The sequence below is a fragment of the Pongo abelii genome, chromosome 4, assembly GCF_028885655.2.
Source record: "Pongo abelii isolate AG06213 chromosome 4, NHGRI_mPonAbe1-v2.0_pri, whole genome shotgun sequence".
Lineage (NCBI taxonomy): Eukaryota > Metazoa > Chordata > Mammalia > Primates > Hominidae > Pongo > Pongo abelii.
Genome location: NC_071989.2, coordinates 36,273,543 through 36,334,651, shown reverse-complemented (window position 1 = coordinate 36,334,651; position 61,109 = coordinate 36,273,543). Strand labels below are relative to the sequence as shown.

Here is a 61,109-nt window from a genome sequence, read left to right as displayed (position 1 = left end):
TTCTTCTTCCTGTGTACCACAGCTAGCTTACATTCCCAGGATCCTTTGTATCTGGTGAAATCATGTGACTAGTTGTTACCAACCTTATGTAAAGAAAAAGTGATACGTGTCTCACATCCTACAATATATGAAGAACTCTTAAAAGTCAATATGATAGAAACAAACCAATAGAAAAACAGGCAAGACACTTGAATAGGCCCTACATGAAAGGGGATTCCTAAATATATATGTGCTTGCTTTTCTTAGAATTTTTTTTATTTCTATTTTTTAGAGACAGGGTCCCACTCTGTTGCCCAAGCTGGAGTGTAGTGATGCAATCATAGCTCACTGCAACCTCAAACTCCTGGGCCCAAGGGATCCTCCCACCTCAGCCTCCCAAGTAGCTAGGACTACAGGTGCACACCACCACATCCAGCTAATTTTTATTTTATTTATTATAGAAACACTCTCACTATGTTGCCCAGGACTGGTCTTGAACTCCTGGCCTCAAGTGATCTCATCTTGTCCCCCAGAGCTCTGGGATTACAGATGTGAGCCACCGCACCTTGGTTAGAATTATTGAGAAGCAAATTAAAGAACAAAATACCTCAGCCACACCCATCAGAATAGCTAATTTAAAAATAATAATAATGACCTAAAAGGAAGAGGCTGAGACACAAAATATAATTTAAAGAGTTTACTTGAGCCAAAATGAGGACAGCTGCCTGGAAGACTGAGACCCAAGTAAGCTTGAAAATGAACTCCTTTTGGGCTTTGTTACAAGCAGGTTCATAAAGGCAAAAAAAAGGGGACAGGGAGTGGGCTGATACAAAGTCATTCATCAGGAATTCTCACTGGCTTACAGAAATAATATTGATTAGTGATTGGCTATACATTGTAAAACTATAGGTGAGGTAGGAGACTGGCAGGACTTGTTTTCTTGTCACAACACTGCTGACCAAAACAGGATCTGGTTCAGACAGGATCAAGTGGAGAAACCAGCAAGAACCAGCAGATGGTGATGAAAGTGATCCCCAGCTGTCCTCTTTGCTCATTAGCAGAAAACACTCCCACCAGCACCATGAGTTTACAAATGCCATGACAATGACCCAGAAGTTACCACCCCTTTCCATGGCAATGACCTGGAAGTTACTGCCTCCTTCCAAGAAGGTTCTAAATATACCTGTCCCTTAATTTGCATTGGGCCACCCCTTAATTTGCATGTAACTAAAAGTGGGTATAAGCGAATACAAATACAGTTGCCAAGAGCCCATGCATTGCTGACTCTGGGTGTGCTGCCTATGAGTTTGTCCTTCTCTTGAAGGAGCAGTACCGTTCAATAAAAGATTGCTGTCTAACCCCACTGGCTTGCCCTTGAATTTGTTCCTAGGCAAAGCTAAGAACTCTCCTGGGCTAAGCCCTAAGTTTGGGGCTTACCTGTCCTGCATCATAGGGTTTGGGTTATAGTATCTGGTGGGGCATTATTAGGTTAACTTGTGGCCATTTGTGGCAATAGCAGGCAGTTTCTATGAGATGAGTACATAGCTCAAGGGGAGGATAGAATGTGATTACTGTCCCATTTTAATGTTTCTCTGAGGGCCTAATAATTTAAAAAGACTCATATTCCTCAGATAGGCACTCTTTTCTTTTCTTATAAGTATTGGCAAGAATGTGAAGCAACTGAACACTGGGAGTATAAATTGGTACAACCACATTAAAACGATTTTGGTAATATCTACTAAAGTTGAAGTACTCATACTCAGGAATTTTACTGTATATGTACATATATATATCCACATGTGTATATGTGCACCCAGAGATGTGTAAAATAATCTTCATAGTAGCATTATTCATAATAGCCCAATCACAAACAACTCATTCAACAGAATGAATTTTCCTAAAAGGATGGATAAATGCACTGAATAAATGGAAATGAATTTGTTACAGCTATACAACATGGATAAAACTCACCAACATAATGTGGATCAAAAGAGGCAAAACAGGAAAAAATAATTGAATATAATTTTATCTACATACAATTCAAAAGGAGGCAAAATAAAATTGTAGAGTTAAAAGAGGAATGCCTAGTGGTAAAAACATTTAAAACATCAAGGAAGAGATTACCATACATGTCAGGCTATTGCTTACCTTTGAGGGGGACCAAGGGATTAGTGATTGCAATGATGCACAAAAGAGGCTTCTGGATTGCCGGCTATGTTCTATTTTTTTACTTCGGTGGTGGTTTTACAGGTGTTCACTTTGTAGTGAATTATTAAGTAGTACATTCTTTTGTATGTGCTTTGCTGTATGTACATTTTATTTCATCATAAAAAGGCAAAACCTATATATAGAAAGAATTAAATTACACAACTCACCCTATAGATTGGGAGTGGAGCAAATGGTGTTGTAGTGTTTTTAGGTTGTGGTAATATTCAGAAAGAGGGTAAAGATATTGCTTAACTTAGACTTTGAGAAGTTAAGGACACTTGTTAGAACCTCCACAATCATTAAAAGAATAGAAATTGGATATAGCTTTAAATGGAAGAAAGATAGAACGGTTTCAAATATATATCCAATATAGCCAAAACAGAAAAACTACCAAAATCTAAACTTTATTGTCTAGAAATACATACATAGTTGGGCAAATTATAAAGAAAGTCAAGTGAGGGGATTGACTATAAAAGTCAGTGCTTCTGATTCAGAGGTATCACTCAAGGGGCAATGTTTTATTTCTTCACTTGAATATTTTTTACAAGTATGTTTCTATTCATACTTATTCACTATACTGTATATTTATATTTTAGGCACTTTTTTGAATATGTGTTATATTTCAAAATTTGAAAGGTTTGTTTGTTTGTTTTGAGACAGAACCTTGTTCTGTTGCCCAGGCTGGAGTGCAGTGGTGTAATCTCGGCTCACTGCAATCTCCGTCTCCTGGGTTCAAGCAATTCTCCCACCTCAGCCTCCTGAGTAGTTGGGACTACATGTGTGCACCACCACATCCAGCTAATTTTTGTAATTTTAGTAGAGATGAGTTTCGCCCTGCTGCCCAGGCTGGTCTCAAACTCCTGAGCTCAAGTGATCCCCCCACCTCAGCTTCCCAAAGTGCTGGGATTACAGGCATGATCCACCGTGACTGGCCGCAAAATTTAAAAGGTTTTTAAAAAGGAAAATAAATTATTATAAATCACATTAATGGTTGAAAAGAGTAAAGTCACATGACCATCACAAATGGACGCAGGAAACATTTAAAGAAAATTCAATATTTATTTATGTGTTTTAAAAGTCCTAGGAAACAAGGAATAAAAGTAAACATTCATTTTCTAATAAATGTTTATCTATTTATCTATCTACCTATAAGTAAATATGTATTTGTAAACAGAACACAAAACTACTGCAAGTATCCTTAATGCTACACTCTTTCCCTCTGAGATCCAGAACAAGCCAAGGATGCCTGTCTTCACTACTTCTGTTCAACATTGTATGTCCCAAAATAATAAGACAAGAAAAGAGAACTGAAAGACCTAAGGATGAGGAAAAAAAGAAACAAGACTTTATTTCTTATGACCTGGTTATGTATGTGAAAAATTTAAAAACTACTAATTATTAAAATTGATAAGAGAGCAGTGTCTCTTAATATAGTGTTTGGGAACTTTGGTTAAGTCAGTAAACCTGAACCTCAAACTCATTATTTGTTTAAAAAAAGAGAAAGGAGTGTCATAATACAATACTCCTCACGGTTGCTGTGAGGATTATAATCAGATAATGCCCTTGCAAATGCCAACCATAATGCTGCCCCATAGCAGGGACTCATTTGTTAAGAAACACCAAACATCTGCATGGTTAGCTCACCCTCTTCCTTCAGGTCTTTATTGGGAAGTCATTTCTCAGAGGGGACTTTCCTGCTTTATTTTTTTCTCCTTATCACTGCCTAAGATACTATACACTAATGCTCATCTCTCTACTCAAATACAAGCTCCACAGGGGATGGTTTTTGTTTGTCTTATTTGAAGAATCACCCCTGCCTGGCTCACAGTAGATGCTCAACAAATTTGTGTTGACTCAACAGATAAATGGGTGCATTTTTTTAACTGGCAGGATCAACCAGGTATAAATGAGTGAATTTAGTCAGTCACCATCCTGCCCTGATCTGGGCTACTGCATTATAATAGGTACAGGTGTATTCATTAGTATACTAGACAGGGAGAACCTCATGCTGCTTTTTAAACCTCACCATTTCTCTGTCTCTTCCCTGTGAGTTGGGGTGGGGTGGGAAGTACAGAATTAGTTAGAATTAGTAAGAAGGGTGATGGGGCACCCAAAAATCGAGAGAAGGTCCAGAAAGGGAGACATGTGAACATCGAAGGTGGACTCCGTGTACCTCAAGTTGGTGTACTGTGTCAGTGCTGGTCAGGGCATCACTTGCCTCCTTCAACAAAGGGCCTGTCACCTATGTGATTTCCATGGAGACCTGCCAGTCCTGGACTTCTAGGCAGGGGCAAGACGAGAGGTCAGCAGAGCAGAGCAGGAATCAAAAGGTAGAGAAAGGGCATAGAATGATTTATATTCCTCTGTGTATAGACCCAGTAATGGGATTGCTGGGTGAAATGGTAGTTCCGCTTTTAGCTCTTTGAGGGACCACCATATTGCTTTCCACAATGGTTGAACTAATTCACACTTCCACCAACAGTGTATAAGTGTTCCCTTTTCTCTGCAACCTCACCAGCATCAGTTATTTTTTTTTCTTTTTAATGGTAGCCATTCTGACTGGTGTGAAATGGTATCTCATTGTGGCTTTGATTTTCACTTCTCTATCAGTGATATTGAGCTTTCATTTCATATGCCTGTTGGCCGCATGTATGTCTTCTTTTGAAAAATATCTGTTTATGTCATTTGCCCACTTTTTAATGGGGTTGTTTTTCTCTTGTAAATTTGTTTACCTTCCTTATAGATGCTCGATATTAGACCTTTGTCAGATGCATAGTTTGCAAATATTTTCTCCCATTATACAGTTTGTCTGTTTACTCTGTTGATAGTTTCTTTTGCTGTACAGTAGCTCTTTAGTTTAATTAGATCCCACTTGTCAATTTTTGCTTTTGTCATGATTGCTTTTGGTGTCTTTGTTATGAAATCTTTGCCCATTCCCATATTCAGGAGGGTATTGCCTAGGTTGTCTTCCAGGGTTTTTATAGTTTGGGGTTTTATACTTAAACCTTTAATCCACGAGTTTATATGATTTTGGTTCTTTTGCATTTGCTGAGGATTATTTTGTATCCAATTGTGTGATTAATTTTAGAGTAGGTGCCATGTGGCAATGAGAAGAATGTATATTCTGTTGCTTTTGGGTAGAGAGTTCTGTAGAGGTCTATCCGATCCATTTGGTGCAATGTTGAGTTTAGTTCCTGAATATCTTTGTTAATTTTCTGCCTCAATGATCTGCCTAATACTGTCAGTGGAGTGTTAAAGTCTCCCACTATTATTGTGTGTGAGCCTATGTCTCTTTGTAGGTCTCTAAGAACTTGCTTTAAGAATCTAGGTGCTCCTGTGTTGTGTGCATATATCTTTAGGATAGTTAGGTCTTCTTGTTGAATTGAACTCTTGACCATTATTATAAAATGCTTTGTCTTTTTTGATCTTTGTTGGTTTGAAGCCTGTTTTATCTGAAATTAGGAATGCAGCCTGTTTTTTTTGTTTGTTTGTTTTCCATTTGCTTGTTAGATTTTCCTCCATCCCTTTATTTTGAGCCTATGGCTGTCATTTCATGTAAGATGGGTCTCTTAGAGACAGCATACCATTGGGTCTTGCTTTTTTTTATTCCAGCTTGCCACTCTGTACCTTTTAAGTGGGGGCATTTAGCCTGTTCACATTCAATTTTAGTATTGATATGTGTGTATTTGATCTTATCATTGTGGCGTCAGCTGGCTATTATGTTGGCTTGGATGGTGTGGTTGTTCTACAGTGTCACTGGTCTGTGTACTTCATGTGTGTTTGTAGTGGTTGGTAACAGTATTTTCTTCTCATATTTAGTGCTTTTTGCAAGATCTCTTATAAGACTCCCTCAACATTTGCTTATCTGAAAAGGATCTAATTTCTCCTTCATTTAGGAAGCTTAGTTTGGCTGGATATGAAATTCTTGGTCAAAGATATTTTTTTGTTTAAGAATGTTAACTATAGGCCCCCAATCTCTTCTGGTTTGTAGGTTTCAGCTGAGAGATTTGCTGTTAGCTTGATGGTGTTCCCATTGTAGGTGACCTGCCCTTTCTCTCTAGCTGCCTTTAACATTCTTTCTTTCATTTTGACCTTGGAAAATCTGACCATTATATGTCTTGGGAATGATCTTCTTGTAGACCCTTTAGGAGTTCTCTGTATTTCCTGAACTTGGCTGTTGGCTTGTCTAGCAAGGGTGGGGAAGTTTTCATGGATGATATCCTGAAATATGTTTTCCAAGTTGTTTGCTTCCTGCCCTCCCTCCCCTGCCCATTCAGGGATGCCAGTGATTCATAGATTTGGCCTCTTTACATAATCCCACACTTTTTGGAGGTTTTGTTCATTCCTTTTTATTCTTTTTTCTTTATTTTTGTCTGGTTGTCTTATTTCAAAGAACCAGTCTTTAAGTTCTGAGATTCTTTCCTCAGCTTGGTTTATTCTGCTAATTCTTGTGATTGCATTGTGAAATTCTTGTATTGCATTATTCAGCTCTGTCAGACCCATTAAGTTCTTTTTTATACCAGCTATTTTGTCCTTCAGCTCCTGTATCACTTTATCTTGATTTTTATTTTTATTTTTTGGATTAGGTTTTTCCATCCTCCTGAATCTCAATCATATCTGTTCCTATCCATATTCTGAATTCTATTTCTGTAATTCCAGCCAGTTCATCCTGGATAAGAACTCTTGTTGGTGAACTGGTGCAGTTGTTTGGAGGACAAGGTTGACTCCTCAATCTTGTTTCAATCACAATGTCTAGAATTACTAAACTCATACAACACTCTGGTCATTTGAGTAACTGGAGTTGTTGCATTGGTTCTTTCTCATCTCTGCATGTGGGTGTTCCTTTAACTGCAGTATACATTAAGTACAGACAATAGACTTCTTTTCTGGATGTTTTCATTGGGCCATGGCTTTGTGCAGGGTCTTTATTTGTAGCTGACTTCTTGTCTCTGGTTTCAGGGGGGTACGTTAGTGAGGTATTTTTGTTGTTGAAGCTTTAGGGTGTGCTCCAGTAGGTGGCACTTAGGCTTATTGGTCAGTTGGTAGACTCTTACTTGGTTATGTGTCTCCCCTATGTTTCCTCACAATTACAACTGTGTTCATTCTCAGTGTTCTGAGGGTGAGAGTTTCTCTCCCCATTGAGTGCTGGCTGTAGATCATGGTTTGGCATTCTTGGGCTTTCCACTACAGCTCTGGGGTGATCTCAGTGTTTATGTTCCTTCCCCAACTTGAAAGGAGCAGAAGAAGGGATCTTAGTAGTGGTTGTGGCCAAGGGTATTTTGCTTGTCTCCTAGGGGTTCCACCCCAGAGAGATGCAGGTCAGTAAATGCTGAGTGCAATCAGCTCAGGATGAAGGGTCTGTATTGTGGACCCAAGCCAGGGGTTCCCTCTCTTAAGATGAGCAGTGAAGGGTGTGTGGGACCCATGGGAGATGGACTGGCCTCCTCTCCTTAGGTCAAGTGCAGCTTATTGGAGGTGTGAATAAAGCACTTAGGGTCTTTGCTTGTTTGTTAGTTGAAGGGTAGCAAAGGCAGTTCTACTGCAGAGGCAGTGGCAGAGAGGCTTTCAATTGCCCCTGGAGGCTCTGTCCGGAGAGTTGCCAGGTTGCTACTGGCTTGATAGCTCTGGGGTTGGGGGCAGTTGCGGGAGGCCAAGGGCTGGAGGACATGCCTGATGAGGAGATATCGGAAAGGGCACCCATGTTATTGTCTGGCCACTTTTCCATCGGGCTGTTGCAGTATGCTGGGGGTGCACTCCAGTCTGTAGTCACCTCAGATTTTCCAGTACCTGGAGGTATCACCATTGAAGGCTGTAAAACAGCAAAGATTGAGCTCTGTCCCAGGGAGGTATGGACCTGTTGCTGGTCCATACACATCTATAGGAGGTGGCTGGAGATCCTGGTTGGGAGGCCCTGTCTGGTGAGGAGGAACAGGATGAGGGACCTGGTTAAAAAAACAGTCTGGCCACATTTTCGTAGGGCAGCTGTGCTGTGCTGGGGGTCCACTTCAGCCCCTGATCACCTTGGACTCTCCAAAATCTGAAGGCCAGAACAGCTAAGTCACCCAAACAACAAAGATGGCAGCCCCACTGTCCCTCTGGGAGCTCTGTCCTAGGGAGGTTTCAAAACTCTGTTGGCCGGAGAGCACTGGCAGGGGTGGCTGGAGAACCTGGTTGGGAGGTCCTGCCCATTGAGTAGGAATGGGATTAGGGACCCATTTTGAAAAGCAGTCTGTACAGGTCTTCACAGAGCAGCTGTCAAATTATTTTTTTTCTACTTGATAGAGTCAGCTGTTGAGCACTTCTATTGAGTTTTTCAGCCAGATATTATATAGAATTTCTGTTGGCTTATTTTTATGGTTTCTGTCTCTTTGTTGCACTTTCCATTTTGTTCCTGTAGTGTTTTTCTGATATCACTTAGTTGTCTATCTGTTCTCTTGTAACTCACTAAGCTTCTTTAAAATGATTATTTTCTGTTTTTTTTTTTTGGTCAGGCAGTATGTAGATTTCTATTTCTTTTGGGTCAGCCACCAGAGCTTTATAGTGTTCCTTTTGTAATACCATAATTCATTGATTCTTTGTGTTCTTTGAGGGTTTTGTTTCTTTGTTTGCATTTGCAAAAGCAGTCACCTATGTCAGTCTATTTTCTAGCATTGCGAGAGATAGACCTTCCTCAGTAAGTCCCACTAGAGATTCTGGGGTCTCTCAGACCTTTTCCATGGATGCATCTGCTTCACTCCTCTTGTTCCCTCTAAGGGAGGAAGTCTTATGATTATGTTCTGTCTCTCAATCCTGTAAAACCAGACCTGGTACTGAGAGTTTATCTGTTTTACACAACAATGCCCCAAAGTTTTCAAGGTTGTGTGCTTCTTTTCACATTTCAATGGAGTTGAACCTGCTGCTAAAATCTGCATCTGCTATTCAGATCCATGCGCCATTTGCAGGAGTACATAGGCCTTGTGCACAGGGATGCACAGGGCAACATCCATGGATGGACACACAGTATGTTTAAGGCATGCATTAGTTTGTTAATGGGGGAGTCTGCCAGCAAGTTTTCCTTGTGTGGGGTTTATGGGTGGGCCTTTTGCTAGAATCCTCAAGCCACTTAGCAGAATCCATGTCCAGCTATTGAGAATCACACACCAGTTGCTGTGTACTTCTTCCCCTTCTCAATGCTTCTAGCTGTCCCAGACATTTCAGTTTTCCTGATCCCTTTAATGTTCTGGGTGGGCAGTGTACCAAAGGCTGAGAAACTTGTAATTCACTTTTCATTTTCTCCTTTGGGAGAAACTGTGGGCTAAGAAGGACTCCCTGGGCACAGAGCTGTGCCACTTGCTACTTAATTTCTATTCTTGTGCCTTCTTTGGGTGAATTAGAGGTATATTGTTATTACACCGCTTTATTTCCCCTATTGACTTTTTAGTTTGTGTGTGTGTGTGTGTGCATGTGTGTGGGTGGGTGTGTATGTTCATGTGTATTTGTATGTGTATGCGTACGTGTATCTAGTGGTTCCCTTAGGGATTATAACATGCATTTTAATTTATTGATCTATATTCAAAAATTTGTCTATTTCATAACTAGATATAAAGAAATTTTCCTCATCTAATAAAAAGTATTTACAAATTCTAAACTGACATAGCATTCAATGGTGAAAAAATAACTCTATTTCTTTTCCCTAAAGTCAGGAACATGACAGGCAGGTCCACTCTCGCCATTTCCTTTCAACATTATATGGAAGTCCATGGAATGCAATTAGGCCAAAAAAATAAAATAAAAAAGAAAGAATAAAACTCTTTGCAGATTATGCATTTAGGTACATGGAAAATCCAAGGGAATCACAAATGGTTCAGTAAACTCAGTACCAGGTCTGGTCTTACAGCTATTACTAAATGAACCCAACCTTGTCATAGGATAAAAGGTCAGTTTACAAATAACAATTGTATTTCTATATACCAGAAATAAACAATTGAAAATTGACATAAAATGTCATAGTACATTTTATAATAATCATAAAACAAAATCTTTTGAATAAATTAAATGATCTGTACACTGAAAACTATAAAACCTTGGAAAAAATTGAAGAGGATGTAATTAATTGCAGATGGATTGGAAGAATTAACATTGTGAAGAAATCAATTTACCCAAATTGATCTCTAGATTCAATTAAATCTTAAGAAAACTATAAAATTACTATATAATTATACTATAAATGTCTTTGTTAAAATTAACAAGTTGTTTGCAATGTGGAATAGGAGAACTTCAGAAAAATTAGAATTCCAGATTTCAAGATTTACTTTAAAGCTACTGTGATTAAGGCAGTATGATATTAGAATAAGGCTATCAAGGTCGATCAATGAAACAGAATAGTAGTATTCAGAAATAACCCCACAAAAAATGATCTTTTGTTTTATGACCAAAACCCCAATACAACGTGGAAATAAAAGTTAAAAAATTTTTCCCAATAAATGTTGCTGAAGCAATTATATACCCACATGGAAAAAATGCCCAGCACTGTACATAGAAAATTTGAAATGAATCATAGACTGAAGTATAATAGGTAAATCAATAAAGATTCCGGAAAAAAACAAGTGATGTATTTTTGAACTCAGAATATGCAAGGTATTTTTTATTGGACAGTATGAAAAGCACTAATCTAAAAATAAAAAAATAAATACCTTAGAATTATGAATAGGAAATTCCATTAATCAAAAGATACCATTAGGCAAATAAAGGACCAGTCATATATTGGGAGAAGACAGCACCCAAAGTATATTGAACAAAGGACTCTGATCGAGAATATATATAAATTCCTACAAAAAATAAGACAAAACAAAAAAAATCCCACATAATTTGAAAAAAGATGAAATACTTGATTAGGCATTTCATAAACAAGGCTACCCAAATTGCCAATAATATATTTCAAAAGTATGCAACATCATTGGTAATCAGGAAAATGCAAATTAAAACAAGGAGGTATTAATAATTAACACTAAAAAGACTGACTGACAATTCCAGATTTGGGAAGGCTGTGGGGCAAGTTGAACTCTCATACATTGCTGATGGTAGTGGAAACTGGTACAATCCTTAGAAGAACTCTTTAGTAATATCTAAGGAAGCTTAACCTACCTTACCTTGTGATCAAGGAATTCCACTCCTAGATTCATACCAAGATAAATGAATGCACATTTCCAACAAAAGGCATGCATAAGAATGCTCATTGTAGCTTAATTTATGATGGTAAGAGCTGGTAACAATCAGATTCTCATTAACAATAGAACAATAGAATGGGATGAAGGGTGGGGTCCAACTTCCTCTCCCTATATAGAGCAGCCGTGCCCTGGCAACTGAGGACAGACCATGAAGTTTCCTGCTCTGGACTGGGGGAAGAAGTTCTGCCCTGACCCCCATACTAGTGGTAGCCATCAGAGGGGTCAATCTGTGGTGTATAGCCACACTGTGGCCAGGAACCAAAGAACAAAGCCTTTGTAAACAGGTCATGAGCCCCGTGAGGGGGCATGATATGGAAGCAGATCGTGTTCCTGCCAGCTCAGGACAAGGAGCTGGTGCACTTTCTGCTCCACCTTTCCCTGAGACTTCAGCATACTCCAACAGGATCTCTTTCTGCCACCCCCATCAGGGAGGGCACGTACACTGGGCATCAGCCTACCTGGTAGCTCTTACTTTTTATCGCCATCTACCGGGCTGCATCTGAACTCCACCACTAAACAAAAAATACATTGCTACAGCAAACAGCATCTGAGATAGCTTGTGGATAGGTTCCACCGCCTAGAACCCATCCACAACCAAGGAACCCGTACAGAATACTTGTCTCCTGAAAGCACCTAGAAACTAAGCTAAATGATCATACACAATATACACCACAGTCATACACCCCCAAGGGAAAAAATTAAAAAATGAAAAAGCCTCACCCAAATGATAGCAAATTCAAAAAAAGAAGTTACAGCATCTTTGGATGAGAAGGCATCAGCACAGGAACTCCAGCAGTACAAAAAGCAACAGTGTTTTACACTTCCAAAGGATCACACCAGCTACCTAGTAATGGATCCTAACTAGATGGAAATGTCTGAAATGAAAGGTCACTCAAAATATGAATTGCAAGGAAACACAATGAGATCCAAGAGCAAGTTGAAATCTAATACAAAGAAACCAGAAAAATGATCCAGGATATGTAAGTTGACATAGCTGTATTAAGGAAGAACCAAACAGAATTTCTGGAATAGAAAAATTCACTACAGAGATTTCAAAATACAGCTGGAAGACATAACAATAGAAAAAACCAAGCAGAATTGATGGCAGCAGTAGCTCCAGATGACCTGCTGCTGCCATCACGCAGGCTGCAGTAGAGGGTTGTCGACCACGTTGCACGACTGAGGAGCAGGCAGGAGCTGCAGCCCCACGGAGCAGGCAGATCTAAGCCTCCCTGTGCTCTTGAGGTCTAGGAGCAGGCAGGAACCCTGGGTGTCACTGCAGCTGCCCAAACCACAGCTGCAGATCCAGGCAAAAAGGAGTTCTGAACATGGAACAATACCTGCTACAACAAAAGCACATGTAAGTAAAGCCCATAGACTCTACATAAAGCAGCTACATAATAGAAACTACAAAGCAACTAGCTAACAACTAGCAACTGGCTAACAATATCACAATAGAAACAAAACCTCACATACCAATATTAACCTTGAATGTAAATGGCCTAAATGCGCTCCTTAAATGACATACAATGGCAATATGGATAAAAAACAGATTTAACCCTCTGCTGCCTTCATGACATTCATCTCACGTGTTCAAAATAAAAGGATAGGGAAAGATCAATCACTGAAATGGAAAACGAAAAGAAACAGGGGTAGCAATTCTTGTATCAGATAAAACGGACTTTAAACCAACAATAGTAAAAGAGAACAAAGAAGGGCATTATATAATGATAAATGGTTCCATTCAACAAGATGATTTAACTATCCTAAATATATAGGCATTCAATATTGGAGCACCCAGATTTATAAGACAATTACTTCCAGAAGTAAGAAAGCAGATAAACAGCCATATAATAACATAATAACAGCATTAGACAGATCACAGAGACAGAAAACTAACAAAGAAATTCTGGACTTAAATTTGATACTTGATCATACAGACCTAATAGACATCTAGTGAATACTCCAGCTAACAACCACAGAATATATATTATTCTCATCTGTGCACAGAACTTTCTCAAAGATTGACCACATGCTCAGTCATAAAGCAAATCCTAACAAATTAAAAAAATGAAATTATACCAAGCATCATCATGCACCGCAGTGGAATAAAATTAGAAATCAATACCAAGAGGAGCTCTGAAAACCATACAATTACATGGAAACTAAACAACTTGTTCCTGAAAGACTTTAGGGTACATAATAAAATTAAGAGAGAAATAAAAAATTATTTGAAATAAATGAAAATAGAGGTATAATATATCAAAATCTCTGGAATACACCAAAAGCAGTGGTAAGAGGAAAGTTTATAGTGCTAAATGCCTACATCAAAAAGATAGAAAAATCTCAAATTAACAATTTAATGTTGCACCTGAAAGAACAAGAACAAACAAAAGAACAAGAACAAACATACAAGAACTAAATTCAAAGCTAGCAGAAGAAAAGAAATAACTAAAATCAGTGCAGAAACAAATGAAATTGAGACCCCCAAAGCCGTATAAAGGATCAATGAAATAAAAAGTTAGTTGTTTGAAATGATAAACAAGATTGATAGACCACTAGCTAGATGCAGAGAAAAAAGAGAGAAGATACAAATAACTACAATCAGAAATGGCAAAGGTGACATTACAACTGATTCCACAGAAATATAAAAGATCCTCAGAGACTACTATGAACATCTCTATGTGCACAAACTAGAAAATTTAGAGTAAATGCGTAAATTCCTGGAAATACCCAGCCTCCCAAAGTTGAACCAGGAAGAAATGGACCATGAATAGACCAATAATGAGTTTTGGAGTTGTATAAGTAATAAAAATCAACCCACTATAAAAAATTGGGCCAGGTGCAGTGGCTCATGTCTGTAATCCCAACACTTTGGGAGGCTGAGATGGGTGGAATGCTTGAACCCTGGAATTTGAGACCAGCCTGGGCACCAATGTGAAATCTCATCTCTACAAAAAATACAAAAATTAGCCATGCATGGTGGTGTGTGCCAGTAGTCCCAGCTACTTGGGAGGCTGAGGTGGGAAGATTTCTTGAGCCCACGGAGTCAAGGCTGGAAGAAGCTGTGTTCACTCCGCTTCACTGCAGCCTGGGTGACAGAGTGAGACAGCTTTTTTGTTGTTTTTGTTTTTGTTAAAAAACAAAACATCCTGCTCCATCCTGGAGCAGATGGATTTATAGCTGAATTCTAACAGACATACAAAGAAGAGCTGGTGCCAATCTTACTGAAATTATTCCAAAAAGTAGAGGAGGAGGGATTCCTCCATAACTCATTCTAAGAAACAAGTGTCATCCTGATACAAAATCTTTCAAGGACACAACAAAAAAAGGAAACTATAGGCCAATATCGCTGGTGAACATAGATGCAAAAATCCTAAACAAAATACCTGCAAACCAAATCCAGCAGCACATCAAAAAGATGATTCGCCATGATCAAGTGGCATTTATTCCTGAGAAGCAATGATGCTTCAAGATGTGCAAATCAATAAATGAGATTCACCACATAAACAGAATTAAAAACAAATACCATTTGGTTATTTCAATATATACAAGAAAGCTTTTGATAAATCCAACAACCCTTCATGATAAAAACACTCAACAAACTAGGCATTAAAGAAGCATACATGAGAACCATCTATGATAAACCCACACCCAACATCATACAGAATAAACAAAAGTTGGAAACATTCCCCCTAAGAACCGGGAAAAGGAAAGGATATCCACTCTTACCATTTCTATTCAACATAGCCCTGGAAGTCCCAGCCCGAGCCATCAGGCAAGGGAAAAAAAAAAAAAAGACATCCAAATTTAAAAAAAGGAAGTAAAATTATCTCTCTTCAATGATGATATGATTCTATACCTAGAAAACCCTAAAGCTTATTCCAATAGGCTCCTAGACTAGATAAATGACCAATAAAGTTTCAGGATAAAAAATCAATGTACAAAAATCATTAACACTTTTACACATTAACAGCGTTCAAGCTGAGAACCAAATCAAAAATGCAATCCTGATTATTATGCATATTATGCATTGCATGCCTGTACCAAAGTACCTCATGTATCCCATAAATATATACACCTACTATGTGCCCACAAAAGTTAAAATTTAAAAATAAAAAAATGCAATCCTAGGCTGGGCATGGTGGCTCACGCCTGTAATCCCAGCACTTTGAGAGGCCGAGTGGGGCAGATCACTTGAGGCCAGGAGACCGAGACCAGCCTGGCCAACATGGTGAAACCCTGTCTCTACTAAAATACAAAAATTAGCTGGGCATGGTGGTGGGTGCCTGTAATCCCAGCTACTCAGGAGGCTGACGCACAAGAATCGCTTGAACCTGGGAGGAGGAGTTTGCAGTGAGCTGAGATCGTGCCACTGCACTCCAGCCTGCGTCTCAAAAAAAAAAAAAAAAAAAGGCAATTCTATTCACAATCACCAGTAGAACCCCACAAAATACCTAGGCATATATCTAAACAAGGAGATGAAAGATCTCTGCAAGGAGAACTACAAAACACTTCTGAAAAAAAAATCGTAGACAACACGAAACAAATGGAAAAACATTCCATGCTCACAGATTAGAAGAATCAATATTGTTAAAATGTCCATACTTCCCAAAGCAGTCCAGAGATTCAAAACTATTCCTATCAAATTACCAACATCATTCTTCATAGCATTAGAAAAAAACTGTTCTAAAATTCATATGGAACCAAAAAAAGAACCAAAACAGCCAAAGCAATCATAAGCAAAACAACAACAAAGCCAGGCATCACATTACCTAACTTCAAACTATCCTGAAAGTCGACAGAAACCAAAACAGCATGGGACTGGTACAAAAATAGCCACATAGATAAATGAAACAGAACAGCGAATCTAGAAATAAAGCCACACACCTACAGCCAACTGATCTTTGACAAGTGGACAAAAATGAACAATGGAGAAAGAACACCCTATTCAATAAATGGTGCTGGAAAATTGGCTAGCTGTATGCAGAAGAATGAAACTGGACACCTACTTCTCACTATGTATAAAAATTAACCAAAGATGGATAAAATGCTCAATATAAGATCTATGACTATGAAAATCCTAGATAAAAACCTAAATAAAACTTCTGGATATTGGCCTAGGCAAAGAATTTATGACCATGTCCTCAAAATCAAATGCAATAAAAACAGAAATTGACAAATGAGACCTAATTAAACTAAAGCGCTTCTGCACAGCAAAAAAACCCAAAACAAAACAACAACAACAAAAAACTATCAACAGAGTAAACAAACAACCTACAGAATGGAAGAAAACATTTGTAAATGATTTATCTGACCAAGGGCTAATGTTCACAATCTATAAGGAATTTAAACAAATCAACAAGAAAAAGACAAATAACCTCATTAAAAATTGGGCAAATGACATGAACAGACCTTCTCAAAAGAAAACATACAAACAGTCAACAAACATATGAAAAATTGCTCATCATTAATTATCAGAGAAATGCAAACGAAAACTACAATGAGATACTATCTTATACCAGTCAGAATGGCTATTACTAAAAAGTCTAAAAATAACAGATGTTGATCAGGCTATGGAGAAATGGGAAGATTATACACTGTTGGTGGGGATGTAAATTACTTCAGTCCCTGTGGAAAGCAGTTTGTCCTGCCTAGGGACCTAGACTCCACACACTTGACCCACTGCATCACCAGCCAAACACATTCCACAACCCACTCTGACTCTTACAAGCACAGGGGATTGGTATATCACCGGGGTGTTGTTGGTCTCCCGGTGATTTAACCCTCAGCTGGGACTGGCCCTAAGGTATAAGGTATGAGGGAATTCCAAAGTCCCCCTTGACGCAAAGGAAATGTGGGTGCAGTGCCTGTAGTTGAAGGATATGTCACCAAGGCCTGGGAGCAGACTCCGAAAAGATATCAATTCTCGCCCCTGCCTCTCTTCTCCAGGGCACTGTTGCATACATACTGTAAAACAAAAGGGGCACCTGGCTGAGGAAGAGCCTATCTGTGGGCCTTACATTAAGTGCCATCTACTGGATTGCAGCTTGAGTTACACCACCAAACAATGCAATGCCTCTGAAACCCATGGCAGGAATCTATCTACAACCTGGGAACCCATTCAGAGCCTCGGCCCTCTGAGAGCACCCAGCAAAGAAGTCAACCAACTAAACACAACATTAACCGCAGTCAAACCCTCAAGGGAAAACAGAATAGGAAAACAAAAAGGCCCATCCAAATTCAAAAAGAAAATGAAATCCCAGGTCCCTCAGATGATAAGGAACCAGTGCAAGAACTCTGGCAATTCAAAAAGTCAGAATGTTTCATTATCTCCAAAGAATTGCACTAGCTCCCTAGCAATGAATCCTAACCAGATTGAAATGTCTGAAAAGATAGACACAGAATTCAGAATCTGGATAAGAAAGTTCAACGAGATCCAAAAGAAGGTTGAAATTCAATCCATGGAAGCCAGAAAACTGACCCAATATATGAAAGACATCATAGCTAGAAGAAAGAACCAAACTGAACTTCTGGAATAGAGAAAACCACTACAGGAATTTCAAAACATATTTGGAAGCCTTAACAACAGACTATTCTGAACAGAGGAACTAATTTAAGAGCTCAAAGATGGATCCTTTGAATTAATCCAGTCAGACAAAAATAAAGAAAACAATTTTTCTAATGAACAAAGCAAAAGAATTTATGACTAAGTCCTCAAAAGCAATTGGTAACAATAACAAAAATTGACAAGTGGGACCTAATTAAACCAAAGAGTTTCTGCACGGCGAAAGAAACTATCAACACAGTAAACAGACAACCTATGGATTGGGAGAAAATATTTGCTAACTATGCCTTTGACAAAGGACTAATATTCAGAAGCTATAAGGAACTCAACAAGATCAAAACAACCCAGTTAAAAAGTGGGAAAGGACATGAACAGACCCTTCTCATAAGAAGACATACAAGCAGCCAGCAAACATGACAAAATGCTCAACATCACTAATCATCAGGGAAATGTGAATCAAAACTACAATGAAATACCATTTCATACCAGTCAGAATGGCTATTATTAAAAGCTCTAAAATAGTAGATGTTGGCAAGGCTGTGGAGAAACGGGAACGCTTATATACTGTTAGTGGGAATGTAAATTACTTCAGCTTCTGTGGAAAGCAGTTTCTCTTTGGGAAAGAGCTTTCTTGAAGAACTAAAAATAGAACTACTGTTCAACACAGCCATCTCATTACTGGTTATATACCCAAAATAAAATGAATCATTCTACCAGAAAGACACTAGTTCTTGCATGTTCATTTTACCACTATTCACAATAGTAAAGACATGGAGATAGAGACGTAGAGATTTATGTATGGAATATCTATATGCACATCTGCTTGTATATATGTCCTAGCTCTATCCACTGAGAGAACTACAAACAGCAGTGCTTCCTTAGCGAGAGCACACATAGCAACTGTATAGGTATCTCTTGGTCTAGTAGATCATAAGCTCCATGAAGGCAGGGACTGACTCATGCACATCCTTACTTTTCAGCATTAAGTTCAATTTCATGAACATAGGAATATTTAGAAAATTGAACAGTTTGTAGGCACCCAGCTAGTAAATTTCAGGGCCAGGATACAACTGTCTGAAAACCAGCCTTCTGTGTCAAGCCTAAGCTGCTGAGAGCTGTCATTGAATGCTGCTTCCACCCTTCTGTTTCTGCAAACAGGTACAAGTCTGCAGCCCTGGCCACCAGCATCACCAGGTGCTCCCAAACCCTGAGCCCACCAGTGGCCGGTGGGCTGAATCGACTACATCCTCCAGATGGGGCGGGGACAGGGGGCAGCACACCTCAAGCCTTATGCCTTCCTGCAGCCCTGGAATGAGCAGAACCTGCTCGATGTCTTTGTGTTCCTCCTGGGGCTCACTCTGGGCACTATGTAGCTTTGTGGGAAGCTGCTGGGCATGGCATGGCAGCTGGGTGGCTGCCTGGGGCCAGAAATGTGGAGGAGATGTGAGACCATGTACAGCCTTGGCGGGGTGCGTTTGTTGGGCAGTGTCACCATTTCTTGGGGGCTCCCCACCAGTTCTGGCAACCCTGTTCTCTACATCATCTCTGCTTGCTAATTTTGCTACAAATTCATCCTTACTAGCTCCTGCCTGTTAGCAGAATTCTTTCCAGTCCTCTTGTCCTCCTTTATTTGCCATCAGCAAGGGCTGTGCTGTGATTCTGTCTCTGAGTGACTTGGACCACTGACCGTTAGATTTCCAGCCTTAAAATCCTCCTTCCTTCTCATGCGCCTCTCTAAATCATAGCCTGACCATTCCAGACTCCCTGTCTAGATCTTCTCAGCCTCTTTCACTCACTCATGCCCCTACCATCTATCACGGAATAACATCTGAGAAAGATACCTTGCATATTCTTTCAGTTCCTGTTTTGTTCTCCTGCATATTCTCTTCAATGCTCAGGAAGCCTGCCCTGTGCTTGAGAGTACAGGGCCGGACACAGGCTCGCAGGTCTCCACATTGGGTCCCTGTCTCTGGTGCCCACAGTGAGCTCCTTCTTTGCTGATCGGGCATGGAGACTGTAGGTTTCCAGATTTCCTGAAAAATAAAAGTTTACAGCATTATCTCTCCACAACCTCACTAAACGATTGGCCAAGAGATTTCTGTCCTAGTTGCCCAGAATTCTGTCATCTGGCTACTCAAGGCTATTGGGGAATGGGGCAAGTCTGCACTGGCAGCTGGCCAGGGTGAAGGCAGCGGGAAGTGGGTGGAAGGTTAGCCAACCTGTAGGGTCTGAAGAAAGGGAAAAGTGGCCAAAAATCCTCCAGAGTGCTTGACCTGTTGAACCAGAATGTTTTGCTATTTAGTCTTGACCTATATTCATGCACTTAAGCAGCAAGCAATCATGGGCATGCTGATAAAGAAACACTTCTGTTTCCTGGTTACAGTCTCTGGCTGGATCTGAGGAAGCACTGAGTTTGCTTTAATGACTTTCCTTTTTTTTTTTTTTTTTTTAAATTGAGATGGAGTCTCGCTCTGTCGCTCAGGCTAGAGTGAAAGTGGCAGGACCTCGGCTCACTGTAACCTCCACCTCCCAGGTTCAAGCGATTCTCCTGCCTCAGCCTCCTGAGTAGCTGGGATTACAGGCATCTACCACCACACCCAGCTAATTTTTTTGTATTTTTAGTAGAGATGTGGTTTCATCATGTTGGCCACGCTGGTCTTGAACTCCTGAACTCAGGTGATCTGCCCACCTCGGCCTCCCAAAGTGTTGGGATTACAGGTGTGAGCCACTGCACCCAGCCTTCAATGACTTTCCAAGTGTGATGAGGACCACAAGGTAGGCAGCCAGAACAGATGACTTCAATCATGGAGCCCCATATCAATGTAGATGAGAAGGTGGAATGCAATTGTAGCTGTGGTTCCAAGGACAGCACAGACAGGACTGTGTGTTATCCCTTGAGGGACCATTGCTACAAACCATTTGGCACTAAACCTTAAGTCGTATAAGGAGGGTAAAACCCACTTTATCTGGGTTCTGTAGAAAATTTGCAAATGGACTCTTTTTTCAGTCTGTATGGTTCTGAAGTTCTCTGTGCAAAGGATTTTGTATTAATGAGTAGGAAGTATGTATCCACATCAAAATGTCTCCACATGTACAGGAGAATGGAGACTTTAGGCTTTACTAATAGGTGCTAGAATTAATCTGGGTATTCATGTGTACTGTTCCTTTGTGATACCTATGCCACTGTTTGCTTTTGACTGGCATTAAGGTTTAGAAAATGCATAGGTTGGTATCGGGATTGAGTAAAGACAGTACACCATAGGGAGTTTCCCCTTCTGGGGCCTCCACAATCTGCATGTAATTAAATGCTGCATGTAAGATAAACATAAACAAGAAGATCACATAACACCAACAGAACCCATAGCTTCCCATAAGTAGAAAAGAAGACACCAGATTGTAGCAAAGCTATCTCCTCAACTCCTGCTGCAAGCCTTTATGGAGACCTAATGAGTCTGGAAATATTGTACATAGGAAGCAGGTTCACTGGGAATGGGTTATCAGTTTGTCTGAGTCCAGTGAGATGGAGCACCACCCCCACTCCAAGTTATATGAAGGGAATTAGTGGCCTAAAATAATAAAGTCTTCAAAGAAAGCTGAAAAGTAGAGGAAATGTAACAGAATAAGTGGGAGAAATAGCAACCTGGTAGATTTAAACACGTGCATTCGGACTGAAATATAAAATTGACAGACTTGAATAAAAATTTCAAGCTGATTGCTGTTTCAAGAAACACACCTAAAATATGAGGATACAGGAGGGTTGAACATGATAGGATAGGAAAAGATAGATCTTTTTCCATAATGGAAAATAAAATCTGAATGGTTAGTAGTAATGGCAAACAAAATAGAGTTTGGGTGAAAAGTATTACCAGAGACAAAATAGGTCCTCATTATAAAATGAGGACTGTTTCCCTGGAAGGTATAATACCTGAAACTATAATTGTTCATATATATGCATTTAATGAGTAGCCTTATGTGTATAGAGGAAAAATTGCTATAACACCAAGGAAAAATAAAATTATAGTGGAAGAGCTATAAAAACATCCTAATGAAAAATTCCAAACATTCACAAAAGTAGAGCTTCTTTATGCCCAGGATTTAGCTTCAGTGATTACTAACTCCTGGCAAATTCTCTTTTCTTATCCTGCCACCCACATTTAACCTTGTTTACCCCCATAACTTACTATTTTGAAGCAAATCTAAGAAATCATAAGACTGAATCTGTAAATGTTTCAGAATGTACCTTAAGAGCCAATTTCCTTCCTTCCTTCCCTCCCTCCCTCCCTCCCTCCCTCCCTCCCTTCCTTCCTTCCTTCCCTCCCTCCCTCCCTTCCTTCTTTTTTGACGAAGTCTCACTATGTTTCCTAAGCTGGAGTGCAGTGCTGCGATCTCGGCTCACTGCAACCTCCACTTCCCGGGTTCAAGCGATTCTCCCACCTCAGCCTCCTGGGTAGCTGGGACCACAGACACGCGCCACCATCCCCGGCTAATTTTTGCATTTTTAGTAGAGACGGGGTTTCACTATGTTGGCCAGGATGGCCTTGAACTCCTGACCTCGTGTTCCCCCCACCTCACCTACCAAAGTGCTGGGGTTACAGGCATGAACCACTACACCCAGCCAGAATTTCTTTATAAGATGTTTATAACCACAATTACATAGAACTCTTCTCCAAAGCAACAATAACTACTTAATATTTTCAAAATTTGGGTTCAAATATCTCTGATACTTCTATAATATTTTAGAGTCCATTGGAATCATGCTATTTAAAACGTTAACGAATCTGATACCTGATTCTTCATATCTCTTTCCATTTGAATTTTCTTAGTAATATTTGCCATTAATGTACTATGTATTTTATTTCTTAGTGTGTTTAGTATCAGTTTGCCTGGCAGAACAATGCCTGGCATAATAAATAGCTATCAGCCGGGCATGGTGGCTCATGCCTATAATTCCAGCACTTTGGGAGGCCAAGGCGAGTGGATCATGTGAGGTCAGGAGTTCAAGGCCAGCCTGGCCAACATGGTGAAATCCTGTCTCTACTAAAAAATACAAAAATCAGCCGGGTGTGGTGGCAGGCACCTGTAATCCCAGCTACTCGGGAGGCTGAGACAGGAGAATTTCTTGAACTTGGGAGGCAGAGGTTGCAGTAAGCTGAGATTGCACCACTGCACTCTAGCCTGGCCTGGGTGACAGAGTGAGACTCTGTCTCAAAAAAAAAAAAAAAAAAAGCTATCAATATAATTGTTGAATAAATAAAAATCTTGGAGTTTGATAACAAATCCTTTGTTTTGCTAATGCATTATGAGAAGTACAAGAATAAGATGAACTGGAGCCTTGTGATGTCTGGTAAACCTCGCCCTTCCCACACTTGTCTCTCTCTCTCTCTCTCTCTCCTCTTTCTCCACAATAGGCACGGCTAGGTGAGGGATGCACAAATGCATAAGAATGTAATGCTTTAAATTCCAATGAGAAAAAATAACACCTGTAGACTGAAGAAGGCAGGAATAGAACAAGCAGAATTCAAGGACCCACTGCAACCAAGGATTTCTCTGCTTGTTTAGAGTTGCACTGAAAGCCCTTCCTAAAGGAAGTCTTAGTTTGAGGATAGAGAGTGTAAGGGGACCACCGGACCTAGTGATCCCTGCCCTCACTGGGGCTGACATTGCACGGGGGCAGAATTACAAGCTGTCGTCAGCATGTGCTCTTGGAAATTATGGAAAGAGTCACCGGTCCTATTTCAGAATACTCATTCAGAATGATAGTCTCAGCTTTTGAATTTCAGTCCTCCAGGGACAGACCTGGACTTCCAGAGGTAGGACTCCAACCTCTTTTCAGGAATGTTACCTTTTAAAGAGATACTAAGAGATAGATTCCAGGGATGGTAGACTGATTTCCCTTGGGGATTCCCTTCCAGGGAGGTCTTGGGCTTGGAACATCAACTCAAGATTTTAAGCAAGTCTCTTAGGAAATAGATCGTGGGGCTGGCAGTATGAGCTAATAGAGGCAGTTAGAAGGGAACTAGAGTAGGTAAATTCACACAGCCTTGGCAAAAGAGAGGTGGGTCCCATGGAGATAGAGCTTTCATCAGCGTGATTTACTGAGGTCCCTGCCCTCCCCGACTAACAGTAAGAATTTTCCAGGCAGGAGGGCTGTGATCACAAGGGCAGAGCAGGGTTAAGGATGGGCTCACCGACCCCTCCTACTGACTGCTGGTAGTTTGGTAGAGCAAGGATAGATTATCCAATGGAGCACGAGGGAGGAGGGGCAGAGGGCAAGAGGGGATGGACAGAAGAGAAGACTGGCAGGATCCTCACTCCTACCTCTACCCACAGCCAGTGCCTTTGGCTCACTGAGGTGCACAGGGTCCCTTAGCCGGGCGCAGGGCGTGCAGCCCAGGCTGAGATCCGCGGCTTCCGTAGAAGTGAGCATGGCTGGGCAGCGGGTGCAGCTTCTAGTGGGCTTCCTTCTCCCTGGGGTCCTGCTCTCAGAGGCTGCCAAAATCCTGACAATATCTACAGTAGGTGAGTGCTTGGCCGGAGAATTCCCAGACAGGCGCGTCCCAGATACTCGCACTGCCAGGGCTCCAGAGAACAGCGCTTGATCAGAGTCATCCACGTGATTTTCCAGGCTGGGCTTGCGGACCCGGCTGGAGGAGGGAGAAGCCCATTCAGCTGTGGGGCAGAGAGGGGCCTCTATTGCTGAGGTGGGGAAGATAGTTTTTGAGAAAAGAGATTCTCCTTTACTGTCTCTTCCTGTTCAGGACGCGCCCCCATCCCGCAGGGCTGGGGCCAGAAATTTGAGACTCATCCCAGAGCTTGAGTTCCTGGGCTGCCTTCTTCAGAGCGCAGTGGGACTTTCAGAGGCTCACCCTAAGCTCCAGAGGGTGCGTGTGTGTGGGTGCACAGTAGCTTCCAGTAGAAACAGTGGTGAGCGTTTTCAGGCTCTTGGAGACCAGGGAAAGGCGCTCCTGAGGGCAGCACTGCAAATGTTGTGAAGCTGCATCCGGAGCCAGGGTGGCGCAGGCAGGTATTTCATGGCTGCAAGGCCAGTGGAGTGTTTTCCACCAGGGGAAAACTGGAGAACTGCCCAGGGCTGAGGAGAAGATCCAGGTCATTCGCATCTTTTGGAGTATCCTTCCTTTTACCTGTGCCGCTGACCGTTTTTGAGGGATTCATGGGACTGTTAATTCTGCATTTTGGGTCTCAGTTTTACTTCTTTTACTTTTACCCCAAAGGGAATAGAAGATAAAAGAGAAACATATATGAACATAAAGGGATCATCTCAGGATCGAGCTTCCCCAAGACTTTATTTCAACCCATAGTGGGTTCTAATGGATTCCTTTTAGATCACGGAGAATTAGGGCTTGTAGAGCTGGGAAGAACCACAGATCATCTAATTTAGTGCCCATTTTCCTTTCCTGAGAGGGCAATTGAGGGATGGGGAGTGAGATGCCTTCCTTAAGAGCACTTGTGGCCTCCCTGATGTCCCATGAGGAATTAACTCAGGGTTTTCTTACTGCAAGACCACGCTCACCACAACTTCCACTCTGAAGCCCTTTTCACGGGGGATTTTCAAAAATCACTGTTTCAGAAACAGTGCAAGTCCATTTGAAGACTTTTCCCCCTCTTTCTGAGTGTTAGTAGCAGTGAAGCAACAGAGCTTCTTAACTTCTTGAAAGTACACAGCCCTCCTTCCTCAGGTTCCAAGAAGGAGTTGATGTCATTTCTGAGGTGCTGGAATGCTGATTTTTGCCCCAGAAAGCCACCTGACTCCCCAAGATCTACTGCTAACAGCTGTTTCTGTGGGGACCCCTTCTTCCCGGCTCCCCGTTCTTACATGGATTAAAATGTGAGCAAGACCTGTTGCAGATTTGTACTTTATACATCCCTTGTTGCTCCAGACTATTCAAGCCTGGGTATAAGTAAACTGAGTCATTCAGAGAGCTGCACACTACTTCTCTACTCCCTTCCACCCCCACCCCCAAGCTTTTGGTATTTACTATTACATTACTTTCTCTTCTGATCTTCCTTTCTCTGCTGCTGAGAACCTTAGATGCAAGCAAAGGCTGTGTATTAGAACATGTACTGAGAAGACATTGATTTCGTGGAACCTGTACCTCTTTTGAGGATCAAGCTTCTCTTTCCTTAGGATGGATGTTTCTGGAATCAGTGATTCCCTAGCCTCTGGTGCAACCAGGATCCAGCAGGCCCACCCCAAGGGCCCCACAGTTGTCCTCAAATGTCTTAATTAGAACTTCATCATTGTTTGGCCTAAATTAAGTACATCCTTTCAAAATACATTAGAATCTTAAGGATTTGGATTCTGAGTAGTGGCCCCTCATTCCTTCTGTTCCAGTGATTTCTTGGACCAATCTCTTAAGGTTTCTATCTCCTACAGCAGCATAAACGTCCAAAGAGCAGGATCCCAGAAACAGCTCTCATTGTTTTTTAGGAACTATTCACACTCATACGTACAACACCATACCTGTATTTCCACCAATGCCGTGATTTCTTTTGGACTCTGTGTCTCCATAAGGCCTTAGTTAAAATATACATGTACCTCAGGATGCGGAACTCCTGTGGCTAAGCACATAGTAGCTCGTTACACTGACATGGATAGCGTGATTCACAAGAGGCAATCTCTCATGGACCAGAGCCACAGGTAAAAATTTGGGTGGCCATGCTCTGGGTGAGTGGGCTGGGTTTTAGCCAGAGGGACATGAGGAGACTGGCAAAAGTCATCTTCCTCCACTCACTATCCACTTCTGTTTCCCTACCTTTCCTCTCCTGGATTGATCACTACCGACTTCAGACACTGTGTTCTTCATCATTCCAGAACTGAAGTTGTGCATTGTTCCTAGGTGGAAGCCATTATCTACTGATGGACCGGGTTTCTCAGATTCTTCAAGATCACGGTCATAATGTCACCATGCTTAACCACAAAAGAGGTCCTTTTATGCCAGGTATCTTTCTCACTTTTCTTGATTTCTCCTACTCCAAGCAAAGAGCAAAATGCTGTTTGCATAGAAAGGCTTAGCAAAATGTTTTTTAAAAATCTAATTCTATTGGAAGGATGAAAAGCTTGTGTGTGTGTATGTAAAGTGCCAAAAAACTTCTTAGGCTCTAATTACCAGGACCTGACACTCCATACTCCCATATTTTTTTTTCCCGTTACTTGACTTCTACTCCATCCCAAGCAACCGTCCACTCATTATTATGGATTATTTTAACAAATACTACTTTATAAGATGGCTTAAAAAATATATTAAACATGGTGGGGCAAGGTGGCTCACACTTGTAATCCCAGCACTTTAGGAGGCTGAGACAGATGGATCACTTGAACCCAGGAGTTTGAGACCAGCCTGAGCAATATAGGGACACTCTGTCTCTACAAAAAATACAAAAATTAGCTTGACATGGTGGCACCCACTTGTAGTTTCATCTACTTGGGAGGCTGAGGGTGGAGGATCGCTTGAGCCAGGAAGCAGAGGTTGCAGTGAGCTGAGAATGCACCACTGCACTAGAGCCCGGGCAACAGAGTGAGACTCCATCTCAAAGACTCTCTGTATATAGATAGAACAGAAATATTCAGCCTTATTTAACACTTCTTACATGTAAGAATCACTTTTCTTTTTATAGATTACTTTTCCTCTTTTTATGATATCGGAATTTAAGTAAGCTTTTGCAGGGAGCCCCTTATTTATGCAGCTAAGTTAGGAGTCTATGGCTGAGATGGTCTTGCATTCTTGAAAAATAAGTGGCTGCCCACAAGTTTGCGCATAGTGATTTCAGATGTTCTTAATGGAGTCATTGAATCCAAAGAATTTTAGCCAAAATGAAGCTCATAAATCTTATCAACTCCTCTGTTGATCCACAAGGAAACAGAAACCCTGAGAACGTAACAGATTTGCTTGATAACAGAGTTGGGTGGATTTAGGACTTTATGCTCCAAATTGCTCAATATGAAAGTGTTGCTCAGGGAAAAGCCCAAACTCCATCATCATGCAATACACCTGGACATGCACCCCCTGAAGCTATAATTTTAAAAAAGAAAAAAATCCAAAAGCAAGCATCTTGGAGGAAGAAAATGCTGAGATATTTTCAACCTTTGAAGGTAATATCAGGCCTTGTCATTGTTCAGATTTCTAAAACAATTTTTTTTTTTTTTTTTGCGAGACAGAGTCTCGCGCTGTTGGCCAGGCTGGAGTACAGTGGCATCATCTTGGCTCACTGCAACTTCCATTTCCTGGGCTCAAGCAATTCTCCTGCCTCAGCCTCCTGAGTAGCTGAGATTACAGGCATGTGCCACCATGCCCGGCTAATTTTTATATTTTTAGTAGAGATGGGATTTCACCATGTTGGCCAGACTGGTCTCGAACTCCTGACCTCAGGTGATCCTCCCACCTTGGCCTCCCAAAGTGCTGGGATTACAGGTGTGAACCACTGCGTCCAGCCAAAACCATTTTTTAATCTACATTTTTTCATTTAAATTTTAAAATTTCATTATGGTAAAATATATATAACATAATCTACCATTTTAGCCATATTTTTAAATTGAGTCAGAGTCTTCCACTGTCTCCCAGGTTGGAGTGCAGTGGTGTGATCTTGGCTCACTACAACCTCTGTTACCTAGGTTCAAGCGATTCTGGTACCTTAGCCTCCCAAATAACTGGGACTACGGGCACGTGCTATTAGGCGTGCGGCACCACGCCTGGCTAATTTTTTTGTATTTTTAGTAGAGACAGGGTTTCGCCACGTTCACCAAGCCGGTCTTGAACTCCTGATCTCAGGTGATCTGCCTGCCTTGGCCTTCCAAAGTGCTGGGATTACAGGTGTGAGCCACTGCACCTGGCCCCATTTTCAAATGTACCGTTTAGAGGCTTTAAGGACATTCACATTGTTGTAGAACCATCTCTGAAATTTTCAGAAGTTTTTCATCATCGTGAAGTGGAACTCTGCTTATTAAACAGTGACTGCCTGTGGCTGACAGCCACTATTTCTTCTTGAAACCATCACTATGACAGTTATTACTGTTACTACTTGAGACCATCATTACGAGACTGAATGAAGGAGGACGAATGTAAAAATGAAAACTTAAGAGAAACTGTTGTAAAGGGGCCAGGGGAAGAAGAAAAGAGCTCCCCGCTTCTAGTGAGCAAAGGCAGCCGCTGAGCTTCCACAACCCTTTTTATTGGGTAGAATGAGCAGGGAGGAGGAGGTGATGATTGGTCAGCTGCTTGATTGATCACAGGTTCATATTATTACTAACAGGCTTCAGATTTGCCTAATCACAAGAAACACTGCGCTTGGGGCATGACTGCCCTCAGCATTCCTTCTGGGTGGCAGACGCAGTTTGTCAGTTTGCCAACATTCTGCATTTATGAGAAACAGTTTGCTGTTTACTCATATAGCCTCCAGTGGTATACTGAGTTGATCACAATCCTCACTCTTTTGGCCTCCAACATTTCTCCCTTTTTGTTTTTGAATTAATTTGAGAAAGGCAATTACTGGCTGTGCAGCCCTCAATTGCCGGTTGGTAGTCCAGCTGATCTTACAGATGCACAGGAAACCATGGCTAGCATGGCCACAAACATGGAGTCAGGGGTCTTTGCCTGACCCTGATGCTCTAACAGTTTCTCAGCTTCCTGTGTGGTTTTCTTGATCTGTCTGCATGTCATGGGGGTTGATGTGAGTGTGACTCCAGTCAGTCCTCGTTCCATCTTCACATTCAGATTCAACTGGCTCATGGCTTGTACTGGGGGAACCAGGCCTGTGGTTGGAATCCATGAGTCCCTCCAGTCTCCTGTTCCATGGTCACACACACCTTGAGAGCACTCACACAGTTTGTTCATTTTCTGTGAAAACACAAACATACCCTGGTCCCCACCTTAGTAAATCTACCAAAACAAAAGCAGAGGTTTTTGTAGCTGTAGCCAGGAGGCATGCTGTTGCTGAAGCACCTGCTCCACAAGCTACAATTCAGCTTCTGCCTCTTTTGGTTAATTGCTGCGGGGTAAAACTTTCCACTGATAACAAGAAACAGGCTCTCTCTGATTAACAGAAGACACAGAGAAAGCAAATCTGAGGCTTATCCTTGTGCTCAGTTCCCACATCTTGACAAGCTCTGAGAAAACCTCCCAAGTCCTCTGCACATCTCACAGGTGCCAGCAAATGTTTACAATCCATGAAAGCCAAAGCTAAAGTTAGCCTTTCTGTAGCCACAGAAGACAGTACAAGCCAATTTTCATCCTCCCTCTCCTGTTCACCACCCTTAATAGGTGCTATAGGTGGGGCAAAAAATTCTCTCAAACCCTGAAATAACAAAAAGATGGTATGTACCAAACTCCAAACAAAAAAGAGAAAAGAAATAACCAAATTCTTCCCCATGTTATTTTGATTCAAAAACTTCTCATTCTTTGTACTTCTAGGGCACTAAACAGTACATTTTTTAGAACACTGACCTTATGTTGCTGCCAGCAGACTTGTAACGGGGTTTCTTGTTCATCTGGTTGGTTTTAATTTTTTCTGGGCTTCAGTTTTTTCTGCTCCCAGACCTTCCTCACTCAAGTCCCTGTAGGACTCTATGTGTCCCTATCAGTGCCTGCAAGTTTCTGCTAGTCTCTGCTAGTCTTTATCTGTCCCTATTTGTCCCTGTCGTCCCTATTAGTTCCTGCAAGTTCCTGCAAGTCCCTGTCTTTCCCTACCTATTTCTATTTGTCTCTATCTCTATTTATTGCTATTTATCCCTGCTTATCTCTGTTTGTCCCTGCAGGTCTCTTCAGGTCTCTGTTTGTCCCTGAATGTCCCTATTTATCCCTGTTCAGGCACCACTTGTGGCAGACTGCCACAATTACTACTTGTTACTGTCATTACGAGAGACATTACTCTTACTATTTGAGACCATCATTACGAGACTGAATGAAGGAGGAAAAACACAGAAATGAAAACCTAAGACAAAAGAAACTCTTATAAAGAAGGGGGCCGGGGAAGAAGAAAAGAGCTCCCCACTTCTAGTGAGCAAAGGCAGCTGCTGAGCTTCCACAACCCTTCTTATTTATTGGGTAGAATGAGCAGGGAGGAGGAGGTGATGATTGGTCAGCTGCTTGATTTATCACAGGTTCATATTATTACTAACAGGCTTCAGATTTGCCTAATCACAAGAAACACTGCACTTGGGGCGTGACTGCCCTCAGCATTCCTTCTGGGTGGCAGACGCAGTTTGTCAGTTTGCCAACATTCTGCATTTATGAGAAACAGTTTACTGTTTACTCATATAGTCTCCAGTGCTATCCTGAGTTGATCACGACCCTCACTCTTTTGGCCTCCAACAATGCCCCATTACCCTCCACCTTCAGCCCCTGATAACCATATTCTATTTTATTTCTCTTTTAATTTGACTATTCTGGGTACAGCATATAAGTGAAATGATACAGTATTTGTCGTTTTGTGTCTGGCTTGCTTTATTTAGCATAATATCTTCAAGGTTCATTCATATTTAGCATGTGTTAGAACTTCTTTTTTATGGCTGGATATTCAATTTTATGGATACATCACATTTTGTTTATACATTAATCCATTGATGGACATTTAGTTTTTTCCACTTTTTGACTATTGTGAACAATGCTGCTATGAACACTGGTATACAAATATCTTTTTGAGTCCCTGCTTAAAACCATTTTAATATCTTTTACGTTAGTTTTCATATTCTTCACTGCCTGTGTATCTGCCTAAACTGGATATCTGATTAAATAGTTGTAGTATATTCATTTTAAGACAATTATTTCTTAATTTCAAAAATTGTAACTAAATTAAATTGATTTAAATTAAAATGTAGATGAAAAATTAATGATGACATTTCCAATAAACTTTGAGAAACTACTGGCCGGGTGTAGTGGCTCACAATTGTAATCCCAGCACTTTGGGAGGCTGAGGCAGGAGGATCACTTGAGCCCAGGAGTTAAAACCCTGGGCAACATAGTGAGACTTCATCTCTACTAAAAATAAAAATAAAACATTAGCTGGGCATGGTGTCATGATCCTGTGGTCCCAGCTACATGGGAAGCTGAGGCAGGAGGATTGTGTGAGCCCTGGAGGCTGAAGCTGCAGTGAGCCATTATCACACCACTGCGTTCCAGCCTGGCCAATAAAGTGAGACCCAGTCTGAGAAAAAAAAAAGAGAGAGAGAGAAACTACTGAAAGCTACAGACCTTTTACTCTTTAACAAATACAAGCAGAGCAAAATCTATAAACAATTCAAGGAATGTGTGGATCCTTTCTGTTTTTTCATAGGATTAGGAGTCCAGAGTTTCTTTTAATAATTCCCTCATCACAGATGTCTCTGAAGCTTTGAAATAGAATTCCCATTTTTCATTTCATCCATAGAGCTTGGCTGAAGGTCTGCAAACAAGGAAACACATGATTGGGTTATTATTTCTGATCAGATGCCCAATTTAATGAATTGAAACATTTGAGACAATTATTAACTCCTTATTTGGAAACACTTTCCCATACTGTTTATTTATTTGCAACTTTAATAAATGACATCAGAGTCACGAAGAAGCAAAGGTTTCTAATACTCACATGTACTACTGCTCCAACCAATCAATATCTGGAGTCACAATTGGATTATACATATTGTCTAGAAGAATATTCAAGAGCATAAGAGAGAAAGCCTAAATTGCTTTGAACAGACTGTGAGTAGAACTAGGGATTCTAAGAACTCTGCTAGTGATGACTCAGAAGGAAGGAAGGAACATGATAGAGAAAATCTGTATTGTCTTAGAGACTATAAATCATCATACACAGGCTTTTTGTAGAAATGTAGATATTCAAGTGTTCTTACTGTCTATAGTAAAACATGAAAGGAAAGATAAATTGAGAAAATAACTATGAGGCAGAAAACGAGGACTTCATGGTTCTGGAAATTCTCAGCCTATTAGGATGATAAAATATTTTAAAATTAGGGAATTCAATGTCAGGAAAGCAGTGTATCCTGTTGTCTTGTAGAGAAAGCCAATTGTATGGCTGGACAGCCTTTTGCTATTGCCTCTGAAGGATTAAACGGCCAGAGTATTCAGTCACACAGAGAGCTCATTGAAGAGATTAGCATGAAGCAGGTTTGGTATGCACTGGTTACCAACTTGCCTGAGTCCGCTAAGAAAGAACACCCACATAATGCAACAAATTCCATGAAGTGGATTTATCATTTACACGTGGGCAGCAACCAAAACCTAAAATTCATTGTGAGCTGGTCCTCCAAGGTTCAGAAAGCTGCCTGGGATGAATGAAGTCGCAACTGTATATGCCCCACTTGCATTGCAGATAAAGGACCACGAAGTGCAGACCACCTTGGGTATTATACTCTGGAGAAACATGACGTGCTAAGCTAAGTGTTGAAGGACATCCTGTTTCTAGTGGAGACTGTAACAAAGCCTGGGCTGTTCCACCCAGTGCCTCTCTATCTTAGAGTGTTACATTCCCAGCACATTCTGCAGTTATTCTTGATAAGTACAAGTGACAGGCAGAGAGGAAAACAGGGTCAGCCCAAGGCCACCCTGAGAACGGTCCTGCAATTAGGTGTATGTCTCATGGATTCCTTCACCCATAATGGCAGACGCCACCAATCAAGATGAAACTATCTCGTAAAGATGTGTGGAGGCTGTTATTTGTGTATAAGATTGCTTGTGATTTTTTTACATTGATTTTGTATCCTGAGACTTTGCTGAAGTTGCTTATCAGCTTAAGGAGATTTTGGGCTTAGACAATGGGGTTTTCTAGATATACAATCATGTCATCTGCAAACAGGGACAATTTGACTTCCTCTTTTCCTGATTGAACACCCTTTATTTCCTTCTCCTGCCTAATTGCCCTGGCCAGAACTTCCAACACTATGTTGAATAGGAGTGGTGAGAGAGGGCATCCCTGTCTTGTTCCAGTTTTCAAAGGGAATGCTTCCAGTTTTTGCCCATTCAGTATGATATTGGCTGTGGGTTTGTCATAGATAGCTCTTATTATTTTGAGATACATCCCATCAATACCTAATTTATTGAGAGTTTTTAGCATGAAGGCTTGTTGAATTTTGTCAAAGGCCTTTTCTGCATCTATTGAGATAATCATATGGTTTTTGTCTTTGGTTCTGTTTATATGCTGGATTACATTTACTGATTTGCGTATATTGAACCAGCCTTGCATCCCAGGGATGAAGCCCACTTGATCATGGTGGATAAGCTTTTTGATGTGCTGCTGGATTTGGTTTGCCAGTATTTTATTGAGGATTTTTGCATCGATGTTCATCAAGGATATTGGTCTAAAATTCTATTTTTTGGTTGTGTCTCTGCCAGGCTTGGTATCAGGATGATGCTGGCCTCATAAAATGAGTTAGGGAGGATTCCCTCTTTTTCTATTGATTGGAATAGTTTCAGAAGGAATGGTACCAGTTCCTCCTTGTACCTCTGGTAGAATTCAGCTGTGAATCCATCTGGTCCTGGACTCTTTTTGGTTGGTAAGCTATTAATTATTGCCACAATTTCAGAGCCTGTTATTGGTCTATTCAGAGATTCAACTCCTTCCTGGTTTAGCCTTGGGAGGGTGTATGTGTCAAGGAATTTATCAATTTCTTCTAGATTTTCTATTTTATTTGCATATAGGTGTTTGTAGTATTCTCTGATGGTAGTTTGTATTTCTGTGGGATCGGTGGTGATATCCCCTTTATCATTTTTTATTGTGTCTATTTGTTTCTTCTCTCTTTTCTTCTTTATTAGTCTTGCTAATCCTGAGTTCTAGCTTGATTGCACTGTGATTGAGAGATAGTTTGTTATAATTTCCGTTCTTTTACATTTGCTGAGGAGAGCTTTACTTCCAACTATGTGGTCAATTTTGGAATAGGTGTGGTGTGGTGCTGAAAATAATGTATATTCTGTTGATTTGGGGTGGAGAGTTCTGTAGATGTCTATTAGGTCCTCTTGGTGCAGAGCTGAGTTCAATTCCTGGGTATCCTTGTTAACTTTCTGTCTCATTGATCTGTCTAATGTTGACAAACAGAGAGCCAAATCATGAGTGAACTCTTATTCACAATTGCTTCAAAGAGAATAAAATACCTTGGAATCCAACTTACAAGGGACGTGAAGGACCTCTTCAAGGAGAACTACAAACCACTGCTCAATGAAATAAAAGAGGACACAAACAAATGGAAGAACGTTCCATGCTCATGGGTAGGAAGAATCAATATCGTGAAAATGGCCATACTGCCCAAGGTAATTTACAGATTCAATGCCATCCCCATCAGGCTACCAATGACTTTCTTCACAGAATTGGAAAAAACCACTTTAAAGTTCATATGGAACCAAAAAAGAGCCTGCATCACCAAGCCAATCCTAAGCCAAAAGAACAAAGCTGGAAGCATCATGCTACCTGACTTCAAACTATACTACAAGACTACAGTAACCAAAACAGCATGGTACTGGTACCAAAACAGAGATATAGATCAATGGAACAGAACAGAGCCCTCAGAAATAACACCGCATATCTACAACTATCTGATCTTTGACAAACCTGAGGAAAACAAGCAATGGGGAAAGGATTCCCTATTTAATAAATGGTGCTGGGAAAACTGGCTAGCCATATGTAGAAAGCTGAAACTGGATCCCTTCCTTACACCTTATACAAAAATTAATTCAAGATGGATTAAAGACTTACATGTTAGACCTAAAACCATAAACACCCTAGAAGAAAACCTAGGCATTACCATTCAGGACATAGGCATGGGCAAGGACTTCATGTCTAAAACACCAAAAGCAATGGCAACAAAAGCCAAAATTGACAAATGGGATCTAATTATACTAAAGAGCTTCTGCACAGCAAAAGAAACTACCATCAGAGTGAACAGGCAACCTACAAAATGGGAGAAAATTTTCGCAACCTACTCATCTGACAAAGGGCTAATATCCAGAATCTACAATGAACTCCAACAAATTTACAAGAAAAAAACAAGTAACCCCATCAAAAATGGGTGAAGGACATGAACAGACACTTCTCAAAAGAAGACATTTATGCAGCCCAAAAACACATGAAAAAATGCTCACCATCACTGGCCATCAGAGAAATGCAAGTCAAAACCACAATGAGATACCATCTCACACCAGTTAGAATGGCAATCATTAAAAAGTCAGGAAACAACAGGTGCTGAAGAGGATGTGGAGAAATAGGAACACTTTTACACTGTTGGAGGGACTGTAAACTAGTTCAACCATTGTGGAAGTCAGTGTGGCGATTCCTCAGGGATCTAGAACTAGAAATACCATTTGACCCAGCCATCCCATTACTGGGTATATACCCAAAGGACTATAAATCATGCTGCTATAAAGACACATGCACACGTATGTTTATTGCGGCACTATTCACAATAGCAAAGACTGGGAACCAACCCAAATGTCCAACAATGATAGACTGGATTAAGAAAATGTGGCACATATACACCATGGAATACTATGCAGCCATAAAAAATGATGAGTTCATGTCCTTTGTAGGGACATGGATGAAATTGGAAATCATCATTCTCAGTAAACTATCGCAAGGACAAAAAACCAAACACCGCATGTTCTCACTCATAGGTGGGAATTGAACAATGAGAACACATGGACACAAAAAGGGGAGCATCACACTCTGGGGACTGTTGTGGGGTGGGGGGAGGGGGGAGGGATAGCATTAGGAGATATACCTAATGCTAAATGACGAGTTAATGGGTGCAGCACACCAGCATGGCACATGTATACATATGTAACTAACCTGCACATTGTGCACATGTACCCTAAAACTTAAAGTATAATTAAAAAAAAAAAAGGTGTGGAGGCTGGGCGCAGTGGCTCATGCCTGTAATCCTAGGAAATGAAAGGAAGTGAAACAAAAGAAAAGGAAATGAAACAAACAAAGGAAAAGATGGAAAAGATGGATAGGACAAGATAATGACTAGTCTACAAATAAAATAAAATATCTATTTCCGCAAATAAACATAAACAGAGGATCATCACTATCTCACAGACCTGGTGAAAAAGAATGAGAACATGTCCCTGAAAGGATATTTATTCTTGTTCAAAATAAACAGGTTGAAATGAAAAGGAAAAGGAATAGAAGTAAAATATTACGGCTACTTAGGTCAGCAAGGTAGAGAGGAAGCACACTGAGATGAGGATAAAAGAAAAGATGTAAACGAGTAAAATAATTGGGGGGATATTCCTATAAGGCAGCCAGCCAGATAAAAGAGTTTAATGGTCCACATTACAGAGGCAACATATTAAAAGGATGATGAGGTGAACATCTAGACTCTAGCTGGTGGTCTTGCTCTTCTAAAAGGCAGCAGATCCTAGGCCGGGCACAGTGGCTCACACCTGTAATCCCAGCACTTTGGGAGGCTGATGCAGGCGGATCACCTGAGGTCAGGTGTTCCAGACCAGCCTGGCCAACAAGGTACAACCCTGTCTCTACTAAAATACAAAAATTAGCCAGGCATGGTGGCTCGTACCTGTAATCCTAGCTACTCAGAGGGCCGAGGCACGCGAATTGTTTGAACCTGGGAGGCAGAGGTTGCAGTGAGCCGAGGTTGTGCCACGCAGCAGCCTGGGTGACAGAATGAGACTCTGTCTAAAAAAAAAAAAAAAAATCTGTGGAGCAGCCTCTTGTTTAGTGGAATGAATTACTATGACATACCCAGGAGGGTCACAAGGTATCCCCCACAAATTTTTTTTTTTGAGATGAAGTCTTGCTCTTATCACGCAGGCTGGAGTGCCATGGTGTGATCTCAGCTCACTGCAACCTCCGCCTCCCGGGTTTAAACGATTCTCCTGCCTCAGCCTCCCAGTACCCAAGAATTTTATACCTTCAGAAGTACTGCCAATTTGGACTAAAAGGTATGAGGAGAATATGACAGGGAGGAGAATATGACAGGAAGGAGGGCTGTTGAACTCCCCAGATTCTGCAAGTAGGAAATAAACTGACAAACCACTCAGCTGTAACCACAAGCAACGATTCATGAAAAACGAAGGAAAACTGAAGGTGAAGCAGTGAGCCCAGATGGCAGAGCTTCTAGCCCAGAAGGCTGAGCCAAACCACAGGATTATTCCCAGTCCTTAAAACCTCATTTTGTTTGCCCAGTTGGAGTCAAAATGTCTTGGGACTGGCACCTCATTTTTTTTTAACTTTCTTTTTGCCCCCATTAGAATAATGTCTATAATTGGTATCCTATGCCTGTCCCACTATTGGTTTTGGGGAGCAGCTCATTTTTTCCTAGTTTCATAGATCCACAGAAGGAGAGCAATTTTGCCACTGAATGGATTACACCCAGACTCTCACCCACACTTGATGTAGATTATTTGGATGATGTGATTTGGGAATTCTGAGCTGATGAGCTTTAGATGAGATTTTTCACTTTGAATTGATAATATAATTGTTTGAGACTTTGGGGGGATGTTGGGACAAGATGAATACATTTTCATCCCATGAGGGATGTATATTAATGTCTGGGATCTAGAGAACACACTGTAGTAGGCAAATAATGCCCCCCCCCAAAGATATACATGTTTGAATTCCTGTAATTATGAATGTGCTATTTTACATATTCAAAAGGCAAAAGGATCTTTGCAGATGTGATTAATATAAGGATTTTGAGACAGGGAGATTATCATGGATTACCCAGGTGAATCCAGTTTAATTACAAGAGTTCTTATAAGGCAAGCTAGTCTAACTCGTGGCCCACCAGCTGCATGTGGCCCAGGACAGCTTTGAATGTGGCCCAACACAAATTCATAAACTTTCTTAAAACATTATGAGATTGTTTTTGCAATTTCTTTTTAGCTCATTAGCTATCATTGGTGTTACTGTATTTTATGTGTGGCCCAAGACAATTCTTCTTCCAATGTGGCCCAGGGAAGCCAATAGATTGGACACCCCTGTTATAAAGGAAAGAAGATGGTAGGAGAGTTAAAGAAGTGATGATGGAAGAAGAAATCAGAGTGATGTGATTGCCTGTTGGAAGGGGGCCATGAGCCAGGGATGCAGGTAGCCTTGAGAAGCTGGAAAAGACGAGAAAATGGATCGTTCTCTAGAGCCTCCAGAAGAAATGCAGCTCTACCCACACCTTGAATTTATTCTAATGAGACCCATTTTGGACTTTTGATCTCCAGAACTATAAGATAATACCTTTTGTTGTGTTAAGCAACTAAGTTTGTTGTAATTTGTTAAAGCAGCAATAGGAAACTGAAACAGCCATGATAGGTGCTCAGAAGAACTCCAGGAGGCATGAAAGGAGGATGCTAAAGCCTTTACAGTGCAGGTGTCCCTGGAGGGCACTAATGAGAGAGCCTGTTGTATTGCAACTTGGACAGATTCTGGAGCCTTCTGTTACAGGGGATCCTATGCAAAGTGCACTGATTTTCAAGTAATAAACATGATTGGACCTAAGTAAAATTTGTAAATAAGGAACACGTTGTCTTTGAAATGTAAAAAAGGCCTAAAAGATGTTGGGCTTGTAACATTATGGGCTCAATAATTGTTTCTTAACAGTATTGGGATGGCTCAATACAATAGAGAGGCTCAATAGTTGTTTCTTAATAGTATTGGGGATAGAGAGGCCTTCAACTAACCAAATGATCCTTTGGAATTTAAGTGAGGGACTGGGTCTGACACTTTGCATGGGACAATAGCTTATCCCCTTTGTGAGCTCCTTTTTGAATGTTTCTGTGTCTTAAATGAGTGTGGCAAATGAATCTCCTCAGAGGAGGACACCCTCAATGTAATGTTATATCTGTACTCCTGGAGAAAGCTGGAAGCAGTGGCTCTTGCTGGCAAAGATCGTGGGCAATAGTAGGGCTGTTGAAGTATACTATGGGTAGCCATGCATTGTGTTTCTTCCAAGGTAAAGATGCACCGTGGCTGAGAGCCTGTTAAAATCTGCATGGAAGAGAACGTTCTAGCCAACTCTATGACTGCAAAGTATTTGCTAGTAGATACTTGGATAGAGTCTTTCATTTCAATTAGCTTGAGTATGAGGGCCTTAATATGTGGGACTATGTGTTAACATACCCCCAATCCTTACACAAAATTTGATTTGGATGTGATGAAGGTACACATGCATTAAGAAGATATGTGAGGTTTATGACTCATAGGGTGAGGTATTTTTTTTTTCTTTTTTTCAGAATAGCAGGACAGACTCTCAGGCAAATCTGAAAAATGGCTTTAGAGAGCAGGGAGGGATGACTGGCTTGAGTTTTTACTGTGAGGAGGGGTAGGATGGGCTGAGGATTTCCCTTCATTGTCCTGACTTGCATGGATTGAAACTCCTGCCAGGGATAAGACAGAAGGTGTGTGTGAGTTTTCTTACCAATTTGCTCAGATGAAGCATGGGGTTGGGAACGGGCAATGGGGCTTGACATTTGTCAAGAGGCAAAGAGTGCAAATGGAGTCAGACTTCTTATTACACATGGATAATGAAGAAGGGGCCAAGCTGGCAAGTCGAGATGTAGGAGACTACTCTTTTAATGAAGTCTTTTAGTACTTTTGACTGAATTTAAAAATTATTTGCATGTATCACTTTAAATAATAAAAATGATTGTTTTTGTAAAACAGAAAGAACAGAGGCTCTGGAATCAAACAAATGTGTACTGTAGTTAAATACAAACTATACCAATGTCTCACACCTGTAATCCCAGTGGTTTGTAAGGGAGCTGAGACTGCAATGAGCTAGGATTGTGCTATTGCACTCCAGCCTAAATGACAGAGCAAGACTCTGTCTCAAAAATAAATAAATGCATACATTTGAAAATACTTAAAGAAGCAATCGTTCAAATACATACTAATCTTTGAAATAAGTTTTGATATTGTTATGCTAATGTTACTCTTTTGTGTAGCATATTTAACTTTTTTTTAACCCGTTGCTGTTTCCTTAGATTTTAAAAAGGAAGAAAAATCATATCAAATTATCAGTTGGCTTGCACCTGAAGATCATCAAAGAGAATTTAAGAAGAGTTTTGATTTCTTTCTGGAAGAAACTTTAGGTGGCAGGTAATTGTTTTTTTATTCTTTGAACCAAAAGGTCACTATTTTCATAATACAAATGAATGGATGGATGCATGGATACTTGGAATGAGGATAAGAGAAAGTAACGAATGGATGGATGGATGGATGGATTGATAGATGGAGAGACAGATGATGGGGGAGTAGATGAGTACTGCATGCCACATCATCCAGTAAAGTCCCTGGAAATTCTTCCTTATACCGTCTTTCTTACACTACAAGCATGAGTGCTTTTCCGCAGAAAGTGGGAAATTGTTTCTTCTGGGACTTCCTTGCAACACCTCACCTACAACCATTGCCTATAATCTCCCCAACACAGAAATTGGGATAGGCTCCTCAACTTTTCATTGTTGGTGGGAAAATTAGTCACCCTTTCCCACTTACTGTCTTCCCTTCTTCTCACATATGTTCATAAATAAAGGGAAGGCTTATGAACATTGGGTTTGTAGAAGCTGAACATATAGCCATGCAAAGTTCTTTCAAAAAGCAATCAACCGGGTACAAATGGAACGTGAAACTGACTCCTTTTGCTTAATCTGGATGGGAAGGAACACATAACTTTTTAATCTTAGACATAAAAGAGGGAACACAGAAATCTATGCCTATCTTGGTTAATCGCAGTGGCCTTACCTACTCTTCTTCCCTGGAAAATTCTACTCAGTAGTCAAAGTAGTGCTCAAATCTGACTTTTTCCATAAAGCCTCCCTCCTCACCCAAGCTGGAACACCACATTCTCTCCTCTATATGTCTGATCTAATCCACCCATTTGACACTTAGCCTATATCATCTTGCAGAGTTAGTTATATATTTTAAGCATATGCCTTGTCTCTTCTTACCCAGTTTAATATTTTTAAGGACAGGTATAGTTAAGAGTGCATTCTTAAAATTTTAATTTATTAGCTTAATTTTAAATATGATTAATGAACTACAGTCTAAACATTTTTACTACATTACTGGCTTCTTTTTTTGAGATGGAGTTTTGCTCTTGTCACCCAGGCTGGAGTGCAATGGCGCGCTCTCAGCTCACTGCAACCTCTGCTCCCAGGGTTCAAGCGATTCTCCTGCCTCAGCCTCCCAAGTAGCTGGGATTACAGGAATGTGCCACCATGCCCAGCTAATTTTTTGTATTATTAGTAGTGACGACATTTCACCATGTTCACCAGGCTGGTCTCCTCCTAACCTCAGGTGATCCACCCTCCTCGACCTCCCAAAGTGCTAGGATACAGGCGTGAGCCACTGCACCCAGCCCATTACTGAAATTTTCAAAAACATTTGGCAACTTTTCCTTTGTTATGTGAATCTTTAAAAATGTACAACAGAGGATGACTTCAGCCAATCTGCACATCACTAGTGAGGGACCTTCTCTAACTGGAGGGCAATGGTATGGTGGTGTACAGGTTACAGGTGTGTCAGGGAATTGATTCTCTCAGTCTTCCTTGCAGCCAGTATGTTTCTGATATCTAGAGCTCTTGCACTTACTGCAGCTGGCCTAGGCATCCTCATCGATTTCCCCAAAATTCTGTAAAAGAGGATCATATTCTGTGCAGGCATTATTGGGAATATATTGCAAAAGAATCATCCCTTTGCATAGGCATATGTCAGTAAAGCTTTGACATTATCTTATCTGAATACCCCAGCCTGCATTGAGGTGGAAAGAAATAATAATAATAAATAATTAAATAAAAATAAATAATAGATAAAAATAATAATAAACAAATATGTAAATAAATAATATCTAAAAATATGTAAAATAAAAATAAATAAAAGTAAATAATAAAGATAGAAAGAATAATAAAGAAAAAAATAATGCGTTTCAGAAACCAGGTTCCTTTTGTTTTCATTTTTTCCATTGCTTAACTCCTAGGGGTAGAAAGGTGGAATTCTCATTTTCAGCTGAGATTTTTGGTTGTAATATAATCAAAGAGTTCCTTGACTGCGGCAATCTCTCGTATGCAAACACACAGTGCTAAAACATAGCATATATCATCAATATTGATAAACTCTATCGTCAAGTTACTTACACAATTTGTTTGGATAAATAAGAAAATCACTCATAAAAACTCCACGTGTAAATGAGGGCTAAACAGAGTGTCACCTAATTTATCAAGGAGACAGAACTCTGAGGTCTACTCTGAGAGATGGCTCCCAGAGTAGAAGGACCTTGAGCTGGCATTGATGGTGGTTGGGATTTGGATAAGGAGAGAAAAGGGAAAGGGAGAAGGGTACACTCTAGAGAGTAGAAACATTTTAAGCCAGGATAATTATGGCAGAGGGTATTTTTGGGAAACTGGTTGAATTTGTGGGTGACTACTAGAAAGATTGTTGCTTTCCTGGGATATTTTCTTTGTATCTCAAGATACTTTTATGTACTGTAAATTAAACACTTCCCATGAATATTTATTATTATTTTTTTCTTACAGAGGAAAATTTGAAAACTTATTAAATGTTCTAGAATACTTGGCGTTGCAGTGCAGTCATTTTTTAAGGAGAAAGGATATCATGGATTCCTTAAAGAATGAGAACTTCGACATGGTGATAGTTGAAACTTTTGACTACTGTCCTTTCCTGATTGCTGAGAAGCTCGGGAAGCCATTTGTGGCCATTCTTTCCACTTCATTCGGCTCTTTGGAGTTTGGGCTACCAATCCCCTTGTCTTATGTTCCAGTATTCCGTTCCTTGCTGACTGATCACATGGACTTCTGGGGCCGAGTGAAGAATTTTCTGATGTTCTTTAGTTTCTGCAGGAGGCAATGGCACATGCAATCTACATTTGACAACACCATCAAGGAGCATTTCACAGAAGGCTCTAGGCCAGTTTTGTCTCATCTTCTACTGAAAGCAGAGTTGTGGTTCATTAACTCTGACTTTGCCTTTGATTTTGCTCGACCTCTGCTTCCCAACACTGTTTATGTTGGAGGCTTGATGGAAAAACCTATTAAACCAGTACCACAAGTAAGTGAACCCTCAGCATTCAGTTTGGGATTCATGCAAGGCCTTCAGTGCATAGTTGGTGGCTGCCACCTGCCAGTAGGATCCTGAGGCTGAAGTAGGGATAGGCAAGGGAGGCACCTATGGCATGCTTTTAAAGGAAGTGATGAGTTTCAGGGTTGTGCAACTATAATGTTAGGCCTTGCACCATCCTGAGATGAAGGGCATCTTTATATGGGTTCCTCTGGCTCCTTTCTTGCCACACCCTAGTCCTAGCCTTGATAAAATAAGCCTTGTATTAAAGTTTCATTTTTTGTTTGCATTTTTATTTTGTATGACCACGTGTACAATAAACATGTAGTTAGTGCCCATTACATGCAATAATTGTTAAGGAGATGAGATACTCACAGTGAAATGACAACACTATGGATTTGGAGTAAGTAGGGTGGGTCTGTATGGGATGGACAGCAAGAACTGCCAGTGTTATTTCCAGTGTTCCCTGCCTGTAGAGCCCTAGCTCCTGGCTCCACCTAGATCTTCTGGCTTGATTTCTCTGGGGTGGACCCCTGCCACTGTAATTTGCATATGCTGCCCAGGTGATTTGAATGCACAGCGCAGTTTCACAACTCAGAACGTCTGCTATAGACATTTTTCAAAGGGAGGAGAGCTAAGATGAGTTGGCTGCCTGTTGCCTCTGAGCACTGGGTTCCCATTTTACAGAAGTTATCATATTTAATATCCTGCCACCTGTAGGGAGGTGTGATCATCTTCATTTTTATAAACAGAGAAGGACAGAAGCTCAGATGATGTAGGTGACCTTCCCACCACCATGTATTTCAGAGGTCCTGAGGGCCTGGGCTTTCCAGCCACCCAAGTGTCTACTCTTTTAACTTTCACTGAGTGAGCAGGAAGAGTTGTGGAATGATCTATGGGTGATATGGGCTTTGCATTGGTGGCAGGAAGTTTTAGGAATGGAGCTGAGAGAGAAAGCACCCCAGGTTGGGGAGCAGGGGTCCCAATATGTGGAGATGTAATTGAGATTGCCATAAGGCTGGCTTCCCTGGGTGGCGCTGGCTACACTAGTGGAGTAGAAGATTCAATTGCATGAGTGGAGTTGTGGGGATTTACCAGAAACCTTAGCTGTCAGGTGGGTGGATCAGGCCTCCACCATGGAGTAAGGGGAGGACATTGTTAAGAGGATAACAATGGGAGTAAGGGTTGTAATGGCTGTGAGACAATATACACTTAAAAAAAATAATGTTTCTTCTCTGCATTTTCCAATTTTTATATAATGGTCTTATGTTGCCTTGTCATTACAAAAATGATGACAAGGCTGTTTTAAAGAAGTCCTTGGGAATGGTAAGTGGTATGCTGGCTGGAATCCAGTAGAGTCTGGACCACGTAATAGAATGATGGGTTGGGAGCTGGGGTGAGCCCTTGTAGGGCAGAGAGAATCAGAATCAGAATTCAAAGAAATATTTGGAAGTAAGAATTGACAAAATTGTGCTAAACGCAAAATTAAGACATTAGATAGTGTGAGCCCAAAATATATGACACTGGTCTCACCAATTTAGAAACTTTATTTGCCAAGGTTAAGGATACACCCATGACAGCTTCAGGAGGTCCTGATGACATGTGCCCAAGGTGGTTGGGACACAGGCTGGTTTTATACATTTTAGGGAGACATGAGACACCAATCAATATGTGTAAGATAAACATTGGTTTGGTCCAGAAAGGCTGGAGAGGGGGATTCTAGGTCATAGGTAGACAAGAGACAAACAATTGCATTTTTTTGAGTCTCTGACTAGCTTTTCACTGAGTGCACAATTTACAGAAATAGTCACTTATGACTTAGTCTGGGTTAGTGAAACAATAGAGCAGAGGAAGCAAGCTGACATACACTTGTCTCAGGCGAGCAGAGGGATGCTTTTGAGTTCAGTCTGCTCTTTGTCCACAAGGAATTTTCTTATGGGCAAGTGGTGAGGGAGGTGTGTAGCTTTTTTTTTTTTTTTTTTGAATCTTTGTGGCTATCCTATTTAGGAATGGAATGGGAGGCAGTTTTGCCTGATGCAGTTCCCAGCTTGACTCTTCTCTTTGGCTTAGATTTGGGGATCCTGAGATTTATTTTCCTTTCAAAACACTAACTTTGTTAAGAGCTATCCGGGGGACTTTAAGATATAAGCTGTCCAGGCCTGCTTTTGGGACAGAGCATTACTGCTTTATTTTTTTTTTAATCCACCACATCAAGGCATTGATCATTTCTTTATGTTACAAACATTCCAATTATATTCTTTTAGTTACTTGAAAATGTACTACAAATTATTGTTGGCTGTAGTCACCCTGTTGTGCTATCAAACACTGGACCTTATACATTCTAACTATATTTTTGTACCATTAACCATACCCACTCCCCCATCCCCTAACTACCCATCCCAGCCTCTGGTAACAGTCATTCTACTCTCTATCTCCATGAGTTTAATTGTTTTAATTTTTAGCTTCCATAAATGAGTGAGAACATGCAGTTTGTCTTTCTGTGTCTGGCTTAGTTCACTTAACATAATGTACTCTAGTTTCATCCATATTGTTGCAAATGACAGGATCCCTTTCTTTTTTATGGCTGATGAGTTCTCCATTGTGTACATGTACTATATTTTCCTTATCCATTCATCTGATTTTGGAAATTTAGATTGATTCCATATCTTGGCTACAGCGAATAATGCAGCAATAAACACGGAAGTGCAGGTATCTCTTCAGTATAGTGACTTCTTTTCTTTTGGGTATATACTTAGCAGTGAGATTGCTGAATCATATGGTAGTTCTAGTTTTAGTTTTTCGATGAATCTCTAAACTGCTTTCCATAGTGGTTGTACTGATTTAAATTCCCACAAACAGTGTGTGAGTTTGCTTTCTCCACATCCTTGTTATTGCCTGTCTTTTGGATGAAAGCCATTTTAACTGGGGTGAGATAATATTTCATTGTAGTTTAGTTTGCATTTCTGTGATAATCAGTGACACTGAGCAAACCTGTTATATGCCTGTTTGCCATTTGTATGTCTTTTGAAAAATGTCCATTCAGATCTTTTATTTTTTAATCAGGTTATTAGATTTTTTTTCTCATAGAGTTGTTTGAGCTTTTATATATTCTAGTTATTAATCCTTTGTCAGAAGAAGAATTTGCACATATTTTTTCCCATTCCATGGGTTATCTCTTCTCTTTGTTGATAGTTTCCTTTGTTGTATAGAAGCCTTCTAACTTGATGTGATCTAATTTGTCCATTTTTCCTTTGGTTGCCTGCATTACACAAGAAATAAATCTGCCCAGATCAACATCCTGGAGTTTCCCCAATGTTTTCTTTTAGTAGTTTAATAGCTTGAGGTATTTTTCTTTTCTTTTCTTTTTTTTTTTTTTTTTGAGACTGAGGACTGAGTTTTGCTCTTGTTGCCCAGGCTGGAGTGCAGTGGTGCGATCTTGGCTCACTGCCACCTCCACCTCCTGGATTCAAGCAGTTCTCCTGCCTCAGCTGCCCAAGCAACTGGGATTACAGGTGCCCACCTAATTTTTTGTATTTTTAGTAGAGACGGGGTTTCACCATGTTGGCTAGGCTGGTCTGGAACTCCTGACCTCAGGTGATCCACCTGCCTCGGCCTTCCAAAGTGTTAGATTTAAGTCTTTTAATCCATTTTGATTTGATTTTTGTATATGATGAGATATAGAGGTCTAGCTTTATTCTTCTGCATATGCATATCTAGTTTTTTTTTTAGCACTGTTCATTGAAGAGACTGTCTTTATGTTCTTGGCACCCTTATCAAAAATAAGTTCACCACAGATGTATGGATTTATTGCTGGGTTGTCCATTCTGTTCTGTTGGTCTATGTGCCTTTTTTTTTATGCCAGTACCATACAGTTTTGGTTACTATAGTCTTGTAGTATAACTTGAAGTCAGGTAATGTGATTCTTCCAGTTTTGTTCTTTTTGTTTGGGACGGCTTTGACGATTCTGGGTCTTTTGTGGTTCCATATAAATTTTAGGATTATTTTTCCTCCTTCTGTGAAGGATGTGATTGGTATTTTTATAGAGATTGAATTGAATCTGTAGATTGCTTTGGGTAGTATGGACATTTTAACAATATTGATTCTTCCAGTGCATGAATGTGGAATAGCTTTCCAGTTTTTAAAATGTCCTCTTCAATTAATTGCAGCAATGTTTTATAGTTTTCATTGGAGAGATCTTTTACTTCTTTGTTTAACTTTATTCCTAGGTATTTTATTTTGTTTGGAGGCATTGTAAATGAAATTACTTTCTTGATTTCTTTTTCAGATTATTCACTGTTGGCATATGGAATTGCTACTGATTTATATATATTGATTTTGTATCCTGCAACTTTACTGAATTTGTGGATCAGTTCTAATACTTATTTTGGTAGAGTCTTTAGGTTTTCCAAATATAAGATTATATAATTTGCAAAGTAGCATAATTTAACTTCTCCCCTTCCAATTTAACTGCCCTTTATTTCTTTCTCTTTTCTGATTGCTCTAGCTAGAACTTCCAGTACTATGTTGAATAACAGTGGTAAAAGTGGGCATCCTTGTCATGTTAGAGGAATGGTGTTCAGTTTTTCCCCATTCAGTGTGATACTAACTTTGGGTGTGTCATATATGGTTTTTATTGTGTTGAGGTATGTTTCTTCTATACTCAGTTTTTTTAGGGTTTTTATCATGAAGGGACTTTGAATTTTATTGAATGCTTTTTCAACATCAATTGATATGATCATATGGTTTTTTTCATTCATTCTGTTAATATGATGAATCACATTGATTGATTTGCATATGTTGAATGATCCTTCAGTCCCTCAGATAAATCCCACTTGGTCATGATGAATGATCTTTTTAATGTGTTGTTGATTTTAGTTTGCTAGTATTTTGTCAAGGATTTTTGACTTAATGTTCATCAGAGATATTAGCCTGTAGTTTCCTTTTTCCGATGTGTATTTGTCTTGCTTTGTTAAAAAGGTAATACAGGGCTTTTATTCCCCTCTCTTCTATGTTTTTTAGAATAGTTTGAGTAGGATTGGTATTAGTTCTTTAAATATTTGGTAAAATTCAGCATTGATGCCATTGGATCCTAGGCTTTTCTTTGCTAGGAGACTTTTTATTACAACTTTAGTCTCGTTACTTGTTATTGGTCTGTTCAGGTTCAGGATTTCTTTATGGATTAATCATGGTAAGTTGTATGTGTTTAGGAATGTATTCATTCCTTCTAGGTTTTCCAATTTATTGGCATACAGTTGCTCATAGGTGTTTCTAATGATCCTTTGAATTTCTGTAGCATCAGTTGTAATGTCTCTTTTTTTAGCTCTGATTTTATTTGGGTTTTCTCTCTTTTCTTAGTTTGGCTAAAGGGTTGTCTATTTTCTTATCTTTTCAAAACCAAACTTTTCATTTCATTGATCTTTTATTTTTTTAATTTTAAATTTCATTTATTTCTGCTGTGATCTTTATTTCTTTCTTCTACTAGTTTTGGGTTTGGTTTGCCCTTGATTTTCCAGTTCTTTAAGATGCATCCTTAGATTGTTTATTTGAAGTCTCACTCTTTTGATGTAGGCACTTATAGCTATAAATTTTCCTCTTAGTATTGTTTTCACTGTGTCTCATAGGTTTTGGTATGTTTTCTTTTCATTATCATTTGTTTCAATAAATTTTTAAATTTCCTTCTTAATTACTTCATTGACCTACTGGTCATTCAGGAGCAAATTGTTTTTTTCCATGCATTTGTATAATATCCAGAGTTTCTCTTGTTATTGACTTATAGTTTTATTCCATTGTGGCCTAAGAAGGTAGTTGATATAATTTCAATTGTTTTGAATTGCTTAAAAGTTGTTTTATGGCCTAATGTATGGTCTATACTTAAACATGGTCCATGTGCTGAGTAGAAGAATGTCTTTTTTGCAGTCATTGGATGAAAATTTCTGCAAATATTATTAGGTTCACTTAATCTGTAGTGCAGATTAAGTTCAATGTTTCTTTGTTGATTTTCTGTCTGGATGATGCATCCAATGCTGAAAGTGTTGCATTTTCCATCTATTATTGTATTGGGGTCTATCTCTCTCTTTACCTCTAATAATGTTTGCTTTATAGGTCTGGGTGCTCCAGTTTTGAGTGCCTATATATTTATAATTGTTATATGTGCTTGCTGAATCAACCTTTATAAAATTGTATAATAACCTTCTTTGTCTCTTTTCATGGTATTTGTCTTGATATCTATTTTATCTGATGTAAGTATAGCTACTCCTTCTTTTTTCTTGGTTTCCACTTTCATGGAATATCTTTTCCTATCCCTTTATTTTCAGTCTATGTGTGTTTTTATAGGTAGTGTGTTTCTTGGAGGCAACATGTTAAGTCTCTTTTTTTATTCATTCAATCACTCTTTTTGTTTTGATTGGAGAGTTTAGTCTGTTTACATTCAATGTTATTATTTGTAAGTAAGGACTTACTCCTGTCATTTTGTTATTTGTTTTCTGGTTGTGTTGTGATCTTCTCTTTCTTCTTTCCTTTCTTTTTGTCTTCTTTTAGTGAAAATGATTTTCTCTGGTGGTATGTTTTAATTTCTTGAATTTTATTTTTTGTATATCTGTTTTGAGTTTTGTGATTTGAGGTTACTACAAGGCTTGCAAGTAATATCTTGTAACTCATTATTTTAAACTGATGACAACTTAACTTTGACTGCAGAAAGAAACAAATGATTAAGCAAAAAAGAACAGTAATAAAAATTCTACACTTGATTTCCCAGTCCGCTAAGTTTTTGTTGTTTCTATTTATATCTTATTATGTTGTCTGAGCTCACTTATTCTTTCTTCTGCTTGATCAATTCTTCTGCTAAGAGACTCTGAGGCATTCTTCATTACGTCAAATGCATTTTCAACTCCAGAATTTCTACTTTTTTGTTTTTAATTCTTTCAATCTCTTTGCTAAATTTAGCTGATAGGATTCTGAATTTCTTCTCTGTGTTATCTTGAATGTCATTGAGCTTCCACAAAATGGTTATTTTGAATGCCCTGTCTGAAAGATCACATTTTTCTGTGTCTCCAGGATTAGTTGCTGGTGCCTTATTTGGTTCGTTGGGTGAAGTCATGTTTTCCTGGATGGTCTTGATGCTTGTAACTTGTTCATCAATGTCTGGGCATTGAAGAGTTAAGTATATATTCTAATCTTTGCAGTCTGGGCTTGTTTGTGCCTGTCCTTGAGAAAGCTTTCCAAGTGTTCAAAGGGAATTGAGTGTTGTGATCTAAGTCTTTGGTCACTGCACCTGTGTCTGCATTAGGGGGCACTCCAAGCCCAGTCATGCTGACTCTTGCAGCCTTGTAGAAGTACCACCTTGGTGGTCTTAGGTAAGAGCCAGGAGAATTCCGTGGATTACCAGGCAGAGTCTCTGGTTCTCTTCCCTTACTTTCCCATATACCAACAGAGTTTCTCTCTCTCCCTGTGCTAAGCTGCCTGGAGTTGGGGGAGGGGTGACACAAACACTCTCATGACCACCTCCCCTGAAATTGTGCTGGATTGCTCTTGAAACCAACACAGCACTGGACCTTGTCCAAGACCTATGATAACTATTGCCTGGTTACTGCTGATGTTTATTCAAGGCTCAAGAGCTCTTTAGTCAACAGGTGGTGAATTCTTCCAAGCCTATACCTTTCCCTTTAGGGCAGCAGGTTCCCTTCTGTCCCAGGTTGGGTCTAGGAATTCTGTCCAGGAACTGGGTCCTGGAATTGGGAATTGTAGGGATCTACTTACTCTATTCCCTCCCTTCCTAAAGCAGCAGACTCGCCCATGGCCACCCCACCCCAAGCCTGTGAGAAGTACTGCCTTGCTACTGCTGATGTTTATTTTAGGCCCAAGGGCTTTTGAATTAGCAGGTGGTGAATCCTGCCAGGCTTAGGTCTCTCCCTTCAGGGCTGCAGGTTCTCTTCTGACCCAGGTCATGTCTAGCAATGTTGTCCAGAAGCTAAGGCCTAGATGTGGAGATGTTAGGATTCTCCTTGGTGCTTAATTTTACTGCAGCTAAACTGGTACCCAAATTGCAAGACAAAGACTTTTTAACTCTTCCCTCTCCTCTCCTGGAGGAAGGAGTCTCTCCTGGAGCTGTGAGCTGCCCTGCCTGGAGTTGGGGGAGGGGTGACACAAGCACTCCCTTGGCTGCCCTGGCTGGTGTCTCACCAGGTCATGTGCACTCCAGGGATTTTAGTTCTTGTGGCCTAGATTGCCTTTCAAGTTTATTTTGAACCCCAGAGCATTTTAGCTTGCGGTGGTTGGTCTAACCAGCACTGAGGTTCCTACTGCTAAGGTGGATGATTCCCTTCTAGCAAGGGCTGGTCTAAATGCTCCCTGCATGGGTGCCAGCTGAAATCTTCCCTGTGTTGCTTTGCTCTGTGACTGCAGAGCACTGACTTCCACTGCAAAGTCTATAGCCACTGTGCTCTGCCTCCCCTAAGCACACAGATCCTCTCTCTGCACCACATGGTAATTGAAGACTGTGTTTCCTACCTTCTCAGTGCCTCTTTCCTCAGTACGATGTTGAAACCAGGAATGGTGATTGCTCACCTGATTTTTTTTGTTCTTATGAAGGTGTTTTCTTGTGGATAGTTGTTAATTTGGTATTCCTTCAAGGTATTCCTTCAAGGTTCTATTCTGCCATCTTGCTCCACCTCCCTATGGCATTGCTGCTTTTAAAAAATCTTTCTCTGTGGTTATAATTTGCAGTCCTGTGGGTGAACTACTGAGGTAGAGGATGAAGTATGTACAAAAAGATCAGTGACTGAGACTATCATAAAACATTAGAGGAAAACACACTAAAAGGGTACATTTTGTGTAGATGGAGAGGAGCCTTACCCTATGCTGCCACCATTTCTGCCTGCAACAGAGGTGTTCTCCCAGCATCTCCATTCCAGCCTCCAGAAGTCCCACTCTTTGTGTTGGACCCTGGCCACCTACTAGTACTCTTCCAGATACTATTACCTCTAGTCTGACCTTAGAAAACTCCTGTGACTCCCTGGACCTATAATAGGTGGAAGGTCAAGAAAGGCCCTGATACTAGGGTCAGGGTTTCAAGAAGAAAGATGTTCTCTCCAACACAAAGGACATGACCACAGTGCAGCTAGTATCGAGCTATACTAGGAGCTATAATAATAGCTTTGGGATAGTGAGGACAGGGCACTGTGTTAGTAAATAGTCTGGCTTTCATTTTCTGGTCAACTAGGCTTTCACTGGTAATTTTGTCACCTCTTTACCTTGGTAATCTTTCTCCAGGACTTAGAGAACTTCATTGCCAAGTTTGGGGACTCTGGTTTTGTCCTTGTGACCTTGGGCTCCATGGTGAACACCTGTCAGAATCCGGAAATCTTCAAGGAGATGAACAATGCCTTTGCCCACCTACCCCAAGGGGTGATATGGAAGTGTCAGTGTTCTCATTGGCCCAAAGATGTCCACCTGGCTGCAAATGTGAAAATTGTGGACTGGCTTCCTCAGAGTGACCTCCTGGGTAAGGGCTGCCCAGGACTGCTCCTCTCCTTCCACTGACCTGTCTTTGGGGCTCATCACAGCTCTGACCTTTAGCTGGACATTTGTACCCACTGGTGAATGGTACAGGTAAGGCTCAGTGGACAGAAAAGTAGCAGCCAGCTGGAGTTCTTGGGAAACCAGGCTATACTTCCAATGGGATCAGATGCCAAAGCAGCCAACTTTCCTTCATTCTTTTCTATCCTAGACCTGATGTCTGCAGCCCTATGTGATATTCCTGTCAAGTCTCTTTAACCCTACTGCATTTGGTCTTGGACAAGGTCACCCAAACAAAATTAAAGACAACCTATCAACTCTGAATGTATATACTAGGGGTTGGGAGAGGTGCCACAAACTTTAGTGACTTTGTGAGCACCAGTTCGGCCACATGGACTTACACATACACACATCCACCCATAAATATGGACACATCCTCTTAATTTACTAAGGGTCTGAGCAACTTCTACCATCACAAGATTAATGCCAATGATGTCTTTAGGATGTGCCAACATACCTGTGTGCCAAGCTTAGCAACTTCACAGTTGGTGATTTGGTCTACCGGGTTGTCTGGGACCAGAGAGCTCCCTCACCCCCAACAGGTTTTCTCTGTGCCCAGTGCTGCCATAGACACTGACTAGAGCAGAGATTCACAACCAAGATTATGGCTGAAAAGAATCTGGGCAATTTAAGAAGTAGATTCCTGGTCCTACTTCTGTGAATATATTTTTTTAAAATTCTGGGGTAGGGCATATGCCTCCCATTTCAAAGAAGAGACAAGGAGTCTGATGCACATTGCAGTTGAGTGACCCAGGTTGAGATGTGCTTGTCATTATCAACAATCACTTTAGTTAGCTCTAAGTAACGCTGGCATGGAAAGACAGGAACTGGAAATGCAGAGGCGAAGGATCCAGTCTACTTTCAAGGCACTTCTCTTATAATTGAGGACACCATACAGTCAATACAAGTTTTATGAGTGACACATGAGTTGTGATGTTAACAAATATGTCAGGAATACAAGAAAAGGGAAATTAGCTGTCAGTGGATAAAAGAGGGCTCAATATAGACAGACAGAGGAGGTAGAAACAGAGAGACACACAGAATACAGATGAGAGAAACAAAGAAAGGCACAGGGAGGACAGAGAGAAGGAAGAATGGATGGACAGATAGAGATGTATGCCTTGCTTAGCACTCTTCTCTACAGAATTCACTCAATTCTAAGCCTTAGCTGAGTTTCTGGCTGAGGGAAGATGTTTCCATATGATAGCAACACTTGGAATCTTGTATCTTGGAACTGTAACCTTGGATGTGTCCCAAGCACAGTCATTAGATACAATGTCTCCAACACACCACTAGATCCCCTTGGCACTTTCTTATCCCCTTCATCTCTGCCTGATGTTTTGAAGTTTTCATCCTGAAGTGTCCCACCCTCTTTCTTATTTACAACAGCTCACCCAAGCATCCGTCTGTTTGTCACCCACGGTGGGCAGAATAGCATAATGGAGGCCATCCAGCATGGTGTGCCCATGGTGGGGATCCCTCTCTTTGGAGACCAGCCTGAAAACATGGTCCGAGTAGAAGCCAAAAAGTTTGGTGTCTCTATTCAGTTAAAGAAGCTCAAAGCAGAGACATTGGCTCTTAAGATGAAACAAATCATAGAAGACAAGAGGTATGCAGCTCCCTGGGGTTGTGGTCATAATGATGAATGAAGGCAAAAACACTAAGGGCACTATGGGAGTCTGGTTTTTTGGTTTTGTTTTGTTTTGCTTTAGATTACAACTGTATTTTCTAGGACATGGGATAATATGTGTGTAATGCCAACAGCTGACCTGTGTCCTCTGAGAGCAAGACTAGAGCATTTAAGTTAGATGCTAAGAATCATTTCCCACCTTTTCATTTTGGGGAACATGGACTATGTACAGGGGGTCTCTGTGAGCTACGTTTCAGGTCAATTGGAATTCAGGTCAGCGGGATTCCAACTGAGGCAGGAGATTGCCTTTCTGTTACCCAAATACTCCGCACTCTTCTCCCTGTTGGCCTTTTGTTTGTGGTGCTCCCTCTTCACATACTGGCTCCTTTGTCACATTCCGGTCTCATCTCCAACTCATTTCTTCTTAGAGTTCGCCTCTGACAGTCCTGAGTAACCTCTTCTCCCACATACCCCAGTTATATCATTTCCTTCTTAACACTTCTTAAGGTCTGTAATTACCTCATTTATTTATGTGTTTGTTTACAGAGTCTCTTTATGTTGCCCAGGCTGGTCTCAAACTCCTGGGCTCAAATCATCCTCCCGCTTCAGCCTCCCGAGTAGCTGGGATTACATAAGCCACCACGCCCGGCTTATGTTTTCATTTATTTGTCCCCCTCACCTTCCAACCAGAGAGTGGAGAGTTAGCTTAATGAGGACAGCAGCATGTGTCTCTTGTTTTCTGCTATCTTCTTAGTGCCTAGCACAGGGTCTGCCACAAAGTAAGTGGTTAATGAATTTTAGTTAAGTGAGGCAACAGAAGGGGCCCAGTGACCTCCAAGGTAACTAACTGCATATCCAGCACAGTGATCTCATGTGAAGAGAAAAATACACCTCATGTAATAAGTAAAAAGGACTGAATAATTTATTAGAGTTTCAAGGGCACAAACCAAAATCGGACCTCAAGGCTTAACATGTACTAGGAGACACTCAGCAGTTCTAGCTAGATGACATAAAACAACCACATAGCTCATGGTTCTTAGCCCTAGAAGAGTCATTAAATTCCATGGGTTGGTTAACTCCAGATCAATTGTATATATTTGCAATTTCATGTATTGCAGTTGGTCATTTTCTGAAAAATGTGTTTGTAGCTTTCATTGGATTTTTCAATGACCTAGACCCAAAATGACCATTCTGAGCTGGGATGGTCCTCAGACATTGTACATAAGTAGGGCCAGCTTCACAATTTGTAGGACCTGGTGTAAAATAAAAGTGTGGAGCCTCTTATTATAAAGTTTGAGAACTTCAACATGGTGAAACCAAGTACAGGATGCTACTAATTATGTGGTACAAATATGCAGCCTGCAGCCCAGGAAGCCAGCCCTGGTCAACATGATGTTCTGACGGTGCAGGAATGTGTAGGCTTTAGCCTGTGCCTAACATTCCCCAGAGTGAGATTTGTCACCCCATCTAGAGACTGGCACAATGTAGGTGCTCCATGTATATGTATAATAATTATATCATATATAATTTTCCTAGGGTACATCATAAGCCTCCTTGGAGTAGGGACTAGTCTTTGTGGACTGAGTCACTTTTTTGAAGTTTAAGACTTTTAGCATTATACATGGATCTTTGCATGTAGTTGTCATGATTAAACTTCAAGGGAAACCAGGTAGATTACTGCAAAGCCAACAAAATTTCCTTGAAACTCAGTCTTTGGTGCATCATATTAGAACAAATTACACATTCTAACTCTTGTGAGGTCACATTAGTAATGCCCCCTCTCTATCTCTCTCAACAGATACAAGTCCGCGGCAGTGGCTGCCAGCGTCATTCTGCGCTCCCACCCGCTCAGCCCCACACAGCGGCTGGTGGGCTGGATTGACCACGTCCTCCAGACAGGGGGGGCAATGCACCTCAAGCCTTATGTCTTCCAGCAGCCCTGGCATGAGCAGTACCTGCTCGACGTTTTTGTATTTCTGCTGGGGCTCACTCTGGGGACTCTATGGCTTTGTGGGAAGTTGCTGGGCATGGCTGTCTGGTGGCTGCGTGGGGCCAGAAAGGTAAAGGAGACATAAGGCCATGTGCAGCCTTGGCGGGATCTGTTTGGTGGGCGATGTCACCATTTCTAGGGGGCTTCCCACTAGTTCTGGCAGCCCGGTTCTCTAGTCCTTCTAGTTATCTCCTGTTTTCTTGAAGAACAGGAAAAATGGCCAAAAATCATCCTCTCCACCTACTAATTTTGCTACAAATTCACCTTACTAGCTCCTGCCTGCTAGCAGAATTCTTTCCAGTCCTCTTGTCCTCCTTTGTTTGCCATCAGCAAGGGCTGTGCTGTGATTCTGTCTCTGAGTGATTTGGACCACTGACCCTCAGATTTCCAGCCTTAAAATCCACCTTCCTTCTCATGTGCCTCTCCGAATCACACCCTGACCGTTCCAGCCTCCATGTCCAGCTCTTGTCAGCCTCTTTCTGTCACTCCTGCCCCTACCATCTATCATGGAATAACATCCAAGAAAGACACCTTGCATATTCTTTCAGTTTCTGTTTTGTTCTCCCGCATATTCTCTTCAATGCTCAGGAAGCCTGCCCTGTGCTTGAGAGTTCAGGGCCGGACACAGGCTCGCAGGTCTCCACATTGGGTCTCTGTCTCTGGTGCCCACAGTGAGCTCCTTCTTTGCTGATCAGGCATGGAGACTGTAGGTTTCCAGATTTCCTGAAAAATAAAAGTTTACAGCATTATCTCTCCACAACCTCACTAAACGATTGGCCAAGAGATTTCTGTCCTAGTTGCCCAGAATCCTGTCATCTGGCTACTCAAGGCCATCGGGGAATGGGGCAAGTCTGCACTGGCAGCTGGCCAGGATGAAGGCAGTGGGAAGTGGATGGAGGGTTAGCCAACCTGTAGGGTCTGAAGAAAGGGAAAAGTGGCTGAAAATCCTCCAGAATGCTTGACCTGTTGAACCAGAATGTTTTGCTATTTAGTCTTGGCCTATATTCATGCAATCTAAGCAGCAAGCAATCATGGGCATGCTGATAAAGAAACACTTCTGTTTCCTGGTTACAGTCTCTGGCTGGACCTGAGGAAGCACTGAATTGGCTTCAATGACTTTCTAAGTGTGTTGGGGATGCCGAGGTAGGCAGCCAGAGCAGATGATTTCAATCACAGAGCCCCAGGTCCATGTAGATGAGAAGGGGGAATGCAATTGTAGCTGTGTTTCCAAGGACAGGACTGCGTGTTGTTCCTTGAGGGACCATTATCACAAACCAGTGGGCACTAAACCTTAAGTAATATAAGAAGAGTAAAAGACACCCTATTTAGTGTTCTGTAGAAAATACGATTTGCAAACTGACTTTTCAGTCAGTGTGGCTCTGAAGTCCTCAGTGCAAAGGATTTCTTTTTTTTTTTTTTTTTTTTTTTTTTGAGATGGAGTTTCGCTCTTGTTGTCCAGGCTGGAGTGGAGTGCAATGGCACGATCTCGGCTCATCACAACCTCTGCCTCCCGGGTTCAAGCTATTCTCCTGCCTCAGCCTCCCGAATAGCTGGGATTACAAGCATGCGCCAACATGCCCAGCTAATTTTGTATTTTTGGTAGAGACAGGGTTTCTCCATGTTGATCAGGCTGGTCTCGAGCTTCCTACCTCAGGTGATCTGCCTCCCTCAGCCTCCCAAAGTACTGGGATTACAGGTGTGAGCCACCATGCCTGGCTGGTGAAAAGGATTTTGTACTAATGAGTAGGAGGTATGTATCCACATCAAAATGTCCCCACATGTATGGGAGAATGGAGACTTTAGGCTTACTAATAGGTGCTAGAATTAATCTTAGCATTCATGTTTACTGTTTCCTTGTGAAGCCTACCCACTCTTTGCTAACGTCCTCCCTTTTGACTGGCATTACGTTTTAGAAAATGTGTAGGTTGGTATCGGGGTGGAGGAAAGAGCACACCATGGGGACTTTTCCCTTCTGGATCCTCCACAGTCTGCATGTAATGAAATGCTGCATGTGTGATAAAGATAAGCAAGAAGAGCACATAACACCCACAGAACCCATAGCTTCCCAAGAGATGAAACACCAGATTGCAGCAGAGCTATCTCCTGAAATCCTGCTGCCAGTTTTTATGGAGTGCTAATGCGTCTGTAAATATTGTGCTTGTGAAGCAGCCTCACTGTGTACTGGTTCCCAGTTTTTCTGAGTATAGTGAGACAGATCATTTCTCCCCATATGAGTTAGATGAAGTGGACCTGTTATTCATAGATTGGCAGCAAGGGACAACAGAAGTCCAGGATTCATTGCCAGCTGATCCCTCAAGGCTCAGGGACTTCCCCAGGGTGGATGGCATCTCATCTGCCTGTGTCCCGCTTGCACCACAGCTGAGGCACACAGGGAAGCAGCCCACCCTGGTTTTACACTTCAGGGACAGCATGACATACTGGGCTACAGTATTGAAAGACCTCCTGTTTTGGGGGGATTGGAACAGAGCCCTGGCTGTTTCAGCCAGACTCTCCCTATATCCAGATGTTGCTGATCCAGCACATTCTACATTATTCCTGTGACCTGCAAACCATAGCTACAATACTTTTTACCATGCCCAAGGTGACTACTACCACAAGGAAGATGAGCAGGCCTGCCCAGGGCAGTAACCTAAGTAACCTCGCCTGGGATCCCCGGGATCTAGGTTAGAAGTTGCTAAAGGGCTCAGAGAAGATTCTTTCAGTGGCCCCACTGTCTGCAATCAGATCTTCTCTACCTGTGTTTCAGCAATACCTGAGTTGTTTATCCAGGTACAGCAGGAGGTGTAGGCAGTTGCATACACTCTTCCCAGCTGGGCTAAAAGGTGGTCTAGAGTGATTCCGTTGTCTAAAATATTCTTCCGAAGAGAGTTGAGGGATGTCTGCTGGGCTACCAAAGCAGTGGCAGTAAAGGAAGCAACATCTGCCATGGTCGGGGACAGGCTTATGATTATTTCTTTAAGAGTGCTGACTCCTATCCATGCTATTAAAGATCTCATAAAGAATGTAAACCCAGAGTCACTTATACCTTCTGATATATCTATAGTTGGCCGGGTGTACAGCTTTAGGCTGCTGGCCCAGTGATGAATCTCATTCCTAGGAGTGGTATATAGGGGCACCCCCAGCATGCAGGACCCAGCCATCCACTGGATTTCCAGGCACAGATATTGCTCATCCCATTTTTGGGTAACCCTCAGACTGCCCATAAAGAGATATGTAGCTGTCAGGTGTACATAGCACCCTTTATCCCATTTTATTGTTCAGTGGCCTACTCATGGGTATGGAGGCACAGCCATTTGCAGCTAAGTCATAGTTGCATGAGCTCAGTTTCACCCCTACACTATTGTTTATAATGTCCCTTCAGAAATGGCTAGCATTATTGCCGTCCTTGTTTTCATCATTGCCACTGGGACACTTATCTTTCATGTAATCAAATAAAAGTAGTGTGTCAGGCTGTGCACGGTGGCTCACGCCTGTAATCTCAGCACTTTGGGAGGCTGAGGTGTGTGGATCACCAGAGGTCAGGAGTTCAAAACCAGCCTGGCCAACATGGTGAAATCCCATCTCTACTAAAAATACAAAATTAGCCAGGCATGGTGGCGGGCGCCTATAATCCCAGCTACTTGCGAGGCTGAAGCAGGAGAATCACCTGAACCCAGGAGGCAGAGGTTGCAGTGAGTTGAGATCACGCCACTGCACTCCAGCCTGGGTGATAGAGCAAGACTCCATCTAAAAAAAAAAAAAAGAAGAAAAGAAAGAAAAGAAAAGAAAAAAAGAAAGTAGTATGTTAAACTATTAGCCCACCAAAGTTTTACTAATTGTGGTCATGACATTTTGCCACCTTAGGCCAGTTAAGTTAAAACAGGGCACCTCTGGTTCCCTTTCATGGCAGGATGAGAGGGCCACTGTGGTCTGTGA

At 41.0% G+C, this 61,109-nt stretch overlaps 1 protein-coding gene across 2 annotated transcripts; it reads left to right on the top strand.

The window, feature by feature from the left end:
* The first annotated feature begins 24,274 nt into the window (after positions 1-24,274).
* UGT3A2 (UDP glycosyltransferase family 3 member A2) lies at positions 24,275-57,938 on the top strand. 2 transcript variants are annotated; one of them, XM_024247206.3, is made up of 7 exons: positions 24,275-24,480; positions 26,820-26,921; positions 40,893-41,007; positions 43,440-43,971; positions 53,248-53,479; positions 54,943-55,162; positions 56,982-57,938. In XM_024247206.3, the coding sequence occupies exons 1-7, from the start codon at positions 24,387-24,389 to the stop codon at positions 57,256-57,258; spliced, it is 1,572 nt and encodes a 523-aa protein (XP_024102974.2). In that variant the 5' UTR covers positions 24,275-24,386; the 3' UTR covers positions 57,259-57,938. The 2 variants fall into 2 exon arrangements, with proteins under 2 accessions (XP_024102974.2, XP_054411450.1); XM_054555475.2 differs by lacking the exon at positions 54,943-55,162.
* The last annotated feature ends 3,171 nt before the right edge of the window (positions 57,939-61,109 follow it).

Coding starts and splice junctions, on each gene's coding strand:
- UGT3A2 (XM_024247206.3), top strand. CDS start 24,387: ATGGCTGGGCAGCGGGTGCAGCTTCTAGTGGGCTTCCTTCTCCCTGGG. Junction 43,972..53,247: donor CTATTAAACCAGTACCACAA/GTAAGTGAACCC, acceptor ATCTTTCTCCAG/GACTTAGAGAACTTCATTGC. Junction 55,163..56,981: donor CAAATCATAGAAGACAAGAG/GTATGCAGCTCC, acceptor CTCTCTCAACAG/ATACAAGTCCGCGGCAGTGG.